The sequence below is a fragment of the Mangifera indica genome, chromosome 4, assembly GCF_011075055.1.
Source record: "Mangifera indica cultivar Alphonso chromosome 4, CATAS_Mindica_2.1, whole genome shotgun sequence".
Lineage (NCBI taxonomy): Eukaryota > Viridiplantae > Streptophyta > Magnoliopsida > Sapindales > Anacardiaceae > Mangifera > Mangifera indica.
Genome location: NC_058140.1, coordinates 1,250,466 through 1,321,380, shown reverse-complemented (window position 1 = coordinate 1,321,380; position 70,915 = coordinate 1,250,466). Strand labels below are relative to the sequence as shown.

The following is a 70,915-nucleotide window of genomic DNA, read 5'->3' as shown; positions in this document are numbered from 1 at the left end:
TTCAGAGGATCAAGACAAGCAAATAATTTGTATATGAACCATACAATTTTCAAATCAATATGGTGAAATATAAAAACCAAGGGAAAAAATAGATCCAAGCCATTGTGTAACGTTGCTTATTATCAGCATCTGTGATTTTAAATTAGAACAAGCTACTTATCAGCATCTGAAATTTTAAACCATAAGCTCCCTAAGTATGTCTTGGGCAATAACAAACGAGTGCTACTATTAAGAAAAAAAGATTATTGTCAACATCTAAGGTTTCCAATATAATTATCAGAACTAATAAGCATGTAATAGAACAAAGAGCTCCTTAGGTAATTATTTTGGCCAAAAAAAATAAAAAGACTTTGGTCTCAACCATTGAAACGGCTGACTGTCCCATCCATGTGCAACTTCACCAAGCCATTTGTCTGTTTTAATGACCCTTAACCTGCACAATAATCCAGGAAATCATTCCTTTATGCAGCAGTACAGCAGTTCTTACCCTTAAACTCTGAGAATCAAGTGGAACAGCAGTCCTCTATCACCTCCGCAGACTAAACTGTAAAGTAATTCACCTATGGTCTAGACGTCATATAGCACTGGCTCTTTCAGGATCTATCTCAGAAACATGTGAGACTTTATTCTACACGGCACATATGATAGCCTATCATTGCTAGAGTGTACAATATTAAAAATTCTCAATGTGTACGTGTCTGTGCATTTTTGTGTTTGTGCATTGATGTGCAAGTACACTCAAAGGCACTAGACAACATCTTAGAAGATCAACAAACGTAACCAGCATGCATATAAAACAAAGACCATTTATGAGAAATACGATTGTGCAGGCCTGCTCGCACACAATTGTCAGCAACTCAATCAATTAAAGAACAAAGCATGCAAGAAAAACTAAGACGTCCATCTCAGCATTCTGATGGGCCTGTAAAATAGGAATATGCACTCACAGTAACAGATATAGACCTTTTTTGGAGTTTGCTACATCATGACTCTTTATTAGCATTCTGGTTATCTGCTAAAATAAGATTTAGTAAAAGCAGTTGGGAGTCTCCAGTCCATGCAAGAACAAGGTTAGACTGGCATCTACCAAACCAACTCAGCTCAGACGCGATTATAAATAAATGACTGTTTGAGATACTCTCAAAAAACAGACTAAAAGTTTATTGAACAGTACTATCCCTTCAGATCAAAGTCAATATTTCCCAGGACTAAAACAATTTAGAATTTCTCAGGAAATTATGATTGAAAAATTTAACATGTCTTCTTGATACTAAAATGAACTGAGTAGTCAAAATTAAATTAAATCAATATAGAGTAGTAAAAACATAATCAAGCAAACTACATTACTCTCAGAAATCATTCAAACTTAAACGACCGAACACTAAACCACACAAATTACTAATTATTCAAGACACAACCGATCCTGAAAACTCAAATTTTTCAAGGCCTCATTAACTAAAACATAAAACAAACAAAAACCCAGCCATTCACCCTCAACATATAACAAAACCCATTAAACCAAAAAGCTAAAATAAAGAGTCATAAAATCAAAAGAAAAAGAAAAAAAGACCATACCATCTTGCGTAACAAGGGGATAATCAGCAGCACTCAAATAAACAAACCAATTCCAATTCTTATCAATCTTCAACAAAATGGCAACTGCATGAAGAATGGCAGCCAAATTACTGGACCCCATGTAAATAACTCTATCAGGCTTCCCCACAACATCAACATTTCCGAAACTCCTAATCGACGGAACCGACTTAACCGCCGCAACGAGCCTCAATCTCTCTTCATCAGACGCATCGGCCCCGAGATGCAACAAATACCGATTTCTCGGATGATAAATCGCGAGAAGCAAACGAAAGATCCGGTCCTTATCACCCCTACCGCCCGAAATATAGTAAGCAAAAGCTGGAGGATAATGAGCCCCGTGATGAATTATAGAAGGGAAAAGCTTTGTAGTACTAAAAGTTGAAAAGGAGTAGAGTAACAGTAACAAGAGAGACGATAATACAGCTGAAAACAGAGTGAAAAGCCATCGTTTCTCCGCCCCCATCAAAACCCCACTACAAAATTCTCACTTTCTCTTGATTAATCATGAATGAGCATCTCAAAAATCACCCAAAACTTGAGGTTCAACGCGCAAAGACGACGCCTTTAAGCTGCTTTTTCAAATGGGTGGGTTAGGGTTTACTAATTTGTGTGAAATTTTGGGGAAGAAGAAGAATTTTTGATGATTTCATTCGTTGGATCTGGAAACCCAAAAAAGTCCTCTTTTTTAAGTTTGGTAATTTGGATTTTGATTTTGCGCTGTGAACAGTTGGGAATTTAACATGAATAAAACCTAATTTGAGCAAATCAAAAGAACTTTGATTTCCTCAAATCATGACATCAATATTCAACAAAGAAACTTTATAGAAAAGAAAATGTACAAAGGGATGATCCAAAAACATTCATAAAGTGTATAACATATGAATATATTAAAAGTCATGATACCATAATAGGAAATAAATCTCATGCATAGGGAAAAACCCAACCAGGGCTACTTCAGATTCAAAAATTGGTTCGATTCAGTTTAATTTGATTCGAATTTATTTAGTTTAATTTTGAATCAAATTTAAGTTAAAAGATTTGACTCTTTTTTAAATTTAGTTAAATTCAAGCTAAAAAGAGTTCGATTCAATTTAACTTACAAGATAGATAGATGACTCAATTTGATTCAAACTATGTTTGTGACTCTATTCAAATTATATAAAATAATTATTAAATGATGTCATTTTATTTAAAAATTTGAACAATGAATCTAACTCATATATCTTAGTCATGGGTTCAAATTATAAATTTAAAATAAACTTGAATCAAACTCGAATCACTCTTAATATTGGCTTACGAAACCCAAATCGAGATATTTTTTATTCAAACTAAACCCAAATTAAAAAAAGTTCAAATTTAACTCTATTTTTATCCAAATATAATACCAATTTAAACTTAATTTAAATTTATAATATCTAATTATATAATATTATTAAAAAAAATTTAATAAAAAATAAGATAAATAATATTACTAAATAAATTATTAGTATCATTATAAAATATCTAGTTAAATCAACCCACCCCAACTCAACTAGAGCCCTACCCTATTTGATGAGCACATATTCAAGTACCAGTATCTTTGTCGATAGACGTGATGGACCATTAATGGATAGTTAGTTGATCGTTAATTGACATGAAAATTATACTAAACCATAAAATAAACATATTTTAGTATCAACTTTGTACATACTGCATTACCTGTTAGAAAGGTAATTCTGTCAGTTTGGTTAAACTTTTGAGTAGAATAATAAAAAGCAATATTTTGAGTAAATATTTTACGTATATAATTTAGATATGGATGATAAATTATCATATAATTAAATATTATTTTATCTTTAATTTAAAATTATATACTTACATGATAACATATATTCTATGTATATTACTTGTCTATAAAAAATATATACGTAGAGTTTTATTATTTAATGAAAAATATCATTTTTAAGTATATTGAGTAAAAAAACAAGAATAATATATGTATAAATAGGGAATACTAATTGGGTCAGTTAATCGTTTTATGAATAAAAAAAATTGAATTAAGAGTTTTGACATAAGTACAGATACAAATATTAACACGTTATTATATAATTAGATAATTTTAAATATTATTCATAAATTTAAAATCTGTTTAAATAAAAAAAATAAAAAGTGTGTTTGTAATATTTAAAAAATCATACTGATAAGATTGATATTTTGATAAGTTTTAAGTTTAAAGACAACCAAAATGGTTGGTTAAACAAGAAAGTTTCTTTTCTTGTTTGGATCTCAAAATCTAAACCAAATTAATCCCTAATAAAGTTGAACAAAAAGACTATTTTACCCTAGGAAAACTGGTGTTTCTAATTCTTACACTTATAAATAGAAAATCAAATTTGTTGGTCTGAAAGGAACAATGTGGTTAATTTGGTCAGGAAGTAGGTGGGCAGACAGGCCTAACAATTTCCAAAAAAAAGAAAAAAAAAAGGTTGCAAAATTTGACTTGTCTTTCTTCTTAAGGTTGTTGGGTCTAGAAATTGGTCATTCTTTTTGGCCCCATTTAGACTTAATTAAGGAGACTGTAATATCATGCGTATTTAATTTTGAATATTTAATTAAATATTTATATTATATTATATTATATAATTAAATATTATTATATTTTTAATTTAAAATTATTCATTTATATAATAGTACATCACTTATGTATTAAGTTCTCAAAATTAAGTATATATAATTTTATTATTATTATTAATAGGTCAAAAGGCTTGTCCCCGAAAAGTTAAATGTAATCTTAAACTCAAATCCTCCAACTTTTAAAAACTCAAATTCTTATTCATTAACAATATTTTGTTAAAAAACTTAATTAATATTAAAGGTAAAATCATTATTTAAACAAAAAAAATTAAAAAAACTAAAGTTTTATTTTATTTTCCCCCTCTCAATTTGAAAATCTAATATTTCTCTTATCTAAAGTTTGAAAATTGATAATTTTCCCCTAGTATTTTGAGACTATCATTAGAGACGACGAAATTCGCCGTCTCCGATCGTGTTGGCTCTCCCTCTCAACATATCTCCTCTTGTCGACTTGTTCCCACCATCAATGATACTGATTTCCTCTGACGAAGATGAAATCATCTTTATTATCGTGTCTTAAATTTTCAAACTGAGAGAAAAAAATGTAACAAAACTTTAGTTTTTTTAAAATTTTTTTATTAAATAACAATTTTACTTTTAATATTAATTGAGTATTTTAACAGAATTTTGTTCATGAGTAAGAGTTTGAATTTTTTGAAATTGGAGAATATGAGTTTAGGATTATACTTAACCTTAGGTGAAAACAAGTCTTTTGATCTTATTAATAGTATTTTTTTTCAATTTATTGGATATTATTCCATAATTTTATTTTGTAATTAGCAAATTAACAAAACCATATGCACAAATTTATATATAAATAACATATAAATTTGTATATATAATACTATTTTTGTATATAATTACTATATAATTAAATGATTCTAAATTAAAGATAAAATAATATATAATTATGTGAAGATATATTATTATTTGTATAAAAATACGACTATTTTGACCAAATATAAATGATATGACAAGTTTCCCTTGAAATCCTCATCACATAACAGGTAAAGATTACTTGAAATAAGCAAAGAGAAAGATAAAATAAGTCTCCACAAGCAAAGACTAGGATAGGTATCTCCTTGTCTTGCAACTATCCCACCTTGCCTTGAGAGAATTATAATATAAATTTATTAAGATAGCTTTTGGATTTTTTAAATACTTACCAAAAGGTCATACCTATATAAACTCAACCCTATTTCATATCATTCCCCACTTTCTTACCAGCTTGTCATCCTTCTTATCTGCTCAAATATCTTGTTCACTCGTTGTTGTCCTCTTTTGCTTAAATATTTGCTTTTAAATCCAAACATTCGATGAGATCGAAATGTGGAAAGGAATCAACATCTTCTCACGAAGTAAGAATGAAAATTCCTTATCATTTTTGTAATAAGAATGAGGGAGGTTGGGAATGCCTCCATTTGGTTGAGAAGGGAAATGGAAAATTCGATCTCAGCTTGCTCTATTGTCATTTCTAGACTCAAGAAAATTATTTAAACAAACAAATCTTAGTTGAAGTAGGTTATTTGAGAATTTTAATAAGGTTTTGTGCTATGAACATTGGACCTTTTAAACCTTAGGAGGTGTTTGGTTGTAGTATATAGAGATTATTCTGACAATCTATTTTTTATTACTAACATTATTTTGTTTGTTTTGTTCGGTAACAAAATATTTTAATAATTTTTAACAAGTAATATAAGAAGTAATCTAATTACTACATTTACTATAATTACTTTTAATCAAACACAACAATTATTTATATCTCTTAATTTTTTTCAAATATAATAATAATTTATACTAATTAATTTTTGTTACAATATTTTCTTTTTGATAATAAAATATTATCCAAACCAAATGCACTCTTAGTTTTTCATGAAATGCTCACACTTCTTGGGTTTAATTATAATTTTGTTACAATTTTATTTTTTCAATAACAAATATATATTTATTTTTTAAATAATGTTTAATAGAAAGCAATGTATCGATATTATGTAAATAAATAAAAGAATACATTTAGGGAATCAGATTATTAATTGAAAATTACTTTAAAATATACCTTTTTTTCTTTAATATTGTGAAAATAAAAAACTACCCAATCTAAAACAACAATAAAGCTGAACAAAGGATTCAAGTCCCTTCTTTCATTTATCAGAAAATAACCAGATTGATTTCAGGCAAAATTTGCAATCACTCACCTCAGATTTGGGCTTTGCTGCCAAATATAAATAAAACATAATTATTTTGGCTCCCTTTTTTTATAGGGCACCACCATAACATCTTTAGGTTTTTTGTTCACCAATCTCAAAGAAATTAAACAAAACATTGTACCAAAAAAATGGGATGGCTTATTACATTTTATATGGCAGGAAAAATGTATAACTATTGATCCCTTACTTGTGTCTTTGGTTCTCTTGGAATGTTGTTTACTTGTAAGTTTTCGATGGTTCGCTCGAGTCCTCAGATGGAGTTAACTGAGTCTTCATCGCTGCCATCGCTGTCGCTGCTGCTACTACTTCCGCTACCACTTCCACTTCCACTCCCACTGCTAGAACTTGAGGACTGCTCACCCCTCTCTGCTGCATTCACCTGGGCTCTAAGGGCATCAGCAGCGTTTGGCCCCTTCACCTGGGCTCTTAAAGCTTCTGCAGCGTTGGGACCCTTGACTGCTTCATCGCCACTATCATCTACATCAGCGATCTCATCATCAGTGTCATGGTGTCGGGGCACCTTAACATCATATCCAGCATCTATTTTTGGTTCAGTGGTATTTCCATCATCTGGGCTGCCATCACCAAATATGTCAACCAAATCTATATCTTGATGTTCCTCACCATCGTCATTTTTAGACCTTGGTGAGGTGGCAGACACATTTGCTTGATCAAATGGAGCAGCAATCCCTTTACCAGCAGGTTTCGCAGCTGTCATAAGATTATTGTTTCAATATTATCTCCAATATATCACAACAAAATCAAGACCCACTAATGGGTTATGTAGTTGTCCCATATCAAAGCCAATTTGGGTGTCCTCGCAAAACATAGTTTTGCTATCTCAACATATGCAAACATGTAACTCTCCACTTCAGAAGAAGAAGAAATTTTTTATTCAAGCCAAAGTTTGTCAATGTGGCTTACAAAAACAAAAACAGGGGAAAATAGATTAAAAACAAAAAAATCATTAAAGATGGTTCAGAACTTGATTTGATTTAAACAAGTCATATAGGATGGCAAAAGAGACAAACTAATTATATTTTTCGTAATCCTTTAATTATACTTTGCCCAATCTTATGTATCAAGAAATCTAAAGTAGTACCTCAACTTGCAAATCATTTTTATATTGCCTTACTGAGAATCGTTGCCACTATTGAGAAGGCAAATAGTGGAACCACAGAAGCAAATTACACAAACCTGAATTCTCTGGCTGGCCAATATCAATTTTTTCCACTTCAAACTGTTCAACACAGAAAAAAGGAAAGCAGTAAACAAAAAAGAAGATATCATAACAATATTTTTAAACTTCTTCATAGAACTGGGGCAAAAAAACTGGAGAAAAAAATATTTAAGCCTTGATTATGACAGGCATTCACAAAAGGAAGAATAAGAAGAGGAAGATAAAAAAATGAATCTGGATGATCCACTAGAAATAATGACCGCACGTCTTATAATCAGAACCAATGCCATGACCAAGTAGATTTTGAATTTATCAACAATTGATATTTCTTCAAAGTAGTTATACATTTCTGTTTTTGTTCTAAATGGTTTTACATCCTCAAATAATACTATAGATGGTTTTCTCTTAACAATAATTCAGTCTAATATATGAGGTCTGGGGATTCATCCCCATTATAACAAGGTCAAACATGCATTGAGTTCTTCAGTCATCAAGCATCACAGGAAAAGAGCCCACTTTTAGATCCTCTTCAAGAAAATTTATACTATTATCATCTTGAAGCTTCCCAACGATTGAAATATCAAACAACAATGTAAAATGTACAATTGTACATCCCTTCTACCTCAACAAAGAAGAAAAACAATTATCAGAAAATCAATCAACTATTAAACAAAACTCACTGGCACAGCAGGAAATGTGTTTCTACTTGGATGCACAGGTTTAGAACCCTTCCTAACCGGAGATAACCTTGCCTCAATGGCAGCAGCAGCAACTGCCGACACAGATTCACCAGGCATTCGAAGGTGCCTCAGCTGCTTGACCGCCCGGTGAAGCCGCTCTAACCGCAATGTTTGACCATCAAAAAGCAAAACAGCATCATTTTCTTTGTAATCTTCACTACTTCCCTCAAATGTCACTTTAGGTTTCCCTAACTGATTGTTTTGAAATTCCACAGAAACCCTGTTGTCCTTATTCTTGTGCAAGCTTCCCCGCTTTGTCTTATCAATTGAGGCAGGCTTAAATTCATCTACAACAATACCAAATTCAAAACATTTTCAATATTTTCAACATTAGAAAACATCTTTTTTCAATTTTTAATTTTAAACTGGGATTCAAATTGCGGCCAGAAATATTTCCAGAAAACATTTAGCCAATGATTTCTCAACGAATCAACTCATCTACATTCAACATAAACTTAAAAAAATAAAAATAAAAATAAACCTCAATAAATAACAATAAAATGATAATAATGAACCTAATTACTTGCAGTGCAAACTAATTAATGAAACAAACAAATGATATGAATCTCCCCCACCAAAAGAACATACCACATTATGCTCTGCAGTTCCTAGCGCGCTAGCTCTCTACTAGCCCTTGGGCGAACAATGCAATGCTAATGTTACCACCTGCCCCACACGATTACAATTGACAGTCATGATGGTGGCTTTGAGACTAAATTTTATGAACCTTGAGAAAAACACATCCCAAAAGCTTGCATTTGAGATTCAAGAGCCCAAACCATGCAAACCCCACACCAAAAACTTATACTTCCCTATGTGTGAACCAAATATGATACCTCAAATTTGTGGTTGTAACAAAAAAACTCTTTAACACTTAATCCATCAATAACCATGCAACCAAATCAATCATATCAATGAGAAAAATTAAAGTTCAAGCAATTAAGCTCCGTTTGGCGGTCAGAGAAAAAAAAAAAGCATTTTCTGGGCAAAAGTGATTCGACCTACATCGCAGCGTGCGGTACTTGTTAGACGAATCGTCTTTGAAGGAAGAGCCGAGCCTGAGATTGTACCAGCGATCGGGTTGCGGCGCCGTCTTCGGCTCCTCTTTGGAGTTGTTCGCCATTATCTTTAAAGATCAGGAGAATGGAGGAAAAGCGGATGTACTACAGCTCGTCATCAGAAGGGTCCCACCTTGATGTGCTGACATGGCAGGATCCTATTGGCAAGTGGTGAGGCAGAGGTACGCATTGCAGGCACAGTGCTGGGAGAGATCAGAGAGAAGAGAAGTGCAAGTCTGGAGTGTAGGGTTTTGTTTGGATGAAGATGGATATGGAATTTTTATTTAATATGGGATGGTGTAGGATAGTTAATATGATCTACTTTTATATTTTTGACACGTGTTGTGGGTAGGGTGGTGGGTTATCTATGTGACGTGGAGAGATATTATTGGGTGATTGATTTGGCGGAAATGGAAACGTTGCGTGGAGTACTTTTTGCATTGCCGCACCTGAATAACTGAACTGCTGCTGGTTTAATGGGCACGTGCGCTTTTACTCTCTCTCGTCTCGAGATTCGGCTATGTTTGTTTTCAGTGTTTATGCTATTCTTGGAAAGAATAGGATAGCACCCCGGTCAATATTACATTACTTCGTAATAACCTACATAAATAGTATGGTTGAATTCGAGTTCATATTGATCAAATTGAGTTCAAGTTTAAGGATTGGACCTATTTTCATAAACAAACCGAATTGAAATCAATTTGAATATTTGAGTTTGATCGGCTTATATTGAATGTAAAATTAAGTTTTTTCAAATCAAGTTTAAATTTCAGTTCGTCAATATCGAATCGATTTTGAACTAATTCTTTTAAATTTAAATTATTCTCGAACTAAATTTTATTTAAATTTGATTATCAAATTTAAGCCCTAATAATAAGATAACTTATCGTTAAGAAACTTTTTGAGCTTCAATAATAAGTATTTTGTTTTTAAATTAGAAATATCAATAGATGTTTTGAATAGGTTTTAACTTTCAAACTCTTATTCGTAATGTTTTAAAGGTCTAAATATTTTTTTATAAACAGTTAAAGTTAATAAAATTTATTAATTTTAAAAATAAAATTATCATTTAACCAGTGATATCAAAAAAAAAATATACTTCATCCTCTTTTTCCTCTCAAACTCTCAAAATTAACAAATTTTTTCAAATTTAAGTTTTAAAAAGTTATATTTTTCCCTCTAAAGTTTCAACTTTTTAGTGATGTTGGTCGAATGAAACCCTAAGGAGAAAAATGTAACTTTTTAAAATTTAAATCTAAGAGGAATAGTTAGTTTTTACAGTTTAAAAGAGAAAATTAGATAAAGTATAATTTTTTTTAATATCAATAATTAAATAATAATTTTACATTTAGAACTAATAAATTTTATTAATTTTAATAGTTTATAAGTAGATATTTGAGTTTTTAAAATTTAGTAGATAAAAAATCTGATAATAGACTAAACATTAAGTGAAAATAAATTTTTTTGATTTTTTTATTGAATAAATTGTTCGAATTCAAATTAAATAAACTTATTGGATTTGTTTCCAAAAAAAAAAAGGCTAAATTTAAACCTCAATTCGATGATTTCCAATTAGCTTTTCTAAATTTGAATTAATCTCAAACTTAAACTGATTTTGACTTGATCTAAATTAAATCCAATCTTGAAACGATTAATAAAAATCATATGTTTCATAACTCATTAATTTCAAACTGACTTTTGTGAATTCGAATCAATCTCAAGTCAAACCTTATTCATACTCAATCCATATATATAATCCAACCCTAAGGATAATTAATTAAAAACATATATATCATTAAACTGACCTTTCTTCAAACTAGATCCAAATCTAATCCAACCCTAGAAACAATTAATAAAAAAAAATCAATAAAACTATATGTACATAGCACTTAAGAATTTCGCTACTCCATCTCCATCTGAAAAATCTCCTTCTTATCTCCTACATCCATGGCTCCGCTTTCAAGCTATCTCGAATCTCATGGCATCGACAAGAAGACAAAGCCATTGAATGCAAGCCAAGCTATGGAAGAATAGGGTCTTTGCAAGATGCACTCTTAGCATGTGAATCAGTTATCATTTAAGAATAAACGAACCCTTTATCATACGATAACACATTATTTATGTACCTATTTTGTGTACTTACTTAAAAAGACATATGTATCACTTGAATAAAAAAATATTTATTAATCAAGACGATCACAATTAGTCTTTCACTAGAGAATTGAAAAACAAAAAGATCTGTGACTTAACATGAAAGATTTTGAGTTGAAAAAATTTTTGGCAGCCAGAGAGTAGACAAGTTTAATAAAAATTTTGTGTTGAAAAATCACATGATTCACATGTGAATAATAAAAATTAAACCTTTGATTAATTATGTATAATAAATAATCAAAATAATAGCACAACAAGAGATGATCCATGTCTTCCAAATACAGATCCATACCATCACATATAACTTAGGGTTTGAACTCGATCTAAATCAAATTCAAACAAATTCTAACTTAGACTTGAATATTGGGATCGTTTAAACTTGATTTGTTTATGGAAAAAACTCAATCCTTAACACGTTCGGTTGAAGCTTGAATTCAAGTTTTCCATTACTTGATTTCCATCTCCTGTATCGATGAATAGAGCTTCTTCTTCAATCTTGATCCGCTTTTAGCCTTTAATTCTGCAAGCGAAAAACACTAAAGCAAGCACCTTTCAAGTTAAAAATCGACAAAACAAAACTATAATCATGTAACTATATAATTCAAGCAAAATATACAGAGCTAGATAGTCAGTATGAAGATAATGAAGCAGATGATCATGGTCTAGAATTATTCAACTTGGAAATGAACATTCAAGAGAGGGAGCTCCCTTCAGTCCAAGACGTGACAACCATGGCTGCACTCAGCTCCTGCATCGTCGGATCAGAAACTCATCTTCTTCTTCTTCTTCTTCTTCTTCTGATAATGATGATGATGATGATGAGCTCTTGAACCAACGAGTCAGCAGCTAAATATCAGCCTTCCACTGCCTCGGACTGGACTGAAGAAAGCTCCCTTCATTCATTCACAAACCCTAATCAAAGGAGCCCTAGAGAGAAACCATAACGAGGGGCTTATAAAGGGGAGGTACGAGGAAGGAAAAGTGAAAGAATGAAGGTATAAATAGAAATATTTGTATAAATAAGCCGACCTGCGAATCTAGAAGCAGGCTGAGGTGTAGATTTAGGGCAGCAAAATATAGAATTTCTGGGCTTTCAAATTGAGGAAGGAGATGAGACCTTTTCAACAATTTCGTACATATCATTTCAATACAGCTGGATGGGTCAAAATTATTAAGAGAAAACTGTAGAAGACTCAACCCTTCTCTCTTTCTTGCCTTGGCATGCACTGGCCTTTGCTTTGCCCTGGCTGGGCCGCTGCCACCTCTCTTCTTCTTCCTTTTCATTATTAGTTACAGAGACCTTCTGAATCATGTTGTACTGATATATGTCAGAGTTTGACGAGAACAGCCTATACTGTACATACATGTTTGCAAATTATAAGAAGGCCAACTAACTATATCCCACCGTAGGTTTTGTGCAAACCCTTTGTCACCCATTAACTATCAAAAATTTAAATACTAACCCACCTGTTAAATTTTACTACTATTATCAAGGATAAAATTATTATTTAAAAAAATATTTAAAAAATAAAAAATTATCATATTTCCACCCCAAGTTTAAAAATTAACAAATTCTTTTATCTAAAATTTGAAAAATTTATATTTTTTCCTAGGGTTTTTCCAACATGATATCGGCGACGTTCTCCCTTTCTCCCTACTTCTCTCTCAATCTTGCTCCATTTTCAGATATCGCCAACGAGAAAACCAGTTGATGAAAACCGTTCTTCTTCTAGAGACAAACAATTCATCTACGTTGACTGGTTTTTTTAGCCAATGATGGCAGAAAATGGAGTCCGACTGAGAGAGAAGTTGGGGAAAGGGAGAACACTGTCATCACCATCTCCAACCGTTGGCAGTAGTGGTTTGAAAAATCATAGGGGAAAATGTTGATTTATTCAAATCTTGAGCGTGGAAAATTTTGTTAGATTTTAAAACTTAGAGGGAGAAATGTGATAAATTTTTTTAAAATACTTAGGCAAATGATAATTTTACCTCTAATAGTAACAATAAAATTTAACAGATTAATAGATATTTGAATTTTTAATAATTAACAGATGAAAAATTAGATTTACACTAAACCTCAGGTGGGAAATAGTCATTTGGCCCTATAAGAATGTTCAATTTTTTTGAGTTGTAATCGGTTAAACTAATTCAAATTCAACTATAATGAATCAAATTTGAGTTAAAGAGTTCAAATTGAATTAGTTTGACTCAAGTGAGTTATCAAAAAGTTATTAATAAATTAATTTTCTCTTACCAATTTTTCTTCTTTTTAACTTTTCTATTGATTATTTCTTATGTTTTTTACAACTCTTTCTTCTTTTTCAATATTTTCCACCAGCTTTATTGACAAACTTATTATTAGTTTGAACGAACTTAAAATATAGTTTAAATTAGACTTTTTGAATTCAAACTGACTTTAAATCAACCTTTGTTCAGACTTAGATACAACTCAAATTCACCTCATTACTTCAGAGTTTTTTCTAAGTAGTTTCATCGTCATTAATTTGAGTATTTTCTTTCAAGAGTTTCCAATTGGTTTTAGAGTTTAGATGATTTTGAATCTTTTCTTTCTAAGGTTTCAATTCATGTTTAGAATTAAGATAACCATAATACTATATGTCCAATTTTATATACAAACAATTATGTATCATCACATGATTAAATTATTTTTATTTTAATTTTTAATTTTTTAATTATATGATGACATATTATTATTTATACATAAAATTATATACAAAAGTTATAGATATAATACTACTCTCAAGATAAATATAAATCTTTTTTTTAAGGACTTTTGATTCGAGTTTAGAGTTAAAGCCAAGTTCAATCTTCCTTTTTTGATACGAGCTTAAAATTATATAATGAAGGGTCTCCATAAGAGATTAGAATTGGGATGGGTTCAAATCTTTGTATTTTCATGAGTGTAGAATGGATAAAAACAGCTGACAATTATATAATTATTCATTTTAATTGTGATTTAAAATTATTTATTTATTTATTTATATATGTCAATTTATTCAAACATATTAAAACTTAACTGTTTGTACATAAAATATTGTTGTATAAATAAATTATTCTTTGCTTAACATATTACCTGCTCTATTTTGTTTAAAATATTTCAAATTTAAAATCTTTCAAATAAATTTAAAAAATAAATTTATTAAAAGAGAACTTTGTGTATGTAATTTTATTTTTTTTTACCAATAGGTGTTGCTTAGATTAAAAGTAAAAGAGAAGTATGAATCTTTCTTTCCAACAATCTCAATTCAACTTTTGACTTTTGAGACAAAAATGTATGAATAGAATGATTGAAATTGATGACTACTTCGTCTATAATTCACGATGCATAAAAAGGTCTTGTTTTCTGGTAATTGATTAAGAACCCACTCTCAAATAAGCGAGAATAGGAGAGAGGGGCGAGTTTAAGATTTAAAGTTTAGGGTTTAGGGTTTAGGGAAACTATTAGTAATTACGCTTAACCTACAGATAACTGCTTTAAAGTTTCTCTTCGAATTAAGAATCTCTTAGTATGTAATAATTCATTAGTAATTACATTCTTTGTAATAAGAGAAATGAGGAGATATTAAATAATACTGATTTTATTAGACAGACCTTTACTTTGGGTAAACCAAAATACACGACACTTTCTCTTTTTTAATATATTAGTTTGAGTATGATTATTTGTTTTATTAATTTTACGTGCTCTCTATAATTTCGTCAAAAACATCATTATATTATTATCTTTGTAAAGTAAATTCACACAAATCATCATATTGTGAGCTCTTAGTATGTTCTAATGAATCAACATGGATACATCATAGAACATAATATTTCCCCATTATATACAAAAATTACTCTTATTTAAATGGTACACAAAGTAGGCCCCTTATTATAGGGTATATATAATAACTTACACACACACAAAAAAAACTGACTCTTGTAGATAAAGATTAGTAGTAGATTTGATCTGAGTCAAACCTTAAAAAGATTATTTTGAATTCGATTCAAATAAAAAATCTCCAGTTTGAGCTTGTGATGAAATCATAAAAAAAGAGTAGGAAAAAAGAAAAAAGATCAAACATGAAAAAGAAGAAGAAATCAACTTCTTAAAGAAGACGAAAATTTTTAACGACTTATTAGATTCAAATCAGTTCTATTGAAACTTCAATTCAAACTATTCTAACTCGAGATTGATTTATTGAATATCAAAATCAAACCAATTTAACCAAAATGTTACTCTTTTTTTTTTTGGGTAAAAAACCTATCTAAGCTAAATTTCAGATCTAATAACTTATCTCATAATCGATAAATCAAGAATTTAATATTAATATGTTATTTAAAAAAATTTAAACTCATACTTTTATATATACGAAACATTCTCTATATCTCATTGAGATTACCCTTAGGTAGCTCTGAATCCCTTCTAAGTTATAATTCTCAATATAAATGATATCACAGACCACACAGTACCAAATCAACTTTGAGTAAGACCTCAAGTCTTCTGCGAAATCAATAACTCCATAGAACGAAAACAAAAGCACCCAGAAACTAAGGTACAGTTCTGCTCACTTATTCCTGCAACCCTATGCATTTCTTATATAAAATCTCAGTAATCTTCTGATATATAGCTAGAATTAAACTAGCTCGGTTGGGATAGAATTCCATTGCTGGGACATGTTTAATTGTATATAATTAGGAAAGGATGGAGATACTTTGAAGGAGGAATCATTCAGAGCAAGTACTGTTACTGAAAGAAAGTTCTTTCACTTGTCGTTTCGCTAGGGTTAAGTGCAGTAACAGTATACTGGTTGTTTTTTTCTCTTTAAACTTTGGTCAAAAGCCTTGTTCCCACCCAATGTTTGGAGTAACTTTAAATTCATACTCCCTAATTTTTTAAAAATCAAACTCTCATTTATGAATAAAATTTTATTGAAATTAAGAGTAAAATCATAATTTAATAAAAAAATTTTAAATAAAGTTTAATTATATTTTTTCTTCTCAGTTTAAAAATTTAATAATTTTTTAATCTAAAATTTGAAAATTGACAATCTCTTCCTTAGGATTTTGAAACCATAGCCAGAGCTATCTCTTCACCTCTCTAGCAAGATCCTTTCATCATCTAAAAGAGATCTCGGAGTCGGAGATGAGCAAAGATCTTGTCAAAAGATTCATCTAAATATGACTAGAGATCTTTGTTGTTTGAATTGTCTGGACAACGAGATTCCAGGCCAGAAGATAAAGAGATTTTGCTAGAGAGGTGAAGAGAAATCTCCAATAATGGTGAATACAACCGAAATACTTTAGATTTGTTATATTTTCAAACTAAGAAAAAAATGTGATAATACTTTAAATTTTAATGCTTTTGTTAAATAATGTTTTGATCTAAACTTTAACATAAATTTTGTTTATAGGTAAGATTTTTAGTTTTAAAAAATTAGAAAGTATGAGTTCATACAAAACCCTTAACCTTGGGTGAGAACAACTCTTTTGGCCTTCCATTCAGAAATGTTTTTTCGTCAAACCGTGGCTTGGTGTCAGAATGTGCATCACTGAATGAATTCAGAAATGTTTTTCCCTTCGTCCTTTCAAATTTTATCACTTTTTTCACAACAACTTTATCAGGTACCGCAAATATATTCTAGCAGTCACATAATGATCAACAGTTCCATCACAAGGCCTAAGAGTCTTTTTGTTTGATCTAGTTAGATCTGTTTTGAAGAGTCATCTGAATCAATTAAGATTTTCTAACTCTCGTAACGGAGGTTTAATTTGAGAAATATTTTATATTAAAAATTAATTATTTAAAATATTATTAAATATAAATAATTATTATATTTGAAATTTTTTTATAAATATAAATAATTATTGTATTTGATTAAAGATAATAAAAGAATACTAATAAATTATTTTATTTAAACACCTTTAAATATAATTATTTTTATTTTATTTGTTATATTAATTAAAGATAAATTTATTTTATCACAAAAAATTAATAAATTATAATAAAATCAAGATTACCTTAGTAATCTTTTATTATCTAAGGTGAAGGTAATAATCAGATTATCATTTATATTACTTGTCACATCAATATTAGTAATAGAAGATTACCGTAATCTTTTATTTCTAATAAACCAAACAAGATAATGTAAGTAATAAAATATATATTACTAATGGTGCGTTTGGGTTGGATAATGTTTTATTACCAAAATACAAAAAAATTACCTTTAAGATAAGTCACTTAGAAAATTATTGGTAGAATTACACGATTGACCCATAAGTATTTCAAAAGAAAAATGTTTCTATGTTGGTTTCGAAAAATAATAATATTATACTTATCAAAATTATTCATACAAACTAATATGTCTTAATATAATTAAATAATTTTATATTAAAAATAAATTAATTTTCAACACTTTTTTATACAATGTGTTGTGTAATATGATAATATCTTGCTGGGGTGGAGGTCAAGATATCGAGCCACCTCAATTCATGGGTTCAAGATGATAGTTTAAAGATATATATGTTTGGTCTAACAATATTTGTGTATCTTCTCGGTCTCACCTTACCAAGTAGTGTTAAAGGGAGGCTTATTAGCTAAATAGGTTGACATTACAGAGCTAATGAGTCTACTCCAATTATCGATAGAGATAAAGATGAGTTTAAATTAAACTGAATCTAAATAATGATTAACTCAAGCACGAGCTCATTTAACTTGAGTTGGTAAATATTATCAATAACGAAGATAAATAATAATGTCGGAAAAATAAACAATTGTGTTGGAGAGAGAAAATAATAAAAATTGTTTAACCTTGGTTTTGGGATGTACAAAAGTGAGTCTAGTCTGAAACTTTAATAACAAGCGAATTAAATTGAGAGTTCTAGTTTGAGATCAATTTGTTTGTGTTAAATAACAGATTTCAATCAAATCAATTTAAATAGAATCTATCTCTAAACTGAAGCCCACAGAAAAGAGTCATATGTTATTTTTTGTTTTATAGTAAAAGTAATATTATTGAACACTATTATATACATATAGTTTTAAATACATAATTGGATATATAGATGATGTGTTATTATTTGATTGGATAACCACATCATTTCCATGGTAATATAAATATATTTTACAGTACTAATAACAATATTTTGAATATATAATTGGGTTAGCAAAACTGGTGAAAAAATATCTGGATTCGAACCTTTGTTACATTTATGAAACCTTTCTTTGTTTTTACCCTATTCTTGCTGTGTTTGATATTTACTGAATTGGGTCGGTGAAAGCTTAGTATGGAGAATATGTATTCTCGGTGGTTTATCCCTGTGAATGTTTTAGTAAGTCCGATTGTGGCTTTCTTTCTTGGGTGTTTGGTGGTGATTATATGCCGGCCACCACCAGAGTTCAATAGGTTTACAGTTATCATGACTGCCCTTGGAAATAGTGGTAAGCTGTCTTTGGCAATTGTTGGATGGATTTGTCATACAAAGGATAGTCCTGTTGGAAAGGGTTGCCGTTCCTAAGGGGTGGCTTATGTTTCATTTGCTCAATGGGTTTCTGTGATTCTTGTGCACACTCTTGTTAACCACACGATGGAGCCTCCGATGCAGTATTAGGAGGTGGTTGAGGAAGGCGATGCCATTGAGGAACAACCAGCAGTAAATGATTCTAGTACTAAATATAAACTTAAACGAAACTACTGTATCATGTTGTTCATATTAAGAAAAGAGAGGTGATACAAATCAAGTTAAATATCTTTTAATTTGAGTTTAGTTTAAATAAAAAATGAAACGGTTTGAGTTTTGTTCAGTTCAATGAGTCAAACTTAAAGGTACCTCGAGTTTTGATTGATTCAAATTCAATTTGAATTCAATCTTAAAGAAATTTAGTTAAATCAGACCAAATCAAACCAATTTTGGATTATTATTAATGAAAAACAATATTATATGTACACAATTTGATACGTAAATGATATAATCTTATATGATTTGATATTATTTTTATCTTTAATTTAAAATTATTTAATTTAATATATTATCTATGCGCGTAGGTTTATTATTAATAAAACAGGTTTTGTTTTTCAATTTTTTGGGCTTTTAATTTGCTTCATGGGCCTCAAAATGTGCACTGACATTGTTCAACTCCCATACAACAAGTTTGATGAATGGACCTTTGAATAATGAAAATTAAATTCTTACTTGTAACTCTTATTTACCACCTTATCCATAATTTAAATGGATTTGATTTAAACTCGAACTCAAATCGATAATTAACTCGATTCAAACTCTCTCATTGTATTGGAAAACTAACGTAGTAATTATTCTTTTTCTTCTATTGTGATTCAAATTAATCAAATTTATATTTGAACTAACTATTCTTGATTTGAATCGAATTCTTATTTATATTTATTTAAGTTTAACTCAACTCAAATCTATTTCTACGAAGGCAACCCACAATTTCAAAACACATGTAAATCATGGGCTTTTTTTTCTTGTCAAGCTAAATTCTTACTTGTAACTCTTGTCTACCACTTTACCCATGCTTTGAATGGTCTTAATTCAATCAAAGATTCAAAGTGGTCAAACCTTAGAGCCTATCTATTCAAAGTGGTCAACCCACCAATCTTTTTTTTTCCACCTTTGAAAATAATATTTGTTTTAAATTGTTTTTTTCTTTTTTATAAAGCACAGGCATTTAATGAGTAAAACATTTTACAATAAAGAGTATTATTATTTTTAAAAGACAGAAAATAATAAAAAGTTAAATAATATTTTTTTACTGATAAACAGACTTTTTTTAATACTAAAATGACTTATTATTATTAAAAAATATCTTTTTAATTATGTCATATTAATGTTATGCTAATATTGTTGATTGGATAAGAAACTGACCCTTTTATAGGATCAATACTTAGTTCAGATCTAAAAACGTTGATAACATCCTTTATAATAAAAATTTAAATAAACTATTTTCTAAAGAATGTTTGTAAAGTCTTTTAACATTCAAAATCAACCCAATTAACCACTTTCTTCGAAATCAAAATGTTTTACCATTTTACTTAGAATTAAAAAAAAAAAAATTTTTAACCCAATTTTCAATTTTTCAATTTTTTTGAATGAAAATATTAAATTCTTGAAAATCATGGAAATTCTATTCGAAGAATTTTTTTTCCTTCTTCTAGCAAAGAGTTGGACTTTATTATATTAATATAATTTAGAAATTACTTGTGTAAATTGCAATTGGTTTTTTTTTTCTAGGAAAAATTATGTGATACAATAATTTCACTGTTTTTTTTTCAAAATATAGAAACATTTATACGAGGGTAATTTTTTTTTAACCCATCAAGTTCAATTTTATTCCTTAATTTGTTACTTTCTAATATTTGAAATTTATGCGCTCTAGTTTGATTATGGTATTCGACTTCCTATTCTTCGAATGTAGGATTAATTCGATCCAAGTTCTTTTGTTTTGAATTCAAATTCAAATCAAACAACTCATATTCGAGTTAAGGATTGGCCTCATTTCATAAACAAGTCTAATTCAAAATAATTCAAATATTCAAGTAAGGGACTAGAATATAAAATTAAATTTTTTTTATATTTCAATTTGATCTATTCTTGAACCAAATCTGTTATATTCAAAGTGATTTCGAATTAGAGCATGTTTGGGTTAACTTCAATCAAATATAGTCATATTTTTATTATTAATTTTATTTTTTAATCAAATTTAAGTTTTGATTTATCGATCTCAAACTGATCTTATCTATGTCATACACAAGCTTGGCCAGATCAAATCTAGTTGTACTCAGTTGTAACTATATTTCACTTAAAACCTCTAGTATTTGGCGAAGATGATTGCCTCAATTAACCCTTTTTTCTTGGCTGCCAAGCAAGCAAGCGTGCTTTGATTTTCTGGGCCAGCAAATCCGGGGAAAGTAAATTATAGGCCGTTAGATTTGAGTGTATCTGAAGAACAAAATGATGGGTGATAAATAAAAGATGGCCCACGCATGTGACCAAAATCGTGACAAACATCAACTTAACTTTCCCGAGAAAAAAGATGCCTAGAAAATTTTTGTCGAATGTCAACACTCAAAAAGAGATTCCTGATTATCTCTCTACCGGTGAACCTCCACTTTGGACGCTTCTCATTTTACCTTATTATTAAATTTCATTATCTAATTAATTAATTAAACACCATTAACTAAGAAAAAAAAGTTGACTAAACATAATCCGATTCAGACTAAGTTTGAAGTAGAGCCTAAATTGAGTTTATAATACTAATTTCAAGTTTTATCCTATTTAAACTATTGTATAATATCGTCAAAAAATTATCTACATGGTGAATAATATATTAATAAAATGATCAATATCATTAAATAAAGAAACGAATCAAAACTAGTTGAGTTGTGGATTCCGAACAAGTTAACTCGAATCGAATTTACCCCTATATCTAGTTACACAAACCATCTTTATTTCGTCATCCTCAAATATTCTTAGTTGGTAATATTCTTGTTTCAAATCGCGCTTAGTAAGTAAAGAGCAATGCTATGAGTATGTATTTTTTTATACATAATTTAGGTATATAGATGATATATCATCATATGATTGAATGTTATTTTATTATTAATTCAAAATCGTATAATCGCATAATAATACACTATTTATATACATAAATTATCTAACATATACTTTTATTATTAAATAAAATATTCTTAATAGATAATATCTCAATCATTAAGAGTGTATATGAACGAAACTGAATACGAATATTCCCCAACTAAAGTTTAACTAAAATAACAAGCTAAATGCAACCTCAAGAACTAGTCTCGTTTTTATAAATAGATTAAATTTAAGTTGACGTGAATATTTAAATATAATTTAATTTTAAATTAAATTATTTTTTAATCCGATTTAAATCTTAATTTGTTAATCCCTAATTAAGAAATCTAACGTCTAATATAATAGTTTATAATAATTAAGATTTATAATTAGAATATGCGGAGAATCGTAATAAAGGAGAAGCAATTATTGTTGTTAATTATTAATTTAAGGCATCAAATCTAATCAATTCTTTTCATCAAAACGACAAACTGAAACTTATCCATCTTAAAATGCGAATACAGGTGTTTTTGGGTATTATTTGATTTGATTATTTTAAATTAAATAATATATAAATAATTTTTTTTTCTATTGTTACTATATATATAATAGGGCAAAAGGCTGATTCTTACTCTAGGTTTAGTTTAAATATAAATTTATCTTTGTTAAATTTTAAAAAGTTAAATATTTATTTGTCTATTAAATTTTATTATTATTATTAAAAGTAAAATTATTATTTAACAAATATATTTTAAAAAATTAAAAATTTATCATATATTCTTTATTAGATTTAAAAACTAATAAATTTTTTCTTATCCAAAGTTTGAAAAATAAACATTTTTTCTTTAGGATTTTTTTAACCACCATTACTGATGGCAATGATTGCGTTCTCTCTCTTTCGACTTCTCTTTTAGTTTTATTCTATTCTTGACCATAATTGACTAATGAAGGTTTGTCTTTGTCTCCAGAACGTTGTCTTTATCAGAGACAAAAATAAAACCGTTTTTATCTTTATTGTCCCTATTGTGTTAGCATTGATATGAATCATGTCAAAATCAAATGAGATTTCTCGCTCGAGTTTGATCAAATTTTACTTCAAAGTAGAGGGAAGTGGGGGTGGTGAAGGGAGGATGCGATGTCTACTAAGTCTTTGTAGAAAAGGGTGTCGAAGACAGAGAGAGAGATGCTAGAGCCGATTTGAAACTAATGCTATAGGATGAGGTGAAACCACAATTTTTCACAAAGGTAAGGGGTGACTGCATACTAGAAAACGATGAAATATTGGGACCCTAAACTTTTTTTCGGGGAATGAGGTTATGAGGTAAAAATAAAATTTTAAATCTTAAGGGTAATTCTAAATTTTGAGTTTAAATAAAATTTTTAAATGATAATTTTATCTCTGACACTCTAACTCTAACAATAAAATTTAATAGACAGGTAGATATTTAAGTTTTTGAAAATTGATGAGTATTAGTCTAGGTTTTCATCAAACCGTCATGAATACTATTTCGTATTTGTGTATATAGTGTTCCTATGTAAACAACTTAATTTGTTGATAAAAAGATATATCGACCATTTGTTCTTAAGTTAGTGATCAATCCATAGATTTCGGTTTATTAAAAAAAATCAGACTTCAATATTTAAAAATATAATATATATTGTGTGGTTAGAATTCTTCGAAAAATGCATAAAAGTAATATCAAATGAGCGAAGTGAAATGTCAATATTTTTCTCTCTAAAATATTTAAAAAGGGTTCGATACATATTTGTTTTTAGTTCCTTGTTCTTTTTTATGAATTGTGGTTTAGTGATGACCAAGGACGCATATTTCAAGAATCCTAAGACCATTTTCTATTGTTTATGACATTATTTTGTCTCTTTTTTTAATACAATTACTATAAATACATATATATTAGGAATTTTCCTACTTTATTGTAAATTATTATACGATAAAAAAATAAATTTAATGTGTTATTTTATAACTAGATCAGATATCAACTCAATAGAAGAGAGATCTAGTTCAACCGGTTATCGAATTAGTTTATCGATAGTTAAACTAATTAAGTGTTCAAAAATAATATTCAAAATTTTTTTATAGAATTTACTATTGAATATATAATTTAATTTATTTAATATTAAAATAAACTTAATTTTATATGTATCATGTTAATGTAATCAACTGAATTAGTCAATTTGTAGATTGATTTTCTGACTGAGTCAACATCCAGTCCTATTCTTAGAAAAACCTTGGTGGTGACAGGCATATTTAAAAAAAGAAAATTAAAAAAAAAAGCAAAAATTATGCAAGTGGAAGGAAGTTTCATATATATATATTTTTTTTACTTGAAAAAAATTTCTAAGTGAAAATTATAATTTTGGTTGGCCCTCATTTAATTGGCCAAATCGGATCACAAAGAACGTTCGGGTGACGGGGACTGGTGCATGTATGACCCACCACCCCTGCCGCAACGTCGGGTCGGACGCGTCCAACAAGCTGTTCTTGATTCACTAATTCAACAACTTCACTCCTACGGTTATATTAAATAGATAAATAATTATATTACAAATAATATTATATATGTATTTTTATATTTAATTTAAAATTATCTAATTATGTGATAATATATTTATTATATATTAAAATTATATATTAAAAAATATATATAATTTTATTATTATATTATATGAGAAAACTTTTATTTATCAAACTCACGGAATGATAACTAAAAGACAATTAGGTTTATATTGGATTTAAACTGAAATTTTTTTAATAAGAGTTTAACTCATTTAAATTGAATATCAAATCCAAACTCCATTAATTCAAATCGAATCAATTTATATATATATATATATATATAAGACAAACTATGTAGAAATCCTTAAAAAAATCAATCCCTACAAGGGTTTTTTTTTTTTAAATTAAAATAATAAATTAAATAAATTAAAAATTGAATTAATATTCTCCTTAAAACTTTCAACCTATAAAGTACAAACAAATAAATCCAAAACTATGTCGTTTTCGGCATATCTTCCTCCACCTTTTCCTTTCCCCCTCTGGGCTCTTATAAATACACCAATCTGCTCACGCCTTCTCCGCCACACCCGCCTCCTAATCCAATCCTCCAAGCTCCTCTTCGTTTCTAACCCATAAATTTTCATTATTTTTATTTACACCCTTTTCGTTTTTCTTCCATCCATTTAGTCTTCCATCTCCTATTTCTTGATCTTCTTCACGATGGCCGTTGCTTACCCCCATTTGATTCCCGCTGAAAATCCCGCTTCAATGGAGTCCTCTTTGTCCGCTTTATCTCCTCCTCCCGTTCTTTTAACACAAGACGAGCTTAAAAAAATCGCCGCGTACAAGGCTGTTGAGTTCGTCGAATCGGGTATGGTTCTCGGACTCGGAACTGGGTCCACCGCGAAGCACGCTGTGGATAGAATCGGCGAGTTATTGCGACAAGGAAAGCTTAAGAACATTATAGGAGTACCCACTTCGAAGAAAACGCACGAACAGGCGGTCTCGTTGGGGATTCCTTTGTCGGATCTTGATTCCCACCCGGTTCTCGATTTGGCCATCGATGGGGCGGACGAAGTCGACCCGTTTTTGAATTTGGTGAAAGGGCGAGGTGGGTCTTTGCTGCGGGAGAAAATGGTGGAGAGTGTGTGCAAGAAGTTTGTGGTGATTGTTGATGAGTCGAAATTGGTGAGTCATTTGGGCGGGAGTGGACTGGCTATGCCGGTTGAAGTGGTGCCGTTTTGTTGGAAATTTACGGCAAAACGGCTGCAGGACTTGTTTGAGGATTGTGGGTGTGTAGCAAAGTTGAGAACTTGCTTAGAAAAAAACCAACCTTTTGTCACTGATAATGGAAATTATATTGTTGATTTGTATATCAAGAAAGATATTGGGGACTTGAAGGTGGCCAGTGATGCGATTTTGAGGCTTGCTGGTGTTGTTGAGCACGGCATGTTTCTTGATATGGCTACTACTGTGATTGTTGCAGGGGAGCTTGGGGTTAAAATCATACCTAAGCAATTAACATGAAGGGTATTTTAGTTTCATTTATTTACAGGATTTACTCATTGTTTACCCTTTTAGAGTTGAACTTCCGGAGAGGGGTTTTTGGGTTCATTTTATTACAGCCAATTGATAAATGTATCTGCAAGTTTTGCTGAGACAAGGCTAAGGATTAGGGGAGGATTAGTGGATTATAACGTAATTTTGTGGACTACTGAATGATAGAAAAAAATGAAGAAAAACATGTTGTATTTTCAGTTGTCTTTGCAAGTTTAGATCTAATCTAATTTTTATAAATGCCTTTGATTTGACTGGGTCAAGGGACTTTTACTTAGTACTATTCTTTTTATTATTACTATTATTCTTCTGGACTGCATGTTTCTTGTGTTGTGATTGATAGCTTGATAAATCTGGAATATGCAGCAATTTTTTGTTGACAATAAATCATCAAACTGTGGCTCAAACTCTGATTGGATTAAATTTCTTTAATGCATGGTTCATATATTTTTCTCTCTACTTTCTTAAATTGTTGGGCACCATGATACTAGACTTATTTAGCAAATGTTTGTGGGGGTATCTGGTTTTGGCTTTGGGAGGTGAAGGCTCCTCTGGATTTTCCTGATGGGCAGAGTGAAATAGCTTGTTTTTGTTTATTGTTTCACTTAATTCATGTTACTTTGATATTTAACCTTGAACTAATGCCAAGGAAATTCTACTTGATTTCCTTGATAGTTACCCTGAATCCATTAGTCATTGTTATTTGGTTCATACCTATCAGTATGATTGCAATTTCATTGAAAATGCATGTGGAAATTGTTTTGCCTTGTGACTTCCTATTATTTATCTAATTCTTCTGCCAAATGAGCGGTGATGAATCCTTCACGGAGACAGTGTGGATTATGAACTATCAGTCTTAGGGAATCCCCAGATTTGTTGGTGAGGACGGTATTTATGTGAAGTGGCCTTCCCTATGTTCATGAAGAATTTGTGCAACTCAATCTATTTCTCAATTGGATATTAGTTCAAGGGTTGTCTACATGACTTGAGTTGTTGACAATTATGTGTGCTATACTATTATGAATATTAGTACTGCCCACCAAACATTGTGAATGTTGTTGAGACATCCTTTGTCTTGAGCTTTCTGGACTTCTTTCAATAATCAATATAAAGTTTTCCAAGAAACCCAGGAGATTGTGAGTGAGATGGATTTTGAAGCCAATAAATTGAGCTAAAGCTCGATTCCTACAGTATTAAGATTTTATAAGCTAAATTGTTGAAGGTAGCTGTTGGATCAAATCCTTATGAATCACATGCACTAAAAAGTCTGTTAAAAATGATGCAGGAGTTATGACTGTAGCAGAACTGTGTAGCCTGGAGAGTTTCTCAGCTCTTACTTTTTCTGTAATTTGTCCGTTAAACAAGTTCATAACCTGCCACTCTAGCTTGCAGTGAGAACATTCCCAAATATCTGTCATTCTGATTAAGCCTTTCTCTCTTCCTGCCAATTTGTTTGGTAAGCTAGCTTTTGATTTGTGATTTTCTTTAGTACCCATTTACATTTGCTTTCTTTCTCTAGTCCTTGCATACTGTACTTTGACATTATAGTAGATGACTCAAGTTGTGGAAGTTGAGACTGATAACAATGTTGTATTTTCTCGACTTCCGACTAACCTGGTGTAGTGTAGATCATTTGATGATTAAACTCCTTGCTACCTTGTGTATCATTTATAATATCTTCAGGCAAACAAAGATCTTATCTCATAGGCAATCTTTTATTTTTTTTTGCAGAGATATGTTCATATGTATATTCCTGTATCCTGAAAAAGTTGGCTCTATACCGCTTGTTATATTTTCTCATATCAATGTCATCTTTCTAAACGGTTTTCCTGTCACCTCTCCATGCTTATCCTCATTTAGTTTGTAATCTGATCATGCATTTGGAATCTTTTTATGTAATTCTATTTTCCATGAAGACAACTCCTGCATGTCGACAAATCTATTATCTGTTAGTATGCATTTTCTTGGGAAATTTCTGTTCAGTTTTTGGAAGCAAATGTATTGTAGATTCCACTAGATTTATTTGTTGATTGTGCTGAATTTAAGTGCTTGTTAAGCAGAACTCTGGATAAAACCTTAGTTTGTATGCATCTCTATGATCAAAACATTTTGTTTACATCTTTAATTCTGTCTTAGTTGATTTTGAGTCAGAATGACTTGGATGAATTTACAGGCATAAGGGCACGAAGTTTGTGGAATGCCAAAGTGATTTATAGCTTACGAAATGAGATTGGCAAGTTTGGCTAACAAGATTAGTAGAGTTCTGGCATTGAAGAAGATGAGCAACTTTTACAATATGGTGTGCATACCACCGCTCTCCACGGCAAAGGCGCCCACCTGCAGAGCCATTGCAATGTCAGTGTCATGACCCACCCACCCCGTAGATTGCAACAAAGAGACATAATAGCAGTTCTAATAACAAATGATACGAATATTAAGAAAACCACGCCTAAAAGCTAGTTACTAAAATTAGATAGTCTCATGCCTTACAAATTCTACATTAAAAGCGCATATGTTCTAATGTGAGATTCAAGTTTTATATCTTTCACTTAGGATTGTAACAGATTATTGCCAACAAGTCAGCTTTAACACCCCATGAAGATACTAAAAGGAACCAGTTTCAGTTTATTGATAGAGGTTATATTTTGAATATGCAAAAATATTACCCACATGCATCTATTTTTTTTAATTAAGGGTCAAAAGATTCTGTTCAATTTGGTGGTACATCAAGGATTTAATAAAACTAATAAGATCCAATTTTAAGTAATCAATTAAATTTCTAAATGATGCAAAATCATGTGGTTGAGTGATTTTAATTAAAATGATAAAATAATATTTAATCATATGATGATATTTTATTTGAGTATTCAATTAGATACTCGACGGTAGGTACATGTGTCATTAGTGTAGGATGAACCACCAATTCCACATTGCAGTCTGTGAGCATTGGATGCCTTAAAATACTTAATGGGAAAGTGGTCCAGAAGCTGTTCTTATTAACTCGACATATCTTCTTGGAATGCAACATGTTTTGTGGAAAGATTTCATATAAATAAATAAATACTTCATGCTTTTGGAGAAAAATCTTGGTCTCTCTTTGAATAAGTAAATCTTTGTCTCTACCACCACTAAGTGGCATTAAACAATGTTAGGTGACTTACCATTTCTGTTTTTCCAAACAAAAAATAAGATAACCAGAGAATTCTATGTTTCATATTTGCATCATCTATATTTCGTATTTGTCATATGAAAATGATAACAACCACAACTTTACTTTTTGCTTCCAAATATTGGTTCGTTGTGAAAATTAGGGTGGATTTGAGTCAAACCAAACTTGAATAAGGATTAGTTTAAGTTTGACTTGAATTCAAAACGATCAACGCAAGATCAAGCTTAACTCATTCAAATTGAAGTCAAGTTCAAGATCAAGAGTTAAAAGCTTTAGATCAAGTTTAACTCATTCAAATTGAATAACGATTCAAACTTGAGTCATTCACATTGTGTCCACTCCCTGGGGAAAGCTCAAGACTGTTTATTTGTCTTTGAACTTGTATCATTTGACAGTACAAATCCAGCTATTTGGGTCCAACCCATCTAGAGCATTTACTGATGATATTAGGCCCAAATAACATTCCTATCAATTTAATTTTATATATATATATATATATTAATCTTCCCTAAGATTTAACAAGGATTTGAGCCCAATTGAATTTGAACAAAGGTTAATATAAGCTTAAATAGAATTCAAAATAGCCATTTTGAGTTTAAGCTTGACTTATTTGAATTGTCACAAAATATATATTATCATCGAAAAAGAAGAAAAATCATGAACGAGCTTATTTTGTCGACAGACGATATCAACACAATGAAAGGTTCAAATCAGACTAAATATCAATTCGAACTCAAACAATTCACATCAATTCCTCCCCTGCTTAAAGAATACAAGAGAAATGTGGGAATAATAATGGTAGTAGCTTTTGGCACAGACTCTTAAGGTTGAGAGGTGACCCATATTGTTTGTATTAATGTTAGCATATCTTATTCTTTCTCTTTGCACCAAAAATTTGACAAAACTTTTCCATCTTCTTGATGCATGAATCAAAACTTTATTAAAATAAATAAATAAAGTACAAAAAAACAATAATATTAGACCCTTTTCTCCATGAATAAAGTTTATCATGCCCAACACCTATTTGTGCAACAAAAGTAGAGAGCAAAAAAGTTGCAAAAACCCTAAATCATGGCAAGATATATGGGAAGACAACAAAAAGAAAGAAAATTTCCGACGCCTTTGAATATAATATAATCTCGTAAAAGTGTAGATTATAATTTATATGTTTATGCTTTATAAGTTTGTCGTTGATTTATTGTTATAATTAACCAATCAAAAGTTATTATGTCAATAAAAGTATATTCGAATCGAATTTTAATAAGATTCAACTCAAATTTGACTCTAATATAAAATTTTTAGTATGAGTTTGAATTCGTGAACAATTTATCGAAAAAATAAACAATAACGTTAGAGAAATAAATCCTTGAATTTGGATCGATTTGTCAAACTGGACTCTAAGCTTATTATTTATCTTCTTTTTTTTTTGTAAAAAGTTTCCCCTTTTTTTGGAAAAACCCTAAAAATTTCCATTTTTTTATATTAAAAAAATTAAGTATCGAAATTTAATTGGTCCAATAACATTACCGGATTAATGCTCCACTATTCTCTTACCTTGCTAATCATTGTTTATAGGTTGTTTGTCAAAGTTTAGATCATAAGGATCTCTTAATTAGGATTTGATAATTATTTTTCTTGTGAAAAAAATATATAAAGTTGGTAATAAATAAATAACATAAAATCAATGGTGTAGGCAAAAAGTTGCTAGGAGATTAAAAGCAATGATATGAAGTTGATAAGAGAGGAAGCACTTTTGTGTAGGGCTAATTCAATCTCGATTCGAATAGCTCTCGTTCAATTCTAACTTGAACACAAATTTGTTTAGTTAGATGAATCCAACTTTACTTTTTATTTGAGTCCCATTCTAACTTCGATATAGATTTGAGATTGATAAGCCGATATGCAAATTCAATCGAAAATAATTTTGCTTTAGATTTGATACAAGTTAGTTTGAAATTATATATCTGAATGAAATTAAACTTGATTCATTTTTATGAAAACGAGCTCAATTTTGTCAGTAATAACTCGAATACAAGCTTGATCAGTTAGATGAGTCTAACCCTACTTTTTATTTGAATCCTATTCTAATTTCGATATAAGTTTGAGATTGATAAGTTGATACGCAAGTTTAATCGAAAATAATTTTACTTTAGATTCGATATGAATTAGTTTAAAATTATCAACTTAAACTTGATTCATTTTATAAATACGAGCTCAATTTTTTTAATTTTAACTTGAATACAAGCTTGATCAGTTAGATAAATCGAATCCTACTTTTTGTTTGAGTTCTATTTTAATCTTGATAAAAGTTTGAGATCGATAAATTAATACGTAAATTCAATCAAAAATCATTTTATTTTAGATTTCATACGGATTAGTTTAAAATTATATATTTAAATTAACTTAAACTTAATTTATTTTATAAAAATGAGTCCAACCATTTTATTTTCGAGCTAAATATAAATACGGTTAGTTAGATGAATCCAACCCAACTTTTGATTTGAGTCCTCTAATTGCTCACTTGTGCTTTCATGGCTGGCAATTTTTGTCACGTATAGTCAAAAGCTGATTGACAATTTTATAATTAAATAACTGAAAAAGGAGTAGCTTTTTATTAAAGAAATATAATCACGTTAAGAAGACTTCTCATGCAAGTAATAAAAATTGCTTGGACCATCACGATTCTTCATTCTAATTGAATATTATCACACTAATTAATTAATTAATTAATTATAATCCAACTAACCATCCCACGAATCACTACCCATTTAGGATGTGAAAATCGTGACATACTTCATCTCTCTTGCAAATATCAGGATTTATAATAAGATTCGATTCAGATTAAATTTGAATAATGTTTAACTTACAATTGATAAATTGAAGTTTATATTCAATTTGAAAATAATTTAATTTTAAATTTGATAAAAATTAGTCAAACTATTTGAATCATTCTGAACTTGATTAATTTATAAAAATGAATTTAATTTTTAGCTTGATATTGACTTGTTTGATCTAAATTCAAATTTGTGTTCATATATAAATGGTCCAAAGCTCAAGCTAAACATTATTCAATTCGACTCAATTATACCACTTTTTATTAGCGTATAAATTTAAAATTTTTAGAATTAAGTAGTTAATAAAAAAAGTGAAATACGTAAGGATATGACCACGTGTTGGAAACAATCAACATATCAAATCGAATTTTATAAATTACAGTTAATATAATTTAGCGTACTCGACTTCAAGTTTACGGTGAAGCTCATTCGAATACGGCACGAAGTGCTGACGTGAGTTATTTTCACAACCTCATTTGCCAACATACTGCATTCTTTTGGAATACTTGATCTCTGTGTTTTTGGGTTCCAGAAGAAAAGTATTTTCTTTTCTATTATAAAATAGCATCGTTCTTTTTAAGGAGGTAGTTTGAATATTTAAATAGATATCCAATTGTCAATAACTCTCTTATACCAATTGCCCTTGATAGTTAAAGAAAACTGAATTAGATCGACTCGTTATAAATGGACCTAAACCTAATACCACGTACCGAGAAACACTTTTCATAATATTATTAGTTTAATGTTTTGATTAGGTTTTTTTTTTTTTTTTTTGAGATATTATATAATGTGTTATACTTATGTAATGTTGTGAAATGGTCGAAAGAGTTAAGATTAATTCAAACTATGTTAAATATTATAATTTTTATATAATTTATTTCACATATTATATAGTTTTGATATTAAATAAGCTTCCTTAAATTTACAACATGCACACTTCATTTGAAAAATAAAATCCAAATAAAAGAGGCTCCTTCATTGAGAAATCGAGTCTTCATGTGAACACACCTGTATTAATTTAGAAAATCTCCAATATTAAAAGGACTTGAAAAATAGAAATCGCTTTTCAAAGATTCGATTTCATTCAAATAAATTTTCAATTCAAACACAAACATCCATGAGTTGTCTCAAGTAAATATTAAACCCTTTTTTTTATCTCATTATTTAAAATCCCACTTATGTAGATGTATATTCGAGTATGTTTTTTTGTATTTTGATAAATTTTATAAGGTTTTAATGTATTTTTGTCATATGATGTTTTTACTGATTGATAAAGTTGGATCCAAATTGAATTGATTAAGTTTAGTTTGGTTTGGTTTGAATTTATTTGTTTAAATTTCTATTAAGTTTGAATTAGGAGGTCGATTCACTTTAAAATCAAATCGAATTTAAATTAAAATGAGTTAGGCTTGGTCCAGTTCGAGGGTCAGGGGTGGGTCAATTCGAGTTAAAATTGGGTCATGATTCGATTTATATTATGTCAAACAATTGTTAAAAATAACGTTGTTTTATCAATTATTAGATAGAATAACGTCATTTTGTCAATGAGTTATGAACTCAAATTGAATTTAAGTCGAATCAAGTCAAATCATTTTCCATTCGATTCAAACTTAAACTATTTTTAATTTTGACTCATTGAACTCAAACAGTACTCGAACTAGCTAGGGGGTGTTTGTGTTTGATTTGATTTATATCCACCCCTAGTGATTGAGTTAAACATGAAAACATTATTTTAAAACCAATACCAAATTGGTTGATCCGATTATGAATTGGTGGTTAATTCAATATGGGTCAAGGTTAATAATTGGACCAGATTAACCTATGATTAAACATGATGAATCATGTTAGATTACAGTTCATGTGATCAAGAATCAATAGTTAATCTTATTTTAGTTAAGGCTAAAACTTGTATTAACCAGAGAACCAAATTAACTCATGGTTGAATGGGTTGAATTGTATCAACTAGCGCTTTCTCGGTTCAAACCGGCATGCTAGCTTCAACTTCAATATCATCTATTCAAAATTAGGGATGAAGAGACTCAAATAAGGATCAGGGTGTATAGAGAACACAAACACTCTAGGGTTTAGAGACATTAACTTTTAATATTATATAGTAAATATATTTAACAAATATATTTTAAAATTTAATTATCGTCATGTATATGATAAGTTAATTGAACTAATCTACTCGTGAACCAATCTTTTGATGAGGTTAAGACCCAATTTAGATTTAAACACATTGTGTGAACGAGAAAAAATATAACTTTACAAAAAAAAATCTATAAAACTTCAAAAACCAACATTTCAAATTTAAAATTGGTATAATAAAAATCATTCGAGCATCCAAAAAATCTAAATTAAGTCATATTTAACCTTAATTTTAGTTGATATAATTAAAATTAAAAAATTCTAAACCTAATATTAAAATTTGCATCTTCATGATAATACAAAGTATGTATATAGAGTGTGAAAATATATTATTACATCAAACCAAAACATATATTTATAATTAATATATTATTGCAATAATATTATCCAACAAAAATATATAATAATATTGTTAGACACTCTTGTAATGGCTAATATGAACCTAGAGGAGGGTGAATAGGTTCTTAAAAATAAATTAAATGATATACTGTAACAAATTTTAGAGCAAACTTTACAAACCATACAACTGAAATGCCAACAATAAATTCAACAGTAATAAACTTTAAAACAAGAATAAACAATAACAACAATAGAAACAAATAACAAACTGAAATAACTAATAACACAGTAACAATAAATGTCAATATTAACTACAACAATAAATATCAATAATAACAACAATAAATAGCAATAAATAATAATAATATCAATAATAAATATCAATAAATATCAATAATAACAGATAATATTTAGGGAGATAGAGTTGAAGAAATGTTTATTAAGAGTGGTTCGGAGTTTTCTCTTGCAAGCCTCCTATGTTCACTTCTCCAAGCAAACCGTCTTGGAGTTTTCCTATCACTTGAAGAATTTTTTACATGTAGCATATTCGGGATTTCGCCCACTACACTAGTTGATATAAGATTGCGCCCACAATATTTGCTTACAAGATATGAATAAGTTTTAAGTGAATAGAACTCTCAAAGAATAAAAGTTTTAAGCTCACGGAAAGTTTCAAAGAAATCAAAGTAAAATGCTTTTAGCTTTTCCTTTTTTTTTTTTTTTGCTTCTTTTGATTTTTCTTCTCCCCTTTTTCTCATCATCCTGCTCTTCAATTTGAAATCAAATTTATAGAGATATTTGGTTCTGTTGGGTTGAGTTCCCGTGGATAGTCTTCTGAAAAAAATTCAGTGAAGAAAAAAGACCTCGATCAGAGCTCAACAAATAGATTTAAATGCTTCAACAGACAACTTTCAGCACAGGCGGCAAAATCATGTCACGGGTGGCTTGCATTATTTATGCTTTTAAAAAACAATCTAGAAGCTTGAACGGGTATATGTCGGGTTGCGCACGGTTAAAATACAAGTTTAATTTTAAGAATGGCACGACTAGAAAACTTTTAAAAAAACTGCACTGGATTGACAAACTTTACAGCTGTCGCATTTATAATGGATTTTGCGTTACGGTTGGGATAATTTTCAGAATGATCCGACAACGCAATAAATATTTTGACACATGACAATGACACATTGGACAAGTCTGACAGCAATTCAGATGAAAATGTCACGATTGGGATAATTTTCAGAATGGTCCAATTGGGATAATAAATATTTTGACACATGACGATGACGAATTGGACAAGTTTGTCAACAATTTAGAGAAAAATGTCACTACTGGGATGGTTTTCAAATGTCCTAGTTGGGACATTTAATGGAATTAGAAGAAAAAACTTTCTTGGACACATGGTGGCAAGCAATTTGTTGGAGATGACCCTTGGCAAGAAAATGTAAGGAAAGAGGTCAGGGACATTTAATGCTTAAAGAAAAAAATTCTAATTTAGTTGATTTGGGTCAACTAAATTTATATTTAAAGAGCATGAATATTTGTTTTGGGACATGACTGAAAGATATCATTTTATTTCTACAAGACTGAATAGTTAATGCATGGTTTGATTCCAGTTTGGTCACAGGTTATCAATTTTCACCAATATTTTCTTGATCCAGATTTATCTGTAAATTTCATATTTTATCTATTTGTAATGTATTTCAATATTCTTTGGACATATTAATAAATTAAACATAGATTTTTATTATCATCAAAACATTAAGATTCAACAAATATCAACGATTCTTACTTGGCACTAAAAATAATATAATTGATGTATTTGGGATCTATGTGTCAATTAATAGTAAAATTAAATAAAATATTTATTAGCATAGCACGATATGTAAACACACTAAAAAGTAATAAGTTTTTATCATATATTAAAAATTATTACGATATAATAAATATATTATATAATATAATATGTATTAATAATTTTATTGATATATATTTTCTAATAAATGATAGTGTGATAAAATTTTATCTACAAATTTTAGAACTTTGGAGATGTTTGTGATATATTTTAAGAGTATCATATGATAATTGAATTGTTTTAATTATTTTATTATTATTGAAAAAAATGTATATCTACAGTATAATATATTATACGATACATGATATAAAAAATTAAGATTTATATATACGATTCAACTACCATATTTTTAAACAAAGGATTCTGATAGGTACAAATATATTAACATATTATCATATGATTGATTGATTTTAAATAAAAAATAAATTAAATAATTAGATCATTTAATTATATGTCAATTTGTTTGTTTCTATTAATATCCACAAATCCAAACGGCAATTTGAACACGAAGTATTACTCTTAATTAAAAAATTATAAAAAATAGCAAGTGTCACGTATGTGTTTGGTATGAAAATACACAATTCCAAATTACAATTCAATATTGCCTGACTTATGAAAATTTATATATGGATTTGGTTTCATCATTTTGCCTAAAAAAAATAAGTCGATTTTCAAAAACAAATGAAGAGATATTTTCGATTAATCCGATGTTTGATTCATATTTTATAGGGTATTTTGGTGATTTTAAACATACATATATGTGACACCAATTTTAGGTTCAATCAATCTAATCCATATTTTAAAATAGTTATATAAACATTTTAAATATTAATTAATTGATTCAAGTTTAACCAGTTAAATAGTCTCAAACTGAAATTAAACTATTAAATCAGATTTATTAAACCGTCACCATAACGTTATAATAATGTCATATATCAAAAACTCGTTTTAAAATTTTGATTATATCATACTGACATAATCAATTCAATGGTCAACTTGTATATTAGTCGTTTGACTATATCAGATCGATCAATCTGTAGACCAACTCTTTGATCGGATCAATGCCTTTTTTTATTTAAAACTTGTATACATTATAAATAAAATTTGCAATAAATGAGTAGCTGGTTTGGTATTTGATATTTGTCTTCGTGTTATATAAGCTACAAGGGTCATTTTCACTAGCAAACGAAGTAATGGGCTAGACCAAAAGATACGTACATGAAATTTTTTAAAATTCCTAATTATGATGGGGACTTTGAACAACTCTAATTAAAAAGGGCAAGCCAACCTCTGTGAGTGCCAACCCTAATTAACATAACGTACGCAATATTTTGAACATTGTTTTTTGTTTTTGGGTTTTTCTTGATGATGATGACCCCTCTTCTAAGTTATTAATTCGGAATAATTTGGTTTCTAATTTATTAGATAAGTTGATGTTCTCTATATATTATCATAAATTCACGGGAGTAAACATTGGTACTTTAAAAAAATAAGTATTTGTAGGTGATTGTCTAACGAACTATTATACTACTTTAAACTATGATTCATTCAGTAAACATGATATGTAATTATGAAAGTGAGATTGTTTGACAAAAAATGACAATCCTGACACTAGATAAAGTTGCTAGAGGTGAGAATGATATCACAACGGTTGAAAATAAAGAAATAAATACAAGAGAAACTGTTAAAGATGATATCAACATAAGATGAAGCTGTAAATAAGAATATTGATGTCAAGAGGTCTTGTCAGAGAGGAAATTGTTAGTGAAGAGAAAAATCAAGAGAACATCGATCTATAACTGAATTTTTTTTATTTCTAGTATATTTTTATACTCTTTAGAAAAAATTTCACTTTGATCCTTATATAAAATTAAAAAAATAAAATTACTCTTAAATACATATCAATTTAACCCGATAAAGTCACTTCCAAACAATTTACCAATCTGAATGTTGATTATCTCGAACCAATTCCTTTGTCAACTCAATATCCTAATTGGGTTTGAAAACCATACCGATATATAAGAAAACCCTAATTAAACCGGAGGGGATCGGGTGGTCCATATTGACTGACCGACATAACAAAGTAAGGCAGAATTGACGGCGACGGCTCCAAAAAAAAATGCAAGCGAATTGGTTCGGATTGGGCTAGGCAAGTCGCGTATTACTTTTACCACTCGGTGCGGATCACCAGCATCTAGCGGCCATGATTCGTTGCTTTTCATCCGTTGGATTGGCCCACCATTATGATTTTCGGTGGCACGTGGGCCCTTCCTTGTCTGTCCGCTGATCACGTGGCTAGTGCACCCAACACGTTTCATGCTTCTTAATTATGACAAGATCCAGTGATTCGATCTTACTATAATTTATCATGCTCCACCACTATTTATTTTGTTTATTTTCGGATTTTTTTCTGTCTTTTATATATTTTTTATTTTTTAAAATTATTTTCCTTTCAATCATTATCATATCATATTACTACCTAAATAATAATGAATAAAATAAAGTACCATTTAACGTCAAGAGTTAACAAAAATAATGAAATATTATAATTTTTAAATTAAAAAATTATATTTAAATTTTTATCATATTTATAAAATTTTAATTTATCTAATATAATAATTATAAATTTAATTATTATATCTTAAATTTATCTTTTATAGAATACTATTAGATTATTTAGTTGTTGTTTACTTAAATATTCATTTAAGTTTAGTTTAGTGGAGCCAAATAATCTTGAAAAACAATAAGGTCGCACACAGGGAAGAAGGTTCTCGCTGGTCCCACCTTTTCAACGGTTCTAATAAGCTCAGCATAACCAATTTAATAGCGAGGTGTGATGTTACCGTGTACCTAACCACACTGGATGATGATTTTCCTAAACTGCTCAACAAAGACGGCTGAAATAGATTTTTTTACGTAAAACACCGGTTCCGTTCCCATTCATCAGGATCCCAAAAGTGCTTTATGTTCTTTTACTAAAATGCCCTTGCAAAAGCACACTTAAACATATTAATATTTTCACGTTTTTTTTGTGGAAATTTTGTTTAAATTTTTTAAAATAATGAAAAACCTCTCATAAAATTTGTTTGAAATTTTCTTATATTTCTTAAAATTTATGAAATACCAAAAATATTTACCTACTTTTTTTTAATTTCAATTTGTAATTCAAAAATAATTATTGACATATAAACAAAGTTTTAAATATTTGAGAATTGTATTTATAACTCAATTCCCACATCAATGTTTATATTTTTTTATGTTAAAAATCGTAACAACGAGAAGTATACATAATCGTGAGTATGATTTAGTATAAATTGGTGAAAATAGTTAGAACGACGAGATTATAATGAACAGAGTACCATTTTAATATGATGTAACTTAATATTCGAAACTTACATCCACGAGTTTGTAATTTGAATATTGGAGTCTACAGTTCAATAACATAACAATGTGGTATCTAAAGTGTCATCCTCTTATTTTCGTACAATTTTAAATGTATAAAACAAAAAGTCAAAGTTACATGAGTGATTACATAATTAGATGTTAGAATCATACTGTTATAAAAAGTAAATGATCATGTGTTCTTAGTTTGACATAAGTTGATTACTTTTCAATTGTAGATGAAGACGTTATGAAAATTGGTCGCATGATAATGGGAACTCTAGTTGTATGTTAAAAAAATTCATGAGAAACGATTGTAAAACTACTCAGAGTTACTCTTTTCACTCTTTAGATAAAAGACATTTGATTAATGAAAAGTTTGGTAACACGACATTATTGTCATCCCTTTGTCATAAAAACAATATTTAAATTCAACATTAAATCGGCATTTATTATTATTTTCTAAAGATTTGTTTGATAAAAAGAGGCATTATTGAGTAAATATAAGGATACGTTTGGTTCGAATAATTTTTTATTATTAAAAATAAAAAAATTATTACAAAAATATATTACTAGTTATAAATTATTGTTATATTTGATAAAATTTGATATATATAAATAATTATAGTGTTTAGTTTAGGGTAATAAAATAATTAAATATTTTTAAATATAATTATTCTAAGATATTTTTCATATTAATTGTTATATTAATTAAAAATAAAGTTATTTTTATTTTAAAAATCAATAAATAATTATATAATTATAATAAAATTAAAATTATTTTACTAATTTTTAATATTTAAATATAGTAATCAGAGTACTCATTATTAAAATTTTTTATTATAAAAAAAGATAAATAATAAAAATAAGTTATTAAAAAAAATTATTATATTTCTTAACCAAACACCACTCAAGGTTAATTAAAAAAAGAGATAAAAAATAAAAGTATTAAAAATAAAAAGAGAAAATAATGACACAATAGATGTCAGAACTATCACTTTCATTGTTAAATGAATTATTTTTTATTTTTTATTAAAAATATTAAATTTTTATTATTTTTATTTAAAAAACCAAACAAATACTATCAGAATTGTTATTTTATTTATTTTATAAATAAAATGAACAAGTTAAATATTTTAATTAAAAAAATTTGGAAGTTAGATTTGAAAAAAAAAAAAATTGTTGGAAGTGCTTATAAAATAAGTGCTTTTGGTTAGCAGGTGCTTTTGCTTATGACTTAATGACTTCTTATAAAACCCATTTAACTCATAATAACACACCCGCCTTTTTAGTAACCTCTTCTTTGTCATGTCATCTGACTTGCTCTCTCTCTCTTTCCTTTTCTGTTTTCAGCTCATTGCCATTTAATTCTCCCTCAATCTCTAGATTTAGCTTCGGTTCTTAACTAAAGACCAAATCTTTATGATGATTCAATGAGAAAGACTTTGGCTTTTTCCTTTGTTTCTCGTTGTTTTAATCTCAAATGAAATGAAGATGATGGCTACTTTTCGCTCTTCATTCTTCGTTTTTGTTGTCGTTTTTTTGCCTTCTTTGAGCTCTGTTTCAGCCGATGGCCGCCGTGATGACTCTGTCAAGTCCATTCTAGGTTTGCTCCCACTCTTTTCGTTTCTGGGTTTTTGTTAAATCTCACTAATGTGTTGGGATTTTTAATCTTTGTTCTGTTTGGTTGCCGAGAAAATTATAAGAACAGATGGAAAAAAGTTTTTTTTTGAAAAAAAATTCAAGGGGAAATTTTAAGTATGTGATAATTATTTGATTGTAATTTGTTGTTTTTGAGTGCAGGAGAACATAATTTGGGAGCCTGGAAGAATGAGATTTATGCTTCTGCAGAAGCTCCAGCGCCAGCTCCGGTAGAGTCTCTAGTGTTGGCAGCGAACAGGACTAAGAGGCCGGATATCCTTAATCGGTTCAGGCGGTATCAAGGCGGCTGGGATATCACCAATAAGCATTACTGGGCTGTAAGTCCTGCTTTTCCTGTGTTACATTTTAGTATTGATTTGATTAATCTGCCATTGTTGTGATCACTGGAGTGAAGCTTCATGTATATCACATTCATTCCAATTTATAGCTAGAGGAGGTTAAGGCTTAGATTGTGAAAAGGTGTGGGGATTTTTAGTATTGATTTGTATATGTTTGGGGAAAAAGCCAGCATCTGATTGAGTAAACAAGAAGATCAGTCGACGAAGGAAGTTGCTTGATCATGTGATTTTTTGATTCCTGATTGAATTGAGACTTAGGAGGATGAATAACATAAGTTTTCTGACCTTTGTGTATGCAGTCTGTTGGATTTTCGGGTGTAGTCGGGTTTATTCTGGCGGTCTTGTGGTTTCTTTCATTCGGTGTGGCTCTTGTGGTACATCATTGTTGTGGATGGAAAATAACTATGGAAGGCAAAGGATCAGCTCGTTCACAAAAGATTTGTTTGATCTTGCTCACAGTGTTCACTTGTGCTGCAGCGTAATCATCCGAACTCAAGCTTATTCTTCTTGTTTTTTTTTTCCTTCAAGTATAATAATTGTTTCACTTGAATTGTTGAAGTCATTGATATCAATCAGAGACTCAGAAGGTTCTATATTCTTTTATTACCTTTTACCTTCTGCATTTGGCCCAACTTCCAGAACCATTACGAACAAAACGTATATCAAAGATTCCATATAGATATATGTGTTTTCTTCAGGATTTTATTAATGTGCCTTGAACTGAGTGCATGGAGGTTATGGCTCTTAAAGTCGAGCAAGATTAGAATAGATACAAAAATTAGAATCACTCCCATTCTAAATCTGTTGTGTTTTTTTTTTCTTCTTGTTTGTCACATGATAAATAATGTCTTGAACTGTTCTTTTCATTTATTTTTCCTGCTAATAAATTGCTATTTATCATCAGGATTGGATGCATTCTTCTCTCAGTTGGGCAGGATGAATTTCATGGTGAGGCTTTGCGAACTTTAAAGTACGTTGTGAACCAATCAGACTACACTGTGGAAACCCTTAGAAATGTTACAGAGTATCTCTCCCTAGCAAAGACTATTAAAGTGGCCCAGATTTTTCTTCCTTCTAATGTCATGGCTGACATTGACAAGTTAAATGGGGATTTAAGCACTGCAGCAAACACTCTGGAGGAGAAGACCAGTGAAAATTCTGCTAAAATAAAAAAAGTCTTCAATGCTGTGTATGCAATTCTAAGCCTTGATAGTATTATCTGAAATGGGAACTATTTTGGAACTGAAAATGATAATGGCCAATTTCAAATTCATTGTTGCAGGCGATCTGCGCTGATCACTGTGGCAGCATTGATGCTTCTCCTGTCCCTCATTGGTCTTTGTATGTATGGTTGAGAAATCTTATTTAACTGATACCCGAATTTACTTTTATCATGAACTTGTTAATTCTGTATGACTTAACCTTTTTTCTGTTTTGGTTGCAGTGCTCTCTATCCTTGGGCACCGGCATGCAATCCATATGTAAGTGCTATTTTGCCCTTGATCGACATGTTCCACTTCTGATAATTATGTGCTACTTTTTGCAGTAATAGTTCCTCCTTTTTGGTGGACAATATTCATTCTCCACTTGACATCACGTTTTCAATCAATTCATGCAGATTCATCGTGAGTGGATGGTTACTGGTGGCAATTACATTCATTCTATGTGGAGTATTCGTAATACTTGACAAGTGAGTGTTGAATTCCGGATGGTTGCTTTTTGAAGTTTCTGCAGCATTTTTTAGGTTTCTCGATTTCGTTTTTTATGTGAAGTGAGAATTTTGTATGTACACATCCTTAATATTTAGATCTCCCTTGCAGAAATTGACCGGAACTGATGTCTTTCATATTGCAGTGCAGTGTCAGACACATGTATGGCCATGGATGAATGGGTAGATCATCCTCATGCAGAAACCGCTCTTAGCGACATTCTTCCGTGCGTTGACCAGAAAACAACTAACCAAACTCTCGTTAAGAGTAAACAAGTCATCACCAACATTGTCAATGTCGTCAATCAATTTATATATTCTGTTGCTGATACGTATCCATCTCCCGATTACCAGTTTTATTACAATCAGTCTGGACCTATGATGCCTGCACTATGTTACCCATATGACGCTCAGCTACAAGACCGTCAGTGTGGGCCTCAAGAAGTCTCTGTAGCAAATTCTTCCGAGGTACATTTTTTTATGGTGATTTATATTTAAATGTGATAGGATCCTAGCTAATATTCAAACAAAACAATAAAAAACACAACCACATGAAGAGAACAAAAATTATTTTTATTGATTTTGGGGATTTATAGTGGATAAACGATCAATTCAATTAGGTGGGACCTCCCAATTCTGGTCATTCGAGGCCCCATAAATCTCCCTTACAAGGAAAGGCTGCCTAAGCCCTAATTTCTTCCTTTTTTAGTTTTTTAATCTCAAACTCCCATTTATATATGCTACCCTGTCCTCTAAAATTTGGACATGTGTCCCCGAAAAACATAGGTCTTAACAGAATGCTTCTCTTTTCTAATGGAAAAATCTGTCTCGTAAATTTATATTTGGAAGTTATTCAGTATAGAACACTAGAAACTCTTATTAAGTTTAAAAGGAAATGAACATACACATTTATCAGAACTGAAAATGAAACTTGGATTATGCCATGAATGGAAGGGTCATGCTCAGCCATTGGCCAATTATATTAGTCTTATGGTTTATTTTTCACCGATGCAAAACACTTTCAATTAACTCAGTTTCTTTATGGTTATCAAAATCTTCAGGTTTGGCAGAACTACACCTGCAAAGTTGATGATTCTGGGATGTGCAGGACCCCTGGACGGGTGACACCGTACTTCTACCAGGAGTTGGCATCAGCAGTGCAAGAAATCTATGCTCTTCAGCATTACACCCCACCTTTACTCAGTCTTCAGGATTGCAATTTCGTCCGGAACACGTTTCAAAACATCACCTCAAACCACTGCCCGCCATTGGTGCATTATCTCAAAATCGTAAATGCAGGACTGGGTTTGATCTCGGCCGGAGTCTTGCTCTGCCTCGTTCTTTGGGCACTCTATGCAAACCGCCCCCGAAGGGAGGAAGAGTTTGTGAAACTGTCCTTGCCAATAAAATGCATAAGTAGGATTCAGAAGAAAAATGTTAGCGAAAATGGCAATAATCATGGGTCAACCCCAATGCCATCGCCGACGCCAAACACTTCAACTGATGCCTAGGTATCGTAGTATACAATTCAGTATATATATAGAAAGAAGACGTTATGAATCCTGAGTTTTGCTATCACCGACCAAAATGGGGCGAAGCACCATCTTGAGTTGGAGGCATATTACAGCCATTTCTAGTGTACTCTGTTACTATAGTGAAGTAAAAGTAATTAGTTGGATAAGCATATTAATGTCTCTCTCTTTTGCGGGATTGTGTTAATCTTCTTCGATATTGTCATATGAAACTCAGCCCTCAGGGCTGGACCCTAGCCCACCTGGCTTGGGCTCAAAGGTTGCTTTACTCAGTTGAACCCGACTCGAGTTTGTGTGGATTGAGTTTGAGCTAGAGATTTAGGGTCAGTTGGTAACTAAGCCAAATTCAAGTTTGAGAGTGTTCGGTTTGATCTAGTTTATAAGCCAATTGTTTGGTTTGAATCGTTCTGAACTTGATTGTAACTTGAATAAAATCAAATAATTATTAAAATAATATTATTTTATTCATTATAAAAATAATATCATTTTAATAATAAGAAAAATATCGTTTTTACATATAAAATGACTTTGTTTTGATTATTATGAAAACCGTGTCATTGTTATAATGGTCAAAACAAAGTTGTAAGTGTTAAAACTCAAGTCACGAATACATGTCAAGCTTAAGACTTTTCACCAAGTTGAGTTCAAGCTTTTTTTTAATATCGAGACAAGCTTGAACCATACTATTAACCATTTAAGTTAAATTTGAGTTAGTTCATGTTTAAACTTGACTCGGTTTGTATCCAGGCCTCGTGGGCTTGTCTAAGACCCTTTGTTTTGCCTAAGAAAATGCAATCAGGAACAACTTCTCCATTTATAGTTCTCTTTCAAGCTCTGTCCATTTTGATTCTCAAGACTTAATTGACAAAAATATGAATATGAAAGAAATGCACATATTCATAGCATGAACATTAACAAGTAACAGAACCCAGATATTCATTTTGTTTGTCAAATTCAGGTGATTTCAAGAGGCCTAACACAATCTTAATAAAGCAACAAATGAAGTTAAAATTTCCTTAAAATGAAGCATCAGAAAAGCCTTAGAATTCACCATGATCCGGAGCAGTTCTCTGCTCATGAATCTCTGAAGAAGCCTGTTGATCGGCGGGAAGTTTTTGTTGCCTCTTCGGCACAACAAGAACCTCAGCAATGCCATGTACCACCAGTATGTCACTATAATACACATCCGGAGAGGTAAGCTCCACTCCATTTAGCATCAAAACTCCATCTTCAGACTTTGTCACAATGATCTTAAAGCCCTCCAAGAATGTCCCCATTACAATTTCCCCCCTATCATAATCAAAACTCACCAATTCACTCCACAGAATCTTGCAATTCACCAGATGCCTGAACAACAACGATGAGTATTCACTCACGTTTCCGATGAAACCCATCATCGCATCATCACCAGGAGCGAAAAAAGTCAAGAAATTGGGATTTTTGCTCTTTTTATTAAACCCTAACAACTGTAATTCAAGAAACGCTGCCGTAAAGGAGTAACCTTTCGATCTTAAAACCTCAGAGACGTTCTTAAACGCATTGACAGACCCATTAAACGACAACCCACAATCAGGATTCGGGTCGTTTTTACTTCTCGTGGTGGGGGCTGAACCGCTGTAATTCTGGTTGAAAAACTCGTCGATTCCGAAGATGATCAACGACCCGTCAACGTACAAAGGCGAAGGATGAATCTTGACGGCGTTCAGATAGACGTCGCAGTCGTTAGAAGTGATGACAAGGGAGTGATTGGGGGAAAAAGTGGGGACTGTCGAGTTGCAAGGTTGATTTTTTAGGGATTGGAGCGTGAGAAAGAGAGGGGAGAAGTGGAGTTGGAGGAGGGAGAGCGAGGGTTGGCCGGAGACGGCGAAGGCGGCGTCGGAGGGAGCGAATAGAGTGAGAGAAGAAGAGGGAGAATGAGAGTGAGAGTGTGAATGGGTTGTTAGGGATTTGGAGAAGAGTTGGAGAGTGAGAGACATCGAGAGATAGCCGGAGTCCGAGAGGACGTCGGCGGCTATGCGGAGGTTATTGTTGGTGTTGGTGGCCACGACGGCAGTGGCAGAAGAGAGAGGGAGACGGAGAAGGAAGAGCAAAATGAAGAGGAAGATTAGTTTGGTGGCCATTGACGGTGGTTTTTGCTTCGTGATTGTTCTGGTTTTGTTTTGTGAAATGGGGAAGACGGTTGCTTTTGGCGGGAAAGGGTTGACACTTGGAAGCGAGAGATTGGACAGCTCATTTAGAAATGGTAAGTTCGTTAGGGAGGGTTGTTAGGCTCTCCCAACTAAATGTCCCATTTAGCCCCGCTTTCTTACTTGCGTAAACATATCGTGGAGTTATTCTATCTAGTCCGAATTGATGTTTAAATACATTAAAATCATTAGATAGGATTGACCTATGATTAAACTAAAAAAATCATATCGAGTTAATTCGGTTAAATCGTTATATCATGTAAGCATATTATTTTTGTAAAAAAATACGATCAACAAAATTTGAGACTCTATTTAGTAAATACGAAAATGAGAAAAAAAATATGTAAATTATATGGGTATAATAAGACAAATAATTAAAAAACATTTATAAAAAAATGCTCTTAAAATTTGCATTAAAAAAAAACATATATATACAGGTTTAATACGACACATTGTCAATAATACCTTTTTAAAAATACTGTAATATTATAATAATTATAATACTTTTTACGAATCTTCTATTTAAAATCAATATAATAATTTAAATATAAAATATTTAATCGATTATTAAACATAATATAACATAATATATAATCAAAATTCTTTATATAATAAGTAATGCATCAGTCAGTTAGGAAAAGTAAACAAATTAATCAATATAAATTTCAGACTTTAGATCAGAGCTAATCTTTGTATAGATCACAAAGAAAAAAAACATAAAATTAGGACTGAAAATTAAAAAAGAAATATTGCTAAGTTTTTTTTAAATGGCAGTAACATTTTCATAAATAATTAAAAATAGAATTTGACAATTTTATACTTAAATTTAATCAAAAATTAAAAAATATGGCAAAAAATGGTAAATGTAAAATATGGTATATAATTCGTGTTTAATATAAAAAGAGAGTAAAATACGTATTTAATATGTTTTAAGTTTAAATATTTTTTTAAACGTATTTAATATGTGAATAATATAAAAACGTGAATAATACACAGGTTATTCGCATGTTAACTATCTAGGCTTGAGACTAGCACCATGCCACATTGTCCATTAGTTTACATTGCTTTTTTTATTTATTTAGTTTGCTCTAAAGTTGACCGAATTAAAGAGTGAAAACATCTAGTGGGGAATATTCACGTATACCACGAAACTATAGTTCTTTCGATTGAATATTATTCTAATATTTATTTAATATATTATCAAATCCCATTTTTCGCAAAGGCATCCAAATTAATTTACACTCTTTATTGCGAAATAAAGCTTAAAATTATAATTTATTTGAACTGAACTCGAAACCCAAACGGTGATTACCCACAAAGCTTTTAATTGGAATGTTCTATGTTTTTATGTCAATTCTTGAGAATATGAGTGAATAGATATATCAAAATAAAACATTTTTAAACTTGGACTAGTTAATTACTACTAAAGCTTGAGGATCTCTCCAACAAATTTGTTTCTGCTTACAATGCCTATGTGTAATAATAATGAGCAATGTTTTTATAATTAAACTCTCCGATGGACGGGATGATTTGCTTTAATCAGTGGTCAAATTGATTGATCAGTGGTTAGACCTATTAATTATTTAAAAATAATATTTAAAATAATTTTATATACTATATCATTAAATATATAGTTTAAAATATTTTCGTATTAAAATAAACTTAATTTGATACTATATATGTTCAAAATTGATAGATGAAGTTTCAGATGCTATTAATAATGAATTTTTTACAAAACAAATTTATTTTTTATGTTAATTGGATTAAACCCAGTTTTTTATCTGTTCTTCTAACTTAGTGGTTCAAATAGTTCAATCAAATTCAAAGTAGTTTAACTCTAAAAACAACTTTCAAACAAATCGAAACTATTTTGATTAGTAAATCTTGGTTCAATTGATCAGATCGATTGATTCAATCAGATTTTCAAAACCATAATAACAATATCTCACCGAACTTAATAAATAAATAAATTTTAAGATATAAAGATAATTTTTTAAAAATTAAAGGATTTAAACATATTTTTTATCCGAACTTGAATTAATCATTTTCATCTTAAGCTCGAACCAATATCTCACCGATTCAGCAAACTCAAACCCGAGCCAACTGCAACTCAACTTGGCTCAATAGGCCTAGCAGAAGAAAACCTTTGACTCAACTCTCAATAATTGACATGGGGCTCATTGGCCTATTTATTTTATTTATTAAGTTCACAATAATGTACCCAACTTTGGGGATGATCCAATCGAGACATTCAAAGTCCAAAATTGGTTGATCTACCTTACCTTATTTCTTATAAAATGATTTAAAAATTAATTTATTTTATTATTAAATATATTCAATGGGGGCTTCGATCAAAATGTCCGTATTTTCTTATTCAAAAGAAATAAATAATAAATTTTGAAAAAAAATTAAGTACAACTACATTAAGATGGAACTTTTAATATTTTATTTTTCTATATTCTTTATTTTTTTTAATTTTTATAATAGGAAGAACATATCAATTTGACCTATTGAAATAGCAAAAATCTAAATAAGACTCAATTTTAAATCAGTTCGAATTTACAAAAGTTAGTTCGAGATTTTTGAAATTAAATTTAAAAATAATTTAATTTTATATTATACTTATTCTTACTTGAACTTGCAAGTTTAGATCAACTTGAATTTAATATGTTCTATGAAAATGAATTAAATCCTTGACTCAAACTCAAACAATTCGAATCGAATTCAATCTTAAATATAACATTATTTTGGAAAAAAAAACTTACTTCTCTATGCAAATTAAAAGCAAAGAATTTTTTTCTTTGGGTAACCAAAAAACTCATTTTATTAGTTGAATAGGTAAACTTCGAGTATAATAAATAAGTCGAAGTTTCATAAGTAATGCAATAGACTTTTTCTTTGGAAAATTTAATACTCAATCGATTTTGTTAACCCTTAAAATCAAGAGTAATCAAATTAATTAATACATGAAATATGATTCTCCATTAATTAATTTTTGCATTTTAGTGGTTCTCAACTAAACCAATGAATGAAGTAAGCAACTTTTTCCTTTGTTTGATTTTCTTGTCCACCAAACAGGTCCGAGAAAACACCAAGTAGATAACCTCCTCTTAAATGGATCAACCGAACATACAGTTCGGCCACCAAATATTTAACCAATTGTCTGATGACTCATGATGACACATTAATAAAAAAACATATTGATTTTTCGAGTTGTCATAGCAAAATTTGCGGCATATATATATATATATATGCTTTGTTTGGAGAAGATAAATATAAAGTATGAAAAATTTCAAATGATATACTTATATAGATATCCACTGAAAAGCCAAAACTTTCCCAAGAAAATGGACGAGAAAAGAAAATCCCATCACAAAATGACAAGAATATTGACGTAAGATGATGGTCATGGTGGAGCTAGCTCGTTTGCCTCTGAAATCTGTTTAAAAAATTTCTTTTTACACACACACACATATATATGTGTGTGTAATACAATGGCATGAAGAAGAAGATACAATACCCAAACTGACGAGAAAACGGGAAAGTGTTTATGCTGCTTTTGATTTGAGTTTTCTCCCAAAGGTCGACACTCAATCTCTTGCTTGAAGCTTTTTCCAAATTGAAACGAAGATCCATAAGAAGATATAACCACAAAAAAGAGCTCTTTTTTTTTACTCTTAACTTGGCTTAGCTTCAACAAATTAATACGATTCCCTCCTTGTAAGTCTCATCTTTCTTCTTCCTGTCACCTTTGTATCTCTTTTTGTAAAGTTCTCTCTCTTTTGGCATCTGGGTTCATTTGGTTTCTCATTTTCATGTGTTCTTCTCAATTGGGTTGTTGCCTTTTACCTCAGTTGGGCTCAACTTTTGACGTTGTCTTGTAAAGCTTTTGGCTTCATTGTTCATCTTTTTGCTTCTTTTGTAAAGGGGTTTTTTGCTTTTAAGTTTCTAATTCTTGTACATGTTTGTTGAATTTCAGGAGTTGAATTGAAAGAAAAGAGCTTGGTCAAGGAGTTTTTTGTCTTGAATTTGATTGAACTTCGTTATTGAAGAGGTGTGAATTTGAACATGGGAGATCATTTTGTGTTGCTGGTGGATCGGTTGCTGACAGAATCCACTCTGGAAGCTGCAATTGAGAGCAGAAATCGGTCTCTCGAGGCGGCGAAATCAACAGTTGATGACTCAGAACTTGAGAATTCTCCCAAGAAGATTGAGTTCGGGGATATATTAACTCCAAGGAAACTGGTGGAGTGCAGGATTTGCCAAGATGAAGATGATGATTCAAATATGGAAACACCTTGCTCTTGTTGTGGCAGCTTGAAGGTTAGTAAATTATTTCAACCAGAACCTTTTATCAATATTCCAATTCAGTTTTAGCTTCTTTTGTTAGACATAATGGATGTTCTATCTATGCACAAAATCCGAATTGCACATAAACAAAATCAAATTTAAAGTCATGCGAAAAATAAAACTAACTTCCCTCCATTGCTGGAGTCTTGAACAGCAGCAAAATCCTTCTGGATGCATAGCTCTTCCAAACTATCCAATTCTCACAAAGATGGTGAAAGTGAAACGTTAGATTTTTTTGAAATCGGTAGCTTGGGGACCTATGAATGACTCCTTATATACAATTTTTCCCATCAAAGAATGTAACTGAAAAGAAACTGGAGAGTGTCGATTCCACATCTTTCAGCCGCCAAATTTTGATGGATGTAGAAGGGCTCTGTCTATTTGGTCTCAAACCAATATGATCCTATAGTTGTTCTTGAAAATTGAAGATGCCTTTATAATTTTCTTGGAAATGTTTGATATCCTTTGCAGGATTGATGTTTCATTTTTCTGTCTTCATTTTTGCAGTATGCTCATCGCAGATGTGTGCAGAGATGGTGCAATGAGAAGGGAGACACAACATGTGAGATATGCCACCAGGTAGACTTTTTATCACTCTTCATCAGATGTTAATGACTTGATGTTCTTGAATTTCGACGTGTGCCCGTTTTTCTTCAGATTCGTAGTTCATTTGCTTCATGTCAGCTTGAAATTTAGCTGCTAATCAATGTTGACTTGTGAGAAAATTGCAGCAATTCAAGCCTGGTTACACAGCTCCACCTCCCCTTTTCCAGTTTGGGCACATTCCATTGAACTTCAGGTAAGTGTTACTTGCCTCCTCTATTCTTTCTTTTCCTAATAGCTTCACCAATGATTTTCTTTGACGATATTTCAATTAGGGGCAACTGGGAAATCTCCAGGAGGGAGTTGAATAATCCTCGAATCATTGCAATGGTCTCCACTGACAGGAATTTCTTGCATTCGCCAACCTATGATAACTATTCAGCTTCGGCTACACGAAGCTTGATGTGCTGTCGTTCAATTGCTCTAATCGTAAGTCCCTCTCTTTCAGTAACTTTCGGAAAGTAATACATGGAAGATTTCTTGAAATGTCTGATGAATATTTATTACTTCTCTTCTGTAGTTCATGATTCTTCTAATTTTAAGGCATACTCTTCCCCTCATACTTGATGGAGTCAATGAATTTACCTTCCCATTGTTCTTGGTAAGACTACTTGTTTCACCTGAATAAACTTTCAGAACTCTTTCTTGCAGAAAATTTGAAACAAAATTTCCATTTCATGCAGATTTTGTTTCTCCGAACCGTAGGAATTGTTCTTCCAATCTATGTCATGGTAAAAGCAGTAACTGCTTTTCAGCACCATCGCCATCAACCGGTAAGTTTTCTCTGCGGTTTTCAGTCAGTCAAAAAAAAAAAAAAAGCATACTCATAGGCGGTACAAACTCAAATGCTCATTAAGTTCTTTTCTTTTCTTGATCTTCTGGGTAATTTAGGAGCGTCCAAGTTCATTGTCGAACGAAGAAACTCAGCATTCGACGACTCTTGAGCCACATGCTCAGATCCTTCATGCCATCTAAGTAACCGATGAATCATTATAGGCTTGTGATCAGCAGCATCCACAGTTGCATTGTGACTGCAGAATTGTGGAGGGGATTTTAGCTTTGCAAAGAAAAGGATTGTAGGGGTCAGAAAAAAATCATGCCATTGTACATAGAAAAATTATACTATGAAGACCTAAAAAACAAGCAAAATCAAAAGATGAAGTGTAAATTTCTAAATGGGATTGTGTAATTGTTTGGCAACTGGGAAAAAGAAACCAAAAAGAATAAATAAATATATACAAATTAATGGAGAAAAGGATGCCGTTTTAGTTGGCTTATCTCATTACGGAGACTCTCTACTTTTTCTTATTTGCTTTTGTTTTTAACATATTCGGTTTGAAAACAATAATATTTCACGTATAAATTATAAGTTTAAACAGATAGAGATGTAAATCGAGTTAAACTCAAACTTCGTATTGATTGATATAATGAGCTCGCAAGCCCATGGGCCTGATTCGAGTAAGATATTAATAAACCCTTCAAAGCTTTAATTTTTTCACTTAATCTTTTATAATCTTATTCTCTAACTTTGAATGTAAAAGATTAACTGATAAATATATAAATTATGAGATTTAAATTAATTTATTGAGAGTTGAATGTTTAAATAAAATTTTTGAACTGAACTTGAGTAAGTTAATCCTGTTTTAAGCTTGAACTGAGAACTTACTAGCTTGACAAGCTCGAGCTCAACCTTAATGTCATTCTACGTACTAACTGATTCAACTCAACTTCAATTAGACTTTTATTAATAAATACAAATAAATTGATGTGTCATTATATAATTAAATGATTTTAAAATAGAAATAAAATAATCAATTATATTATATAATTATAGAATGATATCAGTTTATTTATACTCGTTAATACTTATCGTTTGTACATATAATATTACTCATTTGAATAACTAATATGAAATTCAAAAGCTTAGGTTATGTCTCAGTAATTTAAACATTTTATTTTTTATCTTAGTACTTATAATATTTGAAAATTTTGTTTGATATAATGATAAAAAATTGTTTTCTTATTAAAAGTTTATAAAAAATAAAGAAAGTGACTTTTTTTTTTTTGGCCTTTTTTCTTTTTTATTTTCTAAAACATTTCAACTCGTTTCAATTAATTTGAAGGTTTAATGGAATTTTGAAAATATTAAACCAAGAAACTCAGCTTAATGCTATTTATTTTGGAAGTAGAAGAACTTTATCTATTTTCTAAATATTAAATTTAAAAAAAAAACAAAGCTTTTTGAGTCGTAGCACTTTCTAATACTATAGGAATTCCTCGAGACCCATGCCCTTACTCAATCCTAGTAAGGCAAATTTTTTACAGGCCAAAAGTCTTACTCCCACCAAAGGTATAGTAAATTCTCACCCACCAATTTTCAAAAACTCAAACATCTACTCATAGTTTAGAAAATTAATATCTACCCTTCAAAATTAAGATAAAATTAAGAATAAAATCGTAATTTAATAATAATATTTAATAGTTATATCATTTTAACCCTTTAATTTGAAAAATTAACAATTTCGCCAAAAATTAAGTTTTGAAAAGTGACATTTTACCCCCTATCTAGGGTTTCTAATTTCGTCGGTGAATTTTCAACCAACAATGGTCGATCTCTCTCCCTCCTGATGTCGTCTCTCCCTCCGGTGTTCAATATTGGACCAATAATATCTGGATTTGACGAAATCCAGATGAAATTGTGACGGAGAGTCAAAATTTTTCGTCTAGATCTTTGTCGTCCAGACGAAGTCGACTTTGTCTGAATGACGACGACGGCCCAGAAGAGATCGATCTCCTCATCTGGATCGTCATTGTCATCCAGATGAAACCGACTTTGTCTGGACGATAAAGATTCAAACGAAGAGTTGAAATTCTTCGTTTGAATTTCGTCGAATTTAGATATCGTCGGTCCAATATTAAACACCAGAGGGAGTGACGACATTGGGAGGGAGAGAGATTGGCCATCGTTGGCCAAAAATTCGTCGGTGAAATTGGAAACCCTAAGTAGGAGGAAAAATGTCACTTTTTCAAAATTTAATTTTGGACGAAATTATTAATTTTTCAAATTAAGAGGGTAAAATGATATAAATATTAAATATTATTATTAAATAACAATTTTGTCCTTAATCTTATCTTAATTTTAAAGAGTAATAGTTAATTTTCCAAACCATAGATAAATGGTTTAGGTTTTTGAAAGTTGATGGATAAAATTTTAAAAATTCACTATTCCTTAAGTGGTAATAAGTCTTTTGGCCTTTTATATATGTAGCCGAACCGCTTTGACCCACAGTTCAACCGTGAAATAGCACGATTTGTATTTTGTTTTTATTAAATCTAATTTAAAGGTTTCTTTTTTTGAAAAAATTGTAATTGCTAAGAGTTAGTCCTATCACATTAAGCATATACATGACTAATAAAATTATGAATACCCATTTTAAGTATATAAATAATTACACGTTTATATATATTATTATATAATTTAATAATTTTAAATTAAAAATAAAATAATATTCAATTATATAATAATATATATAAATATATAACTATTTATATACTCAAAATAAATATATATAATATTACTCATACATGATATATGCACATAATTGTTTAAATAGTCAAAATTGTTTTAAATGTACTATTTATTATATCAATAAAACTATATATACACACTTTAAATACACAAATATATATACATATATTATCATATGATTAGATAATTTTGAATTAAATATAAAATAACATCAAATCATATAATAACACATGTAAATATATATATATTTATATATCAAAAATAGGCAAGCATAGTTTTGCATCAGTCCATTTGGATAACGTAACTAATTAAATTTTTTTAAAGAAATGATGATTTGATAATAATATATTTGAAAATTTCCTCCATCCTAATTGCCGCGCTACTCTACAGTCAATACAATGCGTCAAATACACGGCACCCAGGTAAAATAGACCTATGCAGAATCTTTCTATGTAGCAGCCAATGAGTTTAGGACAAACAGAGACAATTCTCAGCTCTTCACTACATTTAGAAGGAACATTTCAGAATGTAGAACCTCGGTCGAAATAGAACAGAAGTCGAACGACAAAATCAAAAAACAAAGATGGTAAAACCATATCACTATCTGTTCCTATCCAGACTCGACATTACAAATGGAAGTATTTTAACATCAGATGTGTAATGACTCTTAATTAATACACTCTATTTCAATGGCCATGGCAATTAACCATGCTTCACCGAATAACCCAGTGCAGTCTGCTCAAGTAGATTAAAATAAATGTAGACAACTCACCTCCAGAACTAAGATTATAATATGAATATGTACAGTCCAGAATTAAATATTACAAAATCGAATGCTTGATAAGAGTGAGGATACAGAAGAGGACCTCAAAACGGCTGGCTGTGATAAGGTTGTCATCTGGATTCCTACTAAGAGCCTGAAGTCAATCAGATGGGCACCTTGAAGGCCTGTGTATATATGGTTTTGTCGTTTAAAAAATCTTACTTTCAGCTTCTCCTGGGCCTGAAATTTTGCGGAATGAAAACACATGAGAATGTTTAACATCTGTCTAAATCTATCAATCAATCCCCTATTCCATTCTAATTTCTTTCTCTTTACACCTTTTTTTTTAAATTTTTTTGAAAACCCTCCTACTTATCATATGTTCTTTAAAGAGGGTAGGTATTTATACTTCCGATTCTTCTGCTGTGATCGCCAATAGCAAGCGAGTGCTCCGAATGCACAGCTAGCCAGAGCAATTGCCAGTGCAGCTCCCACAGGTACTACAACCGCATTTGTTGAGAACACCAAATCTTCAACACCTCCATCGATCCCATTGGTCCTTTGAGCATCCTTGTCCTTAAATAAAGATACAAGTGTTTTCCCATAATAATTAGACAGGAACTTGAATACTTCATCCTGGTCCCAGTCAATTTGACTGGGTTTGGTATCTCCATTAGAGCGATAACATGTAGAGCAAAGTTGCTTTGGAGGCCAAATAATCTTGGGGAACTTGGGATCAGCAGTTCTTAAAGATGCTTCTACCTTCATTAATCTCTTGTTGACTTTATTATGTGCACTCCACAACCATAGAGCAAAATCACGGGTTTTATTGAAAGGAGTAGTAACACTGAAAATCAAAATGAATCAAAATATAAATGAAGGGAACTTTACAAGTTTCAAAAAAAAAAATTAATTCTACTTGCTTTTACCTTGAACACATCTCATAAAAATGTTGACGACACTCCTGACATAAAAAGAAATTATGGATAAAATCGCATATAGATGTAAATGTAAACTGGCTCTCCCCATCATCAATTCTTACAGACAGAGAATGCAGTAGAACCCACAAGCCGCAGCTGCACATTATATTAAAAGATAATTAATATTCTAATTAAAAAAACAAATAAAGAGAGCTCTCAAATAATTGACCTGTTGTAAGAAGAAATATAAAATTAGAGAAAAACGAGATTGACTTATTGATTGGAGTTTGGAGATAATGCCCAAAATTAATAAATAAAAGAAAGAGAGAAAGAAAAAGAAACAAGTTGCGTTACAAATGGTGAAGAAGGCAGCAAGATGATACTCCATTAAGCTTTTACTTTATTCTTTTTATACATTTGCTTTCTTGGTAATCTAGCTATAATATGATTTCTCATAGAAATTGAAGCACCCACCAGATATCAATTTAAGACTAATCAGAATTCACACTTAAATAACCGAGTTTGTTTATTGAGTGCCTCAAAGTCTGAATAAAGAAACATGAAGACCTCTGCTTTGTTAACCCACCATCACCGCCTAGAAATTTTGTCTCCATTAACATGCCAGCACATGATTATCTTTATCAAATAACATACCATTTGTTCAATTTCAAATTCTATTCGTAACAACGGATCAACAAAATTTTGCCTCCTCCTTCTACTCTCTTTCTCAAAGAACTTCAGAAATGAGAAGTGATTCAGTTGGTGGCCCAGCCTCTAGCTCCACAGCAGCTAGTCAATAACTTCCTTCTTGTGTCACTCATTTCTCTTACCCACACACCTAGACAAGCTTTCATCATGTCTATGCAGTAAACTGGGCTAATTCTCCATGTCTTCATCACAAAATCATGAGATTACTATCACTATTTGATGTTTGTGTCATATATCTTATTTAGAATATGTTTTCATATGACCCTATGAACCAAAGTTCAGATGTAGTGATTATGGTCATCTTGCTTATAGAAGATGCCTGATATAATCATTACTCTAAGGGCAAACTCCATTGAGTGTGTGTCCGGTCCACAAGTAAATTTAATCGGAGATTTTGATATTAAAAAAGCTTATTAGAATCAGGTATCTTCAAAAAGAAATGTCAAATCCTATCTGAAAGATAAATTTCAAGCTTTATTAAATACACAAGAAAATGACTCAACTAGAGAAGACAGAGAAATCTACATAAAATGGAAATCACATTTATTCACTCTATGCATATATATCCTTCTCTATATAAGCATATGACAGGATTTATTCTAAAAGATTGATAATTGTCTGAAAATTGAAAGGATAATATAATATGGCTTGAACAAAACAATCAATTACCTGAAACCCCTTGTGTCATTCTTGCTGCCACGGCAAAACATCTGCAAAAGAATACCCAGAGCATGCCAAAACAATAAATTATTTTTTTCTCACAACTTTCTCCACAAAATCATAAAAAAGAAAATAATCAAGAACTCTTCTGCTAAAAATCCACAGTTAGGGACATCATATTTCTCAGTCATGTCATCAGTCTCATATCACATCAATAGGTGTTGATGTTCACAAAATATGTCATTCCTAAAAATCCTTTATTATTTCCCGTAATAATGTGATCATACGGATTTAGTTCTGAAGTAAAGTTTAAAATTATAAATTCCCCAGCAAATTTAAGTAAAACAAAAACGTATAAATTGTACTCTGCCAAAGTAACAGACAATAATAATATTTTTCTTTTCCTTTTTCCCTAGCTTTTTATAAGATTTGAATAAAAATCTCCCAGATACTTAAATTAAACAAAATCATATAAATTGAACTCCACCTAAACAATAAAATAAGACTACTCTCTTTTTTTCTTTTCTTCCCTCTTTTACAAATTTTAATTAAAACCACACCTGACTCCTCTTCAATCTTTAAACTTGAACTGAAGCCCAAAGACCAATGCTTCAAACATGCAGAACAACAAAGTGTCATTGAGTACTTACCCAATATCCACGAGGAACTTCTTTTCCACACATTTTGAAATTTCCTAGGGCACCATTGACATCACTTATGACAACTTCCTGTCTATCAGATTGCATATGTAATGGGGACAAGTCATCAAAATTTACCAGTACTTCTGCACTTCCCTTACGACACCTAATCCAAAATATTCAAAAATAAAATGAGTGAGGCATAACCAAAAAAAGTAGACAATAAAATGAAAGCAGCAAACAGCAAGAAGCACCCTAGTTTGCAACAAAAGGTGCATAATGAAAGGCGAGCTTTACCTCCTTGAAGGATGATGAGCCACTAAAATCTGTAGAAATCTTATTAATGAACCCCGAGTTTCTGATTTGATCATCTGCAACATCATAAGCATTAAAATCATAATTGCTGATAAGCATAAAATTAAAAAGCACAGAACTTAGAGGAAAATGTCTACCTTGTGTGCTAAAATGATGTCAAAGGCAGTGGCCGTTGCCTCCTCAACGTCATATATAGCTCGAGCAATCTTCAAAGGCATCAATGCAGTAGTTAGTAACTTGAACTAAAAGAGAAGATTTTGGTTACGATATTTTTAAGGCAAATTTGAGCAATGCTCTTGGAAAGACCTGTCCACGGTCTGATATATTTGATGGAAGAGGCTCATTTTCGAACTTCTCATCATCCAAGGCATATGAGCTGTATAGGAGCAAACAATAGAAATGAGAGCATGGTTTGAAACTAATGATCACAGATTGTAAACTAGAAAAAAAAAAAAGAATGTTGCGGTATAAAACTATAACTACATGATAATAAGCAATAGGTGTAGACACTCATACCTGCCTAATTGCTTATTGATCCAATTAAGCAAGCGATCAGCTGTCCGTCCATCATCGATTACACGTATTTCACTTTTATCCTGTTTAGGTTCCCAACCGCCAGATACAAATCTAGAAGGCGGAGCCCAGAAGAGCATAGGATAATGACTCACAGAAAACTTATCACAAAGTTTATTATTTATCTGTGCTGCCAAAAATGGCAAATGGGAAAAGCGCAAATCACTAAGCTATGTCTCCAATGTATAGAAGAAATGTCATAGAAAGGAAAGCAATGAAAGAAAATAAACTTCAGAAAGACTGTGGTAAGCAAATGTCATTTTACATATGCCAAAGGATATGCTTGTTCTACTTATGCATTTACATCATATCAATTTGAATTTTTTGAAGGTTGTGAAACTTTTTACTGCATAAGCGTGTAGCAACGTCTTAACAAAGAGTTTGGCAGTCAATGGTCCAGGCCATGAAACATTTCTAAGAAAGAAACTATTCCAGGACTTCAACTTCAAGCACACCATATCCAAAGGGAAATAAATCAAGAAGACATAGCAGATATACCTTTGATGCACAGTCTACCCTAGCCATCAATATGATACCAGGATGCACTGCATTAGGTCCAGTAAAAAGTCTTGCAACCTTCTCGTAATGAGGCTGCATAATTGATACTCAAGTAATTAAATAGTACCCAATATAAATAAGATAATATCAAACAAAACAAACTAATATATTACCTTATAGTTTCTGCAAGCAGGACACCTGAAAACCAGCATTGCACGGAAATATGCATCATATTTCGTAACATTGGTACAAATAATAGTGTAAATCAAATAGTGAATGGCATTTTAATTATTTCATTATCGTAAACTGATATTTCAATTTGTAGAACCAAAGTGCACTGACCCTTGCACTGAATTTCAATAAAGGCACAGGATACAAACATGCCAACTTCCTAAAAATTTAGACTCAAGGGTATAGTTTGTACACCTGTGTACAAATTTATCAAGGTCAAGGATAAATGTCTTACAATTTTTAGCTGTCTGAAGCAATAATCTCAACTATAGGGAGAAAACCATTAAGAATGATACAGAGGAATAGTTCTTTAACAAAATGGGATAATAACTTTGCTGTGCTATCTACCTTTTCAGAAAAAAAAACAGATAGTGATAGCATCCAAACTGGCGTTAAACATGAGTAGACAGAGATTCTATCATGACAGTAAAGCAACCAACAAATTCTAGGCAGCAATTGAGGAGCTAGATAGGCTCAAGCGGACATCTAAAGGGAGAACAGTTGCTGTCATAAAAGAGCGCATCAAGAGCCACTTTTAGCAGCCATCAAAGCCAAATCTCAAGCTTGTGTAGGTGACAATGAGTTGAAAACAGAAAAAATACCTGGGAAAAATATCCAAACTTTCAGGCACCTTAAAATGGAAGAAATTGTTTGGATACCTTCATTGATGCAAACAATGGAATGCCCCCAGCTATTGGAATTTTTAACTTAGTATTCCAAAATGGATAATACATACTATCAATCGCTTGACTATTCTGGCTCCATTGCACATTAAAAATATATTTAACTACTAGTTTGCGACAATGGGAGATTGATAAATGTTCTGTTTTTACTTTCTTATTTTGATTACAAACACAGAAGTTCATCATTTGGTGGGAAATAATTCCACAATTCATAGTAACCCCTATGATGGATGCTATTTCCCCCTTTTTTTTGCCAACAAGTTCTCGGAAAAGTAGATGGTTGTCCATGTCTAATTTACTTTCTACATGCAAGCAATTCTTTAACATACATTAATGTATATATCAAATAACTGAATAACATCTATTTCTTAAAAACACTCTGAAATCATATATATATCTCAAAATTAATATGTTGAAACACATTGATAACATAAGCTTTGCCATAATTAGAACCAATAATAAGAGGTTAAATAGCTCTATGAAATCTTAGTATACCATCATGCTTAGCAAGAAAATTTTTAAGAAGAGAATGTATGAGTCAATAAAATATTATATCCAAATTTACATACAACTCAAAAACACTAAAAAAGGTGAATTTTTGTAGAACAAAAAATTAGGACATGCCCCATAGAGTATTTTCAAATGGTTTCCCAAATTAAAAATAATCAAAATACATCATACTATGAATTTGAAAATCTGAAGAAATTTTCACACAACACACTGGTTTCTGCTGATTTTACCACAGCGTTGCTATAATCTAACATTAATGTTCCAAATATAAAGTTTCATGGCATAAACGGGACCCTATTGGCCATGTCTTTAGTTGGTTTTGGATTGGTTTAAAAAAAAAAGGTTTAAAAGCAACTAAAAAAAGGTACCTTAACAACCCAAAATCCACCACGTCACTTTCTTCCAGTATCCAAATGTCCTAAACATTCCAAATGAACCACCGATTAACCACCTAATCTCCTACGAAAGTCAACCCACCACTCCCAGTCCAACACGGACTTACCAAATGCAGTCAACGCTAATCAACTTAGCACCTTCCTATTACCACATTTCCACACTTTTTTCTCAAAACAATTCATGCCAAAAACAGCATAACTAAAGTGACAAATTGCGTCATAAATAATTAAAACAGCTAATAATTTGATAAACGAACATAATAACCTCATCTTCATCAAACTAAAACTCAAGTAACTTATATTCAAACACTACTAATACTAACCAATGAGCGAAGAACTCAACGACGGCGTAAGTAGCCGGAGTGTCTCTCAGGATGGAGTCGAAGTTCGTAGCGTTCAAATCCACAGCGTTATCGACCGCTCCGTTGTCCTCGCCGTTACTAATCGATCTTAGGATCGACCGCGACCCGGCCGAAAACGACACCACTTCGGAAACGAACAGAAGCAGCAGCAACAACAGATTCAGAATCCGAATCAACAACTTGTGAGACATGGAGAACTGAGAGAAGTTTTCGTCGATTCGATTCGGTACGATCCGTTTTGCGAATCAGTGAAAGTGTTTTCCGTGTTTTAAAATTATTTTATGTTTTGTTTCTTGCTCTGTATGAATATGGACCTGTTAGGAGCCTAGGGTTGGCGTGTTCGTTGGGGTGAACGTGGGTCCGAGTTTGGCGCATTGGGTATAAATTAAGGAAAGGTCCGAGCCAGTCTTCTTTGAATATCATTTTCATTAAAATTTTAGTCAAACAATTCGACTTAAATTTAATTTGATTTTTTTTTTTCAATAATATGATTTATATATACATATTTTATTATAAAAATAAAATATTAAGACTATATATATAATATTATTGTATTAATTTTCTCTTAGTAATACTTTTTATCCCTCTCATAATACTATTCATTATTCTATAATCTTTTAACAATATCATTGATTAATTCAAATTCGAATTAAATCTGATTCAAATTGATTAAATGAATTTAAGTCAAACTCTAATCAACTTATGTTAGGTTCAGTTTGACTCAAATTCAACCGTAATTACATTTCTAATTTTCTTTTACATATGTATTTTATAATTTTTGGGAGTGTCACATGCACGTGCATAATATAATTAACAGTGGATTCAAACTGGGCTAAATTTGTTCATTTTATTAGTAATATTAGTTATTCAATCGATGATATTATTTTTCTCATCAACAGTATCTCGGTTTACTTTAATTCAAATCTAATTCAATATGAGTTTACTATAATAGATTTGGGCGAATTCGAATCAATTTATATTAATATTTGTCTCGATTTGAATCTAATTGTAATTATGCTCTTGGAGCCCATCCATATTTCCAATTCTAAGATTCTATTACATGAATTATTATGTTATTTTTAAAAAAGTACGTTACTTTGGTTGGTAAATTTCACTATCGTACATGTGTTTCAAAGGAGCAAAGCATTAAAATTGACTGATATATAAATTATTCCATTTTAAATTTTAAAATTGATTAAAATGTGGTTATAATTAGTCACAATTAAAAATTTTTTAAATCACCAAAAATCTTTATCATGTTTATTTTGAAGACAAACATAACCTACCAATGTTTAATATTATCATGTTATTGTGGCTACGGTTAGATTTGATCTGAATTACGTAAATTCCAATTAAAACTTTGATCAAACAAATCGAACTCGAATAAATCCAAATTTTGAATTCAAATCCCAACTTCTCAATCTCAAATTGATCCGAAGTTGATATGGAGTTGACCTTGTTTGAGATCAATTAGATTCAAAGATAATCTTATAAGGATATAATTTTTGACTCGTAACTCTGGAGCTCATCTCTAGTTGGGGTTAAAAAAAAAATTTAACTTTGAATTTGATTTAAATAAACTAGAATATAAATATTTATATCGATTCATTTTTGACATATTTTATGAAAAAGAAATCAATTTTAGCTTGAACTTAACTTGTTTGATTTGAACTCAAATTCAAAATCGAATCTAACCTTAACTATAGTGTGAATGGCTTAGAAATATGCCTAATAACCTAAATGTTCGTTTTTAGTTTGCATGTGTACTTACCTTTGAAAAATGGGCATAACATACTCAAATTTGGTTTCTCGAGTGAGGTTAAAAAACAATTTAATTTTGAATTCAATCTAAATCAGATCAAACTTGGATGTTTGGATAGGCCAAAATTTGGCTTATTTTTATAAAAACGAACCTTATCTTATTTTAAACTCGATTTGTTTTATTTGAATTCAAATTCAAGCTCTTGTCGCTCAGATTGAAATCAAACTAACTATTATATGATGGCTTAAAAATATACTTTGTAAACTTATTTGATTTGAACTCAAATTCGAATTCGATTGAAACCAACCTAACGATAATGCAAAGTGGGTGAGAAATATGCTTGGTTATCTAAAATTTCACTTTAAGCCCATTTACTTGCCTTAGAATGAAAAATGGACCTAGATGGGCCTGTTGGAGCCCAAAACTTCCTCCTCAAGTCATCTACCAAATTCAAATTTCGAGAATCATCCTGATCCATAAATCCATTATTGCTTCTGAGAGTTCCGATTCGAGTACTCCAATTTAGGGCTCCTAAGATTTCATTTTCAAACCAACGCTCTGTCAAATCGCTTTAAACTTGCCGAAATCAACGCCAATAGAGCCCAAAACTCCTCAATTCCAATTTCTGTTCAAGGTAATCGCACTGATCCCGCGCTTTCTTTTTACTTATTCTTTTTCCGTCTCGTCGTTTAAATTTCCCATACTAGTTTGAATTTCTGGCACATTTTTGTTCGATTAATCTGCTTTAACGGTGGATTCTTCGTTTGAATTGCCCTTAAGATACTTTCAACGCGGTTATTACGCGAGTGTATGAATTTGAATAGTTTTAGCCTTTAAATTTGGTTAAAAATGGATAATTTACCCTTGATTATGTGAAATTTTTTGCGTTTTCATATTACAGGATATACCTGTGTTTGCGGTGCAGTTGCTTTAATTTTTAACGAAACTGCTGTGTTTGTTTGAATAGGCATCATGAAGTTCTTAGAGTACACGCCTCTTGACCGGTAAATTTCATTGATTTAGATGTAATTTGCTATGTAAAATTTTATTTTGGAATTAAGTTGTTATGTAATCTTAATTTTTCCCAGAATAAATGATTTCTTGAATCATTTGAATCTCGGAGAACGCACTATCAAAGGAAATCTAGAAGCTTACTCTTGTAAGTATAAAGTGAGGAGTTCTAGATCTGTGTTTTGACTTATCAAATTGAAACTTAGTTTATTGTCTTTTTTTAGGCAAACATACGGGAACAGATAAGAAGCTATCTCTCAGCTTGGAGAACGAGGTAAATAAAGCAACACTTGACATTTTGCCCGTGTGATTTGCTGTAAACTTTTGTGTCTGACTATTTTATGCATATTAAATGTTAGTAACCTCTACTTCTAATGCTTCTCCCTTAATGGTTTTTCTTTATTAATATATGGTTTACTGTTGTGCATTACATTCTTCTTTTTTAATCTTATTGTTTCATATCTGATGTGTCATCTCATGCTGTTTGCTTAAATTTAAAATATCTGGACTGCATATTGAATAATTGTTATTCTTTGTTCTTAATAACCTTGATATCCTTTTCGTGAATTGAATAATCTACGTATTATCCTGTGTCTCTTTTTTGTCTCTTTCTTTTTCTTATTCTTTCTTCTTTTGTCTGGCATATTCCTTTTTACTTCAGATCCTTGATTATCTTGGCAAATCGTCTGACACTGACTCCTCTTCACCAGCAGAATACCTTTTGTGCAGATCCAGGTTGTGCATACTGCGCAGATAGGTTTATGAATTGTAGATTGTCTGTATGTCTCTTTAACAGTTTTTTTCTCTATTCTAATTCCAGCCGGAAGACATTGATGTACTTGGTTCTTACACTCAATCACATGTGTCCAGATTTTGACTTCAGGTATATCTTTACTGAGGCTTATAAAGGAGGATCATGGGTAATGTCACTGTCAGCTTATCAGGCGATATGGCAACCCACTATATGATCCTCTTTTAATTGTATTGGGAGTGTTGTCAAAAGGTTTGACAGACAGTTCAAAAAAACTGTTGCTCTAGGAGGAGCTGAGAGTTCAAGTCTCTCCATTTCCCAAGTCTGATCCTAGCCATTCGTTTTGTTGTCTTGTGTTTGATCAACTTGTTTGGTAGTACAATTCATATTACTACTTTGAATAGCACTCCGATGATGCATCTATGTGTTTTTTATTGCTATTTCCTCATATTACTATATTGCTTTGGATTTTTTGTGTTTTTAGTGCGGTGAAAGCTCACCAGTTCTTCACACAGGAAAGCTGGGACATTTTTAAACAGATTTTTGAGACTTACATGTTTGAAGCTTCAAAGGTATTAATTGTGCTACTTTGCATATATGGATGGTATTGCTACCTCTGGTCAAGAGGCACATGCATGTGAGAGTGGAAAATTGCTGTTCATTGCATGAAAGGAATAACATGGCCATCTTTAACATCTTTTTATCCATATATGTCTCCCAATGCAGTCATAGATCGCCACATCAGCTGATTGGTATTTCTCTGTATTGTATACTATCTTGCATGTGCCTAAATCCAGGAAATCTACTCTTTGAAAGCTCTTTTGTCTGGAATAAAAGGGATTTAAGTACTGCAGATATTTGGACTGGTGCACTATCTGTTATTATGACCTATTAAATGACTTTACTGTTCTAATTATCGTTTCCTACTATTTTTCTTTTGTCAATATTCATGTTTCTTCTCTCTCTCTCTCTCTCTTTTGTTTTTTTTGAAAAAATGTTGTATGACTGTCAAGTACCTTCTTGACCCTTGACTTCGGCTTCTTTCGTACACAAATGAACAGGAATGGGCCGAGGCAGATGGTGACTGTTCCCTGCTGGAAGCATTATACAAGGCACTGGATGAGGTGAACTTTACTTTGAAAACTGAATGCACTAATTGTGCCTAGAGACACTTTTTGACACATAGTGATGCAGGTCGTAAGATTAAATGATTGCGAAATTTACAGTTACAATCCAGATTCTGATGCAGATCCATTTCCTGAGAAAGGAGCAATGTAAGTACTTGTATTATATTATCAGCATATAATATACATTCCCAGCACTTTCTATGACTTACAAAAATACCATTCTATATATTGTTCAGATGGTCCTTCAATTTCTTCTTCTATAATAGAAAACTAAAGCGAGTTGTGAGCTTCCGATTTTCTTGCTTGAGGTGGGTAAATATATTTATTTCCTCAAACATCACAGCTTCTTGTGAACTGTAACGACTATCTGTCAGCCTTGTCTCACCACTGATTCTTCTTGCAGTAATTTAGTGTTGGATGGATTTGTTATGGATGAGCTGTATGAAGAGGAAGATGGAGAAATTTTTGATGACATGGACATCTAACCACTGACTGGCATTTGTAGTATGATGTTTATATGTGAAGACCATCAAACTTCTTCCATGTAAGGTGTGTTAACTTGTAGTGCCATTTCTTGTGGTGACTATGTAGGATTAGTTTCCCTGTTTCTGTGCATATACTTCTCTTAGTTAGGAATGCTGTTGTCAGTAAAATGTAGTAGTCAGTGTTTATATGTCTGTACCTTGTCTCAGGCAAAAATAAAAAAGGATCATGTTGAGTGACACTTGAACTCAATTCTCTTTGTCAATTACTTCATGAATAAATTTCACCTAATTTGATCTTGGCGTATTCTTAAATTCACTAGTTTGGTAAGTGGTCAAATTCTTTGTATGTGTATCAACATAATTAACTATTATGCAATTAATATTCTTGTGATGACTAATACTATGAATACAAACTTAGGAGTGGATTCGAAATGGTGTTTGGGCTTGACTCAAATCTTGAATGATGAGCTTGAGTTAACTTGAATGGTAAATAGTGATGTTAGAAAAGACGATAAGTTGTTAAAAGAGGAGAGGAAGAATTGTCGGAGATGAATAGTCAGAGCAAAAGAGCTCTAATGAAGAATAGGTGATCTTGCATACTTGAATTGAGTTATTGAGTTAGAGCTTCAGTTCGTTCAGTTTGTTCGAGTCAAATATAGATTCAAGTCTGAACCGATTCAATTCGAATCAATCCCTAAAGCACAAGAGTTCTAATTAAGGATCAGTTTCACTTGTTCACTGATAGCCCAATGGTTGTCAATAATCAATGAGCTTTGTCAATCCATTAGCGGTTGAATAATGATAATATAATGGTTATCAAAGATCAATTAGTGTTATGATTAGCCTATAACACAATAGTTTTATATGAGCAATGAAATAAGGTATCAAGCTGCTTAATACATGCACCTGATTAGTGTCATGCATTGACAACAAATGTGAAGACGTACAAAAATGAGTAATGTTATGCGAATATATTTTAGGTATATAATTTAAGTATACACATGATATGTCATTATGTGATTGAATGTTATAGGCATGAGCTTGAATTCGAGATAAGAAAGATTGACTTGAGAAATTATAGTTAAATTTTGTAAATTATATATTTATTGGTTATTCCTTTTATTTCTTATATTTGAAGTCAAAAACTAAGATTTTAGATGCGTAAGTGTATGAGTTTAAAACTGTAAGGATTAATCAAACTTGACAATAAACTCATTGAGTTGCACAACGATGATTTCGAGCTCAACTTGACAATAATTGAATTAAACTTGACTTAGACAAAGGTTGAGCTACAAGTAACTTGTATGCAATTTAACTTATTTATAAACAAAGGTGAACCCAAGAGGTTTGAAAAATATAAATTATCCCTCATAAGTATAACAAATAAATGTTTAATATCTTTTTAAATTGAAAAAATTACTAATTTAATATATTTAAAATCTCAAAATAATCTTTAAAATTTTATATTGCCCCTTTATTAAATTTTATCATTTCTTAATTGTTCTTTTATATTTTTATTTTTATTTAATTTTGATATTTTGATATTGTATTTTTGGATCAACAACTATTTATAGACGTAGAAAATTGTATTACTCATTCCACTGTTACCTATAAGCTTGATCTGCCTAACCACATGAGTCATGACATTGTAACAAAAAGTAAGTACCCCTCTTTACACTTGGTATTTGGTTGTTTCCTCTTTTGAAAAGTGCAATTACATCATTAATCTTTGCTTTTTCATCTCCTGTATATCAAATTTACTATTCTATTTCCACAAGTGCACTTCCATCTCTTTCCAAACTCAAATTGATTCCCAAACCTTTTAATTACATGGATGTTAGATCTCTCTAAGCTCTCTATCATGCATTGATGCATATATTTCCAATCCTCTTTCTTGTGAACATAGAGGAGGAAAGCAATGGTGAACTCAAAAGTAAAACTTAGAAGAGTCAAAATGAGTACAAGTAAAATTTAGTAATTAACGAAAAAATAATAAAATTAAAGCAATCAATAAAAATTTTAGGAATTATATTGATATTTTATAGTCAAAAGAGTTATATTAGCATACTAAACTTATAATTTTTCAAAGTCAAAGAGTTAAACTCACATTTCTTAACCCTCAGGTCCACCATAGAAGGAAAGAATATCTAAACCAATTAGATTATTGAAACTTAAGGGTGGGTGTGTGTGTGTGTTTAGGGTTATATAGGGATTTTGTTTTCAAACTTAGGTGGACAAGTATGTATGCATTAATTCATGATAATAATGGCTTTGAGTGTGCTTGTGTTTGTGATAATGTGATGGCTTAGAGTGTGTAAGTGCGTGCGTGTGTGTGCATGTGTGTGTATATGTGTGTGTTTAGGGTTATATAGGGATTTCATTTTCAAACTTAGGTGGAGAAGTATGTATGCATTAAATTTTTTGATAATAGGTGTGTGCAGGATTTCGTTTTCAAACTTAGGTGGACCAGTATGTATGCATTAATTCATGATAACAAGGGTGTGTATACAAGTGTGTATAATTCTTGATCATCGTGATGGCTCTGTGTGTGTGTATGATTTGTGATAATCGTAATAGTTTTATGTATGTGTGTGTGTAATTCATGATAATCATTATGACTTTATATGTGTTTATGCATCTACATGCACATGCACATGTTTGTTTACATGTGGACAC

General features: G+C 30.8%; 8 protein-coding genes and 1 long non-coding RNA gene across 13 annotated transcripts in view; 4 read left to right on the top strand and 5 right to left on the bottom strand.

Annotated features, from left to right (window-relative positions):
• The window catches only part of LOC123214993 (beta-glucuronosyltransferase GlcAT14A), a 3,761-nt gene extending 1,303 nt beyond the window's left edge, over window positions 1-2,458 (bottom strand). Inside the window, exon 1 of the mRNA XM_044635018.1 lies at window positions 1,576-2,458. Coding sequence (XP_044490953.1) covers window positions 1,576-2,059 — 484 coding nt within the window. The 5' untranslated portion in view covers window positions 2,060-2,458. The remainder of the gene's footprint in view (window positions 1-1,575) is intronic.
• A 3,866-nt stretch (window positions 2,459-6,324) lies between these two features.
• Window positions 6,325-9,652, bottom strand: LOC123215124 (ELL-associated factor 2-like). Its single transcript, XM_044635195.1, has 4 exons — window positions 9,342-9,652; window positions 8,277-8,623; window positions 7,614-7,656; window positions 6,325-7,127 (listed from the first exon to the last, which is right to left on the bottom strand). The coding sequence occupies exons 1-4, from the start codon at window positions 9,457-9,459 to the stop codon at window positions 6,667-6,669; spliced, it is 969 nt and encodes a 322-aa protein (XP_044491130.1). The 5' UTR covers window positions 9,460-9,652; the 3' UTR covers window positions 6,325-6,666.
• A 2,165-nt stretch (window positions 9,653-11,817) lies between these two features.
• LOC123215128 lies at window positions 11,818-12,866 on the bottom strand. The gene is made up of 2 exons (XR_006501955.1): window positions 12,575-12,866; window positions 11,818-12,081 (listed from the first exon to the last, which is right to left on the bottom strand). It is a non-coding gene; the product is annotated as an uncharacterized LOC123215128 (long non-coding RNA).
• Window positions 12,867-25,217: 12,351 nt separating this feature from the next.
• LOC123214759 (probable ribose-5-phosphate isomerase 2) lies at window positions 25,218-26,490 on the top strand. The gene has a single exon (XM_044634729.1). It carries the CDS (start codon window positions 25,377-25,379, stop codon window positions 26,181-26,183), a length of 807 nt encoding a protein of 268 aa, XP_044490664.1. The 5' UTR covers window positions 25,218-25,376; the 3' UTR covers window positions 26,184-26,490.
• A 14,723-nt stretch (window positions 26,491-41,213) lies between these two features.
• Window positions 41,214-45,331, top strand: LOC123215007. The gene is made up of 9 exons (XM_044635040.1): window positions 41,214-41,545; window positions 41,743-41,918; window positions 42,239-42,417; window positions 42,844-43,128; window positions 43,222-43,280; window positions 43,384-43,420; window positions 43,558-43,629; window positions 43,794-44,115; window positions 44,709-45,331. The coding sequence occupies exons 1-9, from the start codon at window positions 41,428-41,430 to the stop codon at window positions 45,156-45,158; spliced, it is 1,698 nt and encodes a 565-aa protein (XP_044490975.1). The 5' UTR covers window positions 41,214-41,427; the 3' UTR covers window positions 45,159-45,331.
• Window positions 45,332-46,058: 727 nt separating this feature from the next.
• On the bottom strand, window positions 46,059-47,509 carry LOC123213435 (putative fasciclin-like arabinogalactan protein 20). The gene has a single exon (XM_044632869.1). The coding sequence runs from the start codon at window positions 47,297-47,299 to the stop codon at window positions 46,220-46,222; it is 1,080 nt and encodes a 359-aa protein (XP_044488804.1). The 5' UTR covers window positions 47,300-47,509; the 3' UTR covers window positions 46,059-46,219.
• A 3,139-nt stretch (window positions 47,510-50,648) lies between these two features.
• On the top strand, window positions 50,649-53,603 carry LOC123213532. 2 transcript variants are annotated; one of them, XM_044632988.1, is made up of 8 exons: window positions 50,649-51,085; window positions 51,345-51,688; window positions 52,223-52,294; window positions 52,447-52,514; window positions 52,594-52,747; window positions 52,839-52,919; window positions 53,002-53,091; window positions 53,210-53,603. In XM_044632988.1, exons 2-8 carry the CDS (start codon window positions 51,434-51,436, stop codon window positions 53,291-53,293), a joined length of 804 nt encoding a protein of 267 aa, XP_044488923.1. In that variant the 5' UTR covers window positions 50,649-51,085; window positions 51,345-51,433; the 3' UTR covers window positions 53,294-53,603. The 2 variants fall into 2 exon arrangements, with proteins under 2 accessions (XP_044488923.1, XP_044488924.1); XM_044632989.1 differs by lacking the exon at window positions 50,649-51,085 and adding an exon at window positions 51,141-51,245.
• A 2,711-nt stretch (window positions 53,604-56,314) lies between these two features.
• LOC123214038 (sulfhydryl oxidase 2-like) lies at window positions 56,315-63,538 on the bottom strand. Of its 3 annotated transcripts, XM_044633727.1 has the most exons (13): window positions 63,065-63,538; window positions 61,096-61,120; window positions 60,923-61,015; window positions 60,368-60,549; window positions 60,158-60,227; window positions 59,989-60,057; window positions 59,834-59,907; window positions 59,549-59,702; window positions 58,908-58,948; window positions 57,653-57,686; window positions 57,540-57,574; window positions 57,020-57,457; window positions 56,315-56,850 (listed from the first exon to the last, which is right to left on the bottom strand). In XM_044633727.1, exons 1-13 carry the CDS (start codon window positions 63,292-63,294, stop codon window positions 56,835-56,837), a joined length of 1,461 nt encoding a protein of 486 aa, XP_044489662.1. In that variant the 5' UTR covers window positions 63,295-63,538; the 3' UTR covers window positions 56,315-56,834. The 3 variants fall into 3 exon arrangements, with proteins under 3 accessions (XP_044489662.1, XP_044489661.1, XP_044489659.1); XM_044633726.1 differs by having other exon boundaries at window positions 57,540-57,686; window positions 63,065-63,535; XM_044633724.1 differs by having other exon boundaries at window positions 56,807-57,457; window positions 57,540-57,686.
• A 1,788-nt stretch (window positions 63,539-65,326) lies between these two features.
• Window positions 65,327-68,543, top strand: LOC123212850 (repressor of RNA polymerase III transcription MAF1 homolog). Of its 2 annotated transcripts, none has more exons than XM_044632071.1 (11): window positions 65,327-65,499; window positions 65,767-65,869; window positions 65,954-66,024; window positions 66,101-66,150; window positions 66,538-66,611; window positions 66,697-66,759; window positions 67,112-67,199; window positions 67,689-67,751; window positions 67,822-67,901; window positions 67,991-68,062; window positions 68,158-68,543. In XM_044632071.1, the coding sequence occupies exons 2-11, from the start codon at window positions 65,838-65,840 to the stop codon at window positions 68,237-68,239; spliced, it is 675 nt and encodes a 224-aa protein (XP_044488006.1). In that variant the 5' UTR covers window positions 65,327-65,499; window positions 65,767-65,837; the 3' UTR covers window positions 68,240-68,543. The 2 variants fall into 2 exon arrangements, with proteins under 2 accessions (XP_044488006.1, XP_044488005.1); XM_044632070.1 differs by having other exon boundaries at window positions 65,328-65,499; window positions 65,833-65,869.
• The last annotated feature ends 2,372 nt before the right edge of the window (window positions 68,544-70,915 follow it).

Excerpts from the sequence above, each read along its gene's own strand:
- LOC123215124 (XM_044635195.1), bottom strand. The coding sequence starts at position 9,459 with ATGGCGAACAACTCCAAAGAGGAGCCGAAGACGGCGCCGCAACCCGAT. Across the intron at positions 8,624-9,341 it reads CAAGTACCGCACGCTGCGAT|ATGAATTTAAGCCTGCCTCA; the intron begins GTAGGTCGAATC and ends GTATTGTTGTAG. Across the intron at positions 7,128-7,613 it reads TGGCCAGCCAGAGAATTCAG|CTGCGAAACCTGCTGGTAAA; the intron begins GTTTGTGTAATT and ends ATCTTATGACAG.
- LOC123214759 (XM_044634729.1), top strand. The coding sequence starts at position 25,377 with ATGGCCGTTGCTTACCCCCATTTGATTCCCGCTGAAAATCCCGCTTCA.
- LOC123215007 (XM_044635040.1), top strand. The coding sequence starts at position 41,428 with ATGAAGATGATGGCTACTTTTCGCTCTTCATTCTTCGTTTTTGTTGTC. Across the intron at positions 43,129-43,221 it reads AAAAAAGTCTTCAATGCTGT|GCGATCTGCGCTGATCACTG; the intron begins GTATGCAATTCT and ends TCATTGTTGCAG. Across the intron at positions 43,630-43,793 it reads GTATTCGTAATACTTGACAA|TGCAGTGTCAGACACATGTA; the intron begins GTGAGTGTTGAA and ends TTCATATTGCAG.
- LOC123213435 (XM_044632869.1), bottom strand. The coding sequence starts at position 47,299 with ATGGCCACCAAACTAATCTTCCTCTTCATTTTGCTCTTCCTTCTCCGT.
- LOC123213532 (XM_044632988.1), top strand. The coding sequence starts at position 51,434 with ATGGGAGATCATTTTGTGTTGCTGGTGGATCGGTTGCTGACAGAATCC. Across the intron at positions 51,689-52,222 it reads CTTGTTGTGGCAGCTTGAAG|TATGCTCATCGCAGATGTGT; the intron begins GTTAGTAAATTA and ends TCATTTTTGCAG. Across the intron at positions 52,295-52,446 it reads CATGTGAGATATGCCACCAG|CAATTCAAGCCTGGTTACAC; the intron begins GTAGACTTTTTA and ends AGAAAATTGCAG.
- LOC123214038 (XM_044633724.1), bottom strand. The coding sequence starts at position 63,294 with ATGTCTCACAAGTTGTTGATTCGGATTCTGAATCTGTTGTTGCTGCTG. Across the intron at positions 60,058-60,157 it reads ATATATCAGACCGTGGACAG|ATTGCTCGAGCTATATATGA; the intron begins GTCTTTCCAAGA and ends ATGCCTTTGAAG. Across the intron at positions 58,949-59,548 it reads AAGTTCCTCGTGGATATTGG|ATGTTTTGCCGTGGCAGCAA; the intron begins GTAAGTACTCAA and ends ATTCTTTTGCAG.
- LOC123212850 (XM_044632071.1), top strand. The coding sequence starts at position 65,838 with ATGAAGTTCTTAGAGTACACGCCTCTTGACCG. Across the intron at positions 65,870-65,953 it reads GAGTACACGCCTCTTGACCG|AATAAATGATTTCTTGAATC; the intron begins GTAAATTTCATT and ends AATTTTTCCCAG. Across the intron at positions 67,752-67,821 it reads TATACAAGGCACTGGATGAG|GTCGTAAGATTAAATGATTG; the intron begins GTGAACTTTACT and ends ATAGTGATGCAG.